This window comes from Ascaphus truei, unplaced genomic scaffold (genome assembly GCF_040206685.1).
Source record: "Ascaphus truei isolate aAscTru1 unplaced genomic scaffold, aAscTru1.hap1 HAP1_SCAFFOLD_1298, whole genome shotgun sequence".
NCBI classification, from domain to species: Eukaryota; Metazoa; Chordata; class Amphibia; order Anura; family Ascaphidae; genus Ascaphus; species Ascaphus truei.
The window spans coordinates 8,642-80,730 of record NW_027454174.1 but is presented as its reverse complement, the minus strand read 5'-3'; the positions used below and the strand labels follow the sequence as shown (position 1 = coordinate 80,730).

The 72,089-nt window shown below is 43.5% G+C and overlaps 3 long non-coding RNA genes across 3 annotated transcripts; all 3 read left to right on the top strand.

Moving 5' to 3' along the window:
- The first annotated feature begins 1,408 nt into the window (after nucleotides 1-1,408).
- On the top strand, nucleotides 1,409-10,828 carry LOC142475641 (uncharacterized). Its single transcript, XR_012791057.1, has 4 exons — nucleotides 1,409-1,535; nucleotides 2,980-3,083; nucleotides 8,218-8,328; nucleotides 10,713-10,828. It is a non-coding gene; the product is annotated as an uncharacterized LOC142475641 (long non-coding RNA).
- Nucleotides 10,829-34,589: 23,761 nt separating this feature from the next.
- LOC142475640 (uncharacterized) lies at nucleotides 34,590-42,516 on the top strand. The gene is made up of 6 exons (XR_012791056.1): nucleotides 34,590-34,685; nucleotides 35,930-36,040; nucleotides 38,425-38,544; nucleotides 39,565-39,660; nucleotides 41,105-41,208; nucleotides 42,440-42,516. It is a non-coding gene; the product is annotated as an uncharacterized LOC142475640 (long non-coding RNA).
- Nucleotides 42,517-62,274: 19,758 nt separating this feature from the next.
- On the top strand, nucleotides 62,275-70,201 carry LOC142475639 (uncharacterized). The gene is made up of 6 exons (XR_012791055.1): nucleotides 62,275-62,370; nucleotides 63,615-63,725; nucleotides 66,110-66,229; nucleotides 67,250-67,345; nucleotides 68,790-68,893; nucleotides 70,125-70,201. It is a non-coding gene; the product is annotated as an uncharacterized LOC142475639 (long non-coding RNA).
- The last annotated feature ends 1,888 nt before the right edge of the window (nucleotides 70,202-72,089 follow it).

Genomic DNA, 72,089 nt, shown 5'->3' with positions numbered 1-72,089 from the left:
GTGTGCAGACCAGGACTGCAGTACAGTGTCACTCACATGGATGACTTGCGTGGTAGAAGCTCAAGAACAAGGATGTCAAACTCCAGTCCTCGAGGGCAGCAAACAGGCCAGGTTTTCAGGATATCCCTACTGAAAACCTGGCCTGTTTGGGACCCTCGAGGACTGGAGTTTGACATGCATGCTCTAGACGGAGCACAGCTGTGGGTGGGAGGTGGATTTGCTTTGCATCAAATGGTTTGGAGCAAGGTTTATTGTATGTATTATCATAATAACAATGCAATGCTTAACTTTTATTTCAGGAGGGATGACTGCAGAACAGAAGTGAATATTGAAGCCATGTGTTCCTTTTCTTGCAAAAGAGAAAATTTGAAGGACAGTTGAAGAGAAGGAAAATTACTACACAGAGACAGATAAGCAATGTGTATATTTCTCATTTACCATTTAGTATTTGTCGTTTTATTGACTCCACACAATCCGGCTGCTACGGGTTTCACATTGAATATTTTCATCTCTACTCTACCCCTTCCTGTGATCTGAACCATGCAAGTTTTCGTTGATTCAATACATCATGAGTAGAGGGTGGCTACAGTATGAAGTAAAGACCCAAGGACCACATCTACTACCATTCATAACAAGAACATGTGCAGTAGCGCACAGCTGCAGTTCTATGTGATTGTTATGAAAGGTTGAGGTGGTTCAATTCTATGAATCTGGAGTGGGATGGATCCTGTTTGCATCATATGGTTTCATCTAGGCCAGTAGATTATATAACTCTCAGTACAGGCTACACATGGCATCAGTATTAGTGATTTAAAGAGGAGGAAAGCTTCAATGTGGAGAACAAAGCCAAGTAATGTTGAAGTTACTCCTTTTACCATTTACTTGGTCAGTCTGTACTGTCTACTCTCCACACAGCTGCTAAGGATCTTCCATTTTAAATACTTTCACCTCCTATTCTGCACTGCTTTGCTGCCCATTATTCAGAGATGCGTTCCAGTCATGTTTAGCACTCTGAATCTCTCTGCAGTCATTGGTTCAGCACATCATGGGTAGAGCATGGCTACAGATACAGCAAGCTATTATTATTTTACCGGCTGATCACCCATAATATTGCATTAAAACATAGAATATCACTTAATTTCCAAAAGATTCAGTGATGCTGATAATGCAGAATCTCACAACATTTCCCATCATAATGCCATAATGCACAAGTGGGAGAAATAATCCTTGCTATATCTGTACATTGTGTGACATATTACCTCAATGACCAATGAGAGCAAGTACATCTTCTGTATAGAGCGGCTGTGTTATGATGCAGTTATTGATCATCATTGACATAATCACAAGAATCTTATGCAAAGGGAAATTGTCCGCAGCGAAGTGAGATTTCAGCCCCCAAACGTCTGTAATATTAATGCAATGTCTTACTTTTGTTGCAGTGAACACTGAAGAGACGGATCTACTACAACACTGTACAGGATGAGCATACGCTACAAGCAGCAAAATGATCTTGCAGTTGACAGTATGTTGTTCTGGTAATGTGCACAATTATTATTTATGGGCTACACACCACAGTGCTGGACATATTCTGTTAACTTCAACTCTACTCCTAACATGGAGATGTCTTCCTGGTGTTACTGATTCAGTACATCATATGCACAGTGTGGTTATGATATGATGGATTGATTTAATGAACCCACCAACCAATGATGACATCTGCATCATCTTCTGTAAAGTGCAGCTACAGCATGATATTATCAGCATTTGGTGCGGTATAATCAGAGGTATCTATGTGCTTTTGTGCCTGTTTTAAGTCCTCCAGCTTAACGCCCCTACACCTCCCACTACACAGGCATACTTACTTATGCATACACTGACATCTGGCATACCTACACACACCCCAGGGCCACTTCCTTCCCCTGATGTCAGGGAGAGGATGGGCATGCAGAGTGCAGTAAGTCTCCACGTTACTCTGGCCAACAGTCTTGGCCTACCTCCAGCATCTGTCACCCACAACATCTGTTCCCTCCTTGTAAAGTGCTGAACTATCTCACCTGGGTCAGTGCTATAGCTGATCACAGTGCCCGATCAGGATGTCACTGTGACAGGCAGCAGTGCAGATTGACCGGTCAATCAATGCAGTGCCGCAACATATGCACTAAATGAGATTTCCGTGCCCCCAGTCAGGTTACTCCCTGGGCAGTGACCCTGCTCACACCCTCCCCTAGTTCCACCTCTGATCACAATTATCTCTCTTGGAGAGTGTAGCAAATTGGAGTTGGGGGAATCTCACCTCTGCCATGCATGGTCACAATCTGGGCACAGGACCCAAATAGTGGGCAATGTGGCACTTCTTACAGTAGAGAATAAGTAACTTTATTCTTTACTTGTGGATTAAGGACCTTATTTGCATTAAATTCAGTCCACATGGGACCAAGACTTTCTGGCTTACTGAACAAAGTGGAATTGTTTCGTAGAGGGTGGAGAATTGTATTTTATCTGAAATTACCCCCTCTGCACAAAATACAAACAATTATACCCATACAAGTACCTTGTGGAAGTTGTTGCCCTCTATCTTCCTGTGGTCTCTCCCTGTTTCTCACCGTGCCTCCTCCCATTTCCTTGCACCTGTGCGTCTCCGCATATATCCCTATACTCAGAGCCGGCTCCGGTCAGTGACATGGGATGCCCAAATATGAGCATACCCATATATGGGCATCCATGCCACTGACCGGAGCCCGCTCTGTTGCGGATATGGAGAGAGACTGGGAGATTTACATCCCCTTATAATTCATATGGTGCATAGTACCGGCACGTATTGTTTTACCGGTACTGTGTACCTTCCTACTTTCACACTGGTACAGTATATGCTGCAGTGGGACTGAGAGGGATATATTGGTAACACATAGTCATTGTTGGGGGAATTCAATCCATTTTGAAAATAGTAATGAAATGTTTTTTACTTTTCTTTTTTTTCAGTAATGAAGAATGAAACATTTCTGTTAAAATTGAATTGGAGGTGAACTGGATTCATCATCAACTCTGCACCAGTGTGAATTGATATTCTTTAATGTTCTGATAAGGTACATGCAACATCTCTTCCTCAACCCCTGCACCACTCTCTGCCTCTTGCCTCTCTCTCTCCACCTCCCTGCTAAGCGTATTAACCCATGCCCTCTAGATCGTATCCCCTCACACCTTACTGCATCTCTTAGTCCCCACTCTCACCCACATCTTCAATTCCTCCCTATTCTCTGGCTCTTTACCCTCTTACTTTAAGCCTGTAGTGGTCACCCTTTTCTCAGAAACAACCTACACCCTATGTGCCTTACTAACTACCGCCCTGTATCCCTCCTGCTGTTTGTCTCCTAATTGCTAGAATGTCAACATTCTTAAATCACATTCCCTCCTGGATCCTTTACAACCTGCCTTTCGTACAGCTCGTTCTACAGACTGTGCTTAAAGCAAATTCCCAAGGTCACTTTTCCCTACTAATCCTACTTGATCTATCTGCTGCGTTTGATGCTCTCAATCACTCTCCTCCTTCATATTCTAAACTCTCTCTTGGTATCCGTAACACAGTTCTATCCTGGTTTTCATCATAACTTTCCTGTCACACATTCTCCATCTCTGTTGCTAACATGTCTTCGTCTTCTATTGATCTGTCTGTGGGTATACATCAGGGCTCTGTTCTGAGATCTCTCTTTCTCTCTACATACTATCATTTGGTGACCTCATCAACTCTTTGTGACAATCCTATAAATAACAAATACAAATATCAGGTCATGGGAATAAGTGATTTGGACATAAAAGTAACATTTCGGAAGTGTGGACAACTAATACATCTTGTAGATTGCCTTTACAGTGTGATGTCATTGATTCAGTAGATTGTGTGCAGACCAGGACTGCAGTACAGTGTCACTCACATGGATGACTTGCGTGGTAGAAGCTCAAGAACAAGGATGTCAAACTCCAGTCCTCGAGGGCCGCAAACAGGCCAGGTTTTCAGGATATCCCTACTGAAAACCTGGCCTGTTTGGGACCCTCGAGGACTGGAGTTTGACATGCATGCTCTAGAAGGAGCACAGCTGTGGGTGGGAGGTGGATTTGCTTTGCATCAAATGGTTTGGAGCAAGGTTTATTGTATGTATTATCATAATAACAATGCAATGCTTAACTTTTATTTCAGGAGGGATGACTGCAGAACAGAAGTGAATATTGAAGCCATGTGTTCCTTTTCTTGCAAAAGAGAAAATTTGAAGGACAGTTGAAGAGAAGGAAAATTACTACACAGAGACAGATAAGCAATGTGTATATTTCTCATTTACCATTTAGTATTTGTCGTTTTATTGACTCCACACAATCCGGCTGCTACGGGTTTCACATTGAATATTTTCATCTCTACTCTACCCCTTCCTGTGATCTGAACCATGCAGGTTTTCGTTGATTCAATACATCATGAGTAGAGGGTGGCTACAGTATGAAGTAAAGACCCAAGGACCACATCTACTACCATTCATAACAAGAACATGTGCAGTAGCGCACAGCTGCAGTTCTATGTGATTGTTATGAAAGGTTGAGGTGGTTCAATTCTATGAATCTGGAGTGGGATGGATCCTGTTTGCATCATATGGTTTCATCTAGGCCAGTAGATTATATAACTCTCAGTACAGGTTACACATGGCATCAGTATTAGTGATTTAAAGAGGAGGAAAGCTTCAATGTGGAGAACAAAGCCAAGTAATGTTGAAGTTACTCCTTTTACCATTTACTTGGTCAGTCTGTACTGTCTACTCTCCACACAGCTGCTAAGGATCTTCCATTTTAAATACTTTCACCTCCTATTCTGCACTGCTTTGCTGCCCATTATTCAGAGATGCGTTCCAGTCATGTTTAGCACTCTGAATCTCTCTGCAGTCATTGGTTCAGCACATCATGGGTAGAGCATGGCTACAGATACAGCAAGCTATTATTATTTTACCGGCTGATCACCCATAATATTGCATTAAAACATAGAATATCACTTAATTTCCAAAAGATTCAGTGATGCTGATAATGCAGAATCTCACAACATTTCCCATCATAATGCCATAATGCACAAGTGGGAGAAATAATCCTTGCTATATCTGTACATTGTGTGACGTATTACCTCAATGACCAATGAGAGCAAGTACATCTTCTGTATAGAGCGGCTGTGTTATGATGCAGTTATTGATCATCATTGACATAATCACAAGAATCTTATGCAAAGGGAAATTGTCCGCAGCGAAGTGAGATTTCAGCCCCCAAACGTCTGTAATATTAATGCAATGTCTTACTTTTGTTGCAGTGAACACTGAAGAGACGGATCTACTACAACACTGTACAGGATGAGCATACGCTACAAGCAGCAAAATGATCTTGCAGTTGACAGTATGTTGTTCTGGTAATGTGCACAATTATTATTTATGGGCTACACACCACAGTGCTGGACATATTCTGTTAACTTCAACTCTACTCCTAACATGGAGATGTCTTCCTGGTGTTACTGATTCAGTACATCATATGCACAGTGTGGTTATGATATGATGGATTGATTTAATGAACCCACCAACCAATGATGACATCTGCATCATCTTCTGTAAAGTGCAGCTACAGCATGATATTATCAGCATTTGGTGCGGTATAATCAGAGGTATCTATGTGCTTTTGTGCCTGTTTTAAGTCCTCCAGCTTAACGCCCCTACACCTCCCACTACACAGGCATACTTACTTATGCATACACTGACATCTGGCATACCTACACACACCCCAGGGCCACTTCCTTCCCCTGATGTCAGGGAGAGGATGGGCATGCAGAGTGCAGTAAGTCTCCACGTTACTCTGGCCAACAGTCTTGGCCTACCTCCAGCATCTGTCACCCACAACATCTGTTCCCTCCTTGTAAAGTGCTGAACTATCTCACCTGGGTCAGTGCTATAGCTGATCACAGTGCCCGATCAGGATGTCACTGTGACAGGCAGCAGTGCAGATTGACCGGTCAATCAATGCAGTGCCGCAACATATGCACTAAATGAGATTTCCGTGCCCCCAGTCAGGTTACTCCCTGGGCAGTGACCCTGCTCACACCCTCCCCTAGTTCCACCTCTGATCACAATTATCTCTCTTGGAGAGTGTAGCAAATTGGAGTTGGGGGAATCTCACCTCTGCCATGCATGGTCACAATCTGGGCACAGGACCCAAATAGTGGGCAATGTGGCACTTCTTACAGTAGAGAATAAGTAACTTTATTCTTTACTTGTGTATTAAGGACCTTATTTGCATTAAATTCAGTCCACATGGGACCAAGACTTTCTGGCTTACTGAACAAAGTGGAATTGTTTCGTAGAGGGTGGAGAATTGTATTTTATCTGAAATTACCCCCTCTGCACAAAATACAAACAATTATACCCATACAAGTACCTTGTGGAAGTTGTTGCCCTCTATCTTCCTGTGGTCTCTCCCTGTTTCTCACCGTGCCTCCTCCCATTTCCTTGCACCTGTGCGTCTCCGCATATATCCCTATACTCAGAGCCGGCTCCGGTCAGTGACATGGGATGCCCAAATATGAGCATACCCATATATGGGCATCCATGCCACTGACCGGAGCCCGCTCTGTTGCGGATATGGAGAGAGACTGGGAGATTTACATCCCCTTATAATTCATATGGTGCATAGTACCGGCACGTATTGTTTTACCGGTACTGTGTACCTTCCTACTTTCACACTGGTACAGTATATGCTGCAGTGGGACTGAGAGGGATATATTGGTAACACATAGTCATTGTTGGGGGAATTCAATCCATTTTGAAAATAGTAATGAAATGTTTTTTACTTTTCTTTTTTTTCAGTAATGAAGAATGAAACATTTCTGTTAAAATTGAATTGGAGGTGAACTGGATTCATCATCAACTCTGCACCAGTGTGAATTGATGTTCTTTAATGTTCTGATAAGGTACATGCAACATCTCTTCCTCAACCCCTGCACCACTCTCTGCCTCTTGCCTCTCTCTCTCCACCTCCCTGCTAAGCGTATTAACCCATCTAATGTAATCCACATTCCATGTCTCACTTTACTCTTCACTTCTCACGTGCCCTCTGGAATGACTGCTCTCTGACTAACAAGGTCTATTTGTACATGACCTCTTCTGCTCTCATCATCCACCACCTCTCATTCCCCTCACCCCTGTCCTACTCGATACCTCAGCTTAATTGAACTCTCTCCTCTGACATCTACCCTTATCTCTAACCTCTCCTCACTTTCTGCTTAAACTAACTATCTTGTTAACTTTTACAATGCTATCATCTCCTCCTCCTCCCTCCTCCTCCTCCCTCCTCCTCCTCCCTCCTCCATCATATATATGCCCCTTCTAGGCTCTGACACACTCATCCCTCTAAGGCCATGATTATCATGGGCACATGCTTGGTCATCCACAGTGTGTGCGAGCGATGCAGAGCCGCCTCGGACCTCAGTGCAGGGATTGCTGCATACCCCCAGCATCTGTCACCCACAAACAATACACACACTAATACTCCCCACAATACACACTATAATACCTCCTCAATACTAATCTCCCCAATAATATTATAGCTCCAAACACAATATACACAACACCCTTACACAAGATACACAATCTAGTACTCTCCTCTGCACCTCTACACACAATATAATACTCCCACACACACAATATACACACTACCCTCCTACCCCCATAAAATACAACCAATAATACACACACACTTTGTGGATGTTGGGACCAGCTCCCGGCATGCACCAGTGAAAGAGAGAGGCCCGCAGAAGCTCGGAAGAACTCCCTCCATCCGTGCCTTCCTCCGTTTCACATCTTCTCCCTGTCTCTCTCCCTCCCTTTCCTTGCATCTCCCTGCGTCTTTACGTATACCCAGTCAGTGACGGCTCTGGTCACGTGATGCCTTAATATGGGCTTATCCATATATGTTCATCCACGTCACTAATGTGATGCCTGCACTGTTGCGGAGCTGGTACTTACGACGGGCACTTATTGTTTTATCAGTACTGCGTACCTGACTCTACCGGCCTACTTTCAACACTAGTACAATATGTGCTTCACTACGAGTGAGTGGGGAATATTGGCATCACACAGTCACTGTTGAATATGCCATTCAATCCATTTTGAAAATAGTAATGCAATGTGGTTTGGTTTTGTTTGCTTTTTGCAGTAATGAAGAATGGAAAAGTTATATTAAAATTAAATTGGAGGGGGACTAGATTCAGCATTTCATCATGAACTCTGCACTTGTGAGAATTTAACTTCTTGAATACCCTGACAGGTACACGCAACATTAAGACTATAATCTGCTGTGCAAGCTTTCGTGCTATACCTCCCCCTCAGGTTTTGATTTATACATTTGCTCCCTCAATTCATGTCCTCTAATATTTGAAAGCTCTCTCCTAGCATTTTCTCTTTACCACAGAACGTCATCCCAATGTAACCTCTCTCTTGTTCTTTCTGCTGGCTGTTTCCTCACTCCTCTGTTAAACTTTTCTAATTTCTCTAACTTCCACACTCCTGCTTTTATCCACATGTTCTCCTCTTTCCTTCCCCTACCTTTGCATGTGTCTACACACTGCACCATTTGTACAGACCTCTATTGCAGCTATTTCTGCACTGCTCAATGAAAAGCACTCTTTAATATCCTATTCTCTGGGCCCCCTCTCTCTGCGCCCCCTCTTTTGGCGCCTCCTCTCTCTGCGCCCCCTCTCTCTGCGCCTATCTGTCTCATTCTCTCTACGTCCCTCTCTCTCTACATAGAGCTATCTCTGTCTCTCTCTACACCTATCTCTGTGTCTCCTTCTATGTTTGCTGATGTGTGGGATATCTCTTATAATCTTGAACCTGCTCATATACACATCGGGCCTCCCTGCTAAGAGTGTTAACCTATCTAATGTAATCCACATTCCTTTCCTTACTTTTCTCTTCCCTTCTCCTATGCCATCTGGAATGTCCGTTCTCTGACTAACAAGGCTCTAGTTGTACATGACCTCTTCTGCTCTCATCATTCACAATCAGTCATTCCCCTCACCCCATCTTACCTGTCCCACTGATTTGCCTCTGCTTAATTAAACTCTCCTCTGACATCTACTCTAACCTCTCTGCTCTCTCTCTCTTTCCGCTTAAACTAACAATCTTATTAACTCTTACAATGCTATCCTCCTATCTATATGCCCCCTCTAGGCTCTGACACACTTGTCCCTCTAGCCCACACCCTTGGCTAAATTCCCAAACATGTTCATCACACTTCCACTCGCTGTTCTTAATGCCTATGAAGGAAATCACACAATTGATATTTGATTTTTCTACAGTAAAAATGTCTCCAGTCCTGTATAAAGCTGCTCTCTGGGGCCAAACCACACTACTTTTTTTTCACATTCATCAACACTCAAATTTAATTTACGCTGTCTTTTTTTCCCTGTATTTGACTCCCTCCACTAACCTTCTCCTCACACTTGCCATCCTTCCTTCACTTCTCCTCAAGCATTTGACTACTTCAGAGGCAAGGTGGATGCCACCCACAAGGAGATTCCTTCTGTCCCTTCCCCCTTCTCTCCTTCTACCTAATTCTCCTTCTGCATTTGACTCCTTTTCTTCTCTTACAGAGCTGGAAGCTAATCATCTTCTCTTCTCCCTCTACCACATGCCCTCTAGATCGTATCCCCTCACACCTTACTGCATCGATTAGTCCCCACTCTCACCCACATCTTCAATTCCTCCCTATTCTCTGGCTCTTTACCCTCTTACTTTAAGCCTGTAGTGGTCACCCTTTTCTCAGAAACAACCTACACCCTATGTGCCTTACTAACTACCGCCCTGTATCCCTCCTGCTGTTTGTCTCCTAATTGCTAGAATGTCAACATTCTTAAATCACATTCCCTCCTGGATCCTTTACAACCTGCCTTTCGTACAGCTCGTTCTACAGACTGTGCTTAAAGCAAATTCCCAAGGTCACTTTTCCCTACTAATCCTACTTGATCTATCTGCTGCGTTTGATGCTCTCAATCACTCTCCTCCTTCATATTCTAAACTCTCTCTTGGTATCCGTAACACAGTTCTATCCTGGTTTTCATCATAACTTTCCTGTCACACATTCTCCATCTCTGTTGCTAACATGTCTTCGTCTTCTATTGATCTGTCTGTGGGTATACATCAGGGCTCTGTTCTGAGATCTCTCTTTCTCTCTACATACTATCATTTGGTGACCTCATCAACTCTTTGTGACAATCCTATAAATAACAAATACAAATATCAGGTCATGGGAATAAGTGATTTGGACATAAAAGTAACATTTCGGAAGTGTGGACAACTAATACATCTTGTAGATTGCCTTTACAGTGTGATGTCATTGATTCAGTAGATTGTGTGCAGACCAGGACTGCAGTACAGTGTCACTCACATGGATGACTTGCGTGGTAGAAGCTCAAGAACAAGGATGTCAAACTCCAGTCCTCGAGGGCAGCAAACAGGCCAGGTTTTCAGGATATCCCTACTGAAAACCTGGCCTGTTTGGGACCCTCGAGGACTGGAGTTTGACATGCATGCTCTAGAAGGAGCACAGCTGTGGGTGGGAGGTGGATTTGCTTTGCATCAAATGGTTTGGAGCAAGGTTTATTGTATGTATTATCATAATAACAATGCAATGCTTAACTTTTATTTCAGGAGGGATGACTGCAGAACAGAAGTGAATATTGAAGCCATGTGTTCCTTTTCTTGCAAAAGAGAAAATTTGAAGGACAGTTGAAGAGAAGGAAAATTACTACACAGAGACAGATAAGCAATGTGTATATTTCTCATTTACCATTTAGTATTTGTCGTTTTATTGACTCCACACAATCCGGCTGCTACGGGTTTCACATTGAATATTTTCATCTCTACTCTACCCCTTCCTGTGATCTGAACCATGCAAGTTTTCGTTGATTCAATACATCATGAGTAGAGTGTGGCTACAGTATGAAGTAAAGACCCAAGGACCACATCTACTACCATTCATAACAAGAACATGTGCAGTAGCGCACAGCTGCAGTTCTATGTGATTGTTATGAAAGGTTGAGGTGGTTCAATTCTATGAATCTGGAGTGGGATGGATCCTGTTTGCATCATATGGTTTCATCTAGGCCAGTAGATTATATAACTCTCAGTACAGGTTACACATGGCATCAGTATTAGTGATTTAAAGAGGAGGAAAGCTTCAATGTGGAGAACAAAGCCAAGTAATGTTGAAGTTACTCCTTTTACCATTTACTTGGTCAGTCTGTACTGTCTACTCTCCACACAGCTGCTAAGGATCTTCCATTTTAAATACTTTCACCTCCTATTCTGCACTGCTTTGCTGCCCATTATTCAGAGATGCGTTCCAGTCATGTTTAGCACTCTGAATCTCTCTGCAGTCATTGGTTCAGCACATCATGGGTAGAGCATGGCTACAGATACAGCAAGCTATTATTATTTTACCGGCTGATCACCCATAATATTGCATTAAAACATAGAATATCACTTAATTTCCAAAAGATTCAGTGATGCTGATAATGCAGAATCTCACAACATTTCCCATCATAATGCCATAATGCACAAGTGGGAGAAATAATCCTTGCTATATCTGTACATTGTGTGACGTATTACCTCAATGACCAATGAGAGCAAGTACATCTTCTGTATAGAGCGGCTGTGTTATGATGCAGTTATTGATCATCATTGACATAATCACAAGAATCTTATGCAAAGGGAAATTGTCCGCAGCGAAGTGAGATTTCAGCCCCCAAACGTCTGTAATATTAATGCAATGTCTTACTTTTGTTGCAGTGAACACTGAAGAGACGGATCTACTACAACACTGTACAGGATGAGCATACGCTACAAGCAGCAAAATGATCTTGCAGTTGACAGTATGTTGTTCTGGTAATGTGCACAATTATTATTTATGGGCTACACACCACAGTGCTGGACATATTCTGTTAACTTCAACTCTACTCCTAACATGGAGATGTCTTCCTGGTGTTACTGATTCAGTACATCATATGCACAGTGTGGTTATGATATGATGGATTGATTTAATGAACCCACCAACCAATGATGACATCTGCATCATCTTCTGTAAAGTGCAGCTACAGCATGATATTATCAGCATTTGGTGCGGTATAATCAGAGGTATCTATGTGCTTTTGTGCCTGTTTTAAGTCCTCCAGCTTAACGCCCCTACACCTCCCACTACACAGGCATACTTACTTATGCATACACTGACATCTGGCATACCTACACACACCCCAGGGCCACTTCCTTCCCCTGATGTCAGGGAGAGGATGGGCATGCAGAGTGCAGTAAGTCTCCACGTTACTCTGGCCAACAGTCTTGGCCTACCTCCAGCATCTGTCACCCACAACATCTGTTCCCTCCTTGTAAAGTGCTGAACTATCTCACCTGGGTCAGTGCTATAGCTGATCACAGTGCCCGATCAGGATGTCACTGTGACAGGCAGCAGTGCAGATTGACCGGTCAATCAATGCAGTGCCGCAACATATGCACTAAATGAGATTTCCGTGCCCCCAGTCAGGTTACTCCCTGGGCAGTGACCCTGCTCACACCCTCCCCTAGTTCCACCTCTGATCACAATTATCTCTCTTGGAGAGTGTAGCAAATTGGAGTTGGGGGAATCTCACCTCTGCCATGCATGGTCACAATCTGGGCACAGGACCCAAATAGTGGGCAATGTGGCACTTCTTACAGTAGAGAATAAGTAACTTTATTCTTTACTTGTGTATTAAGGACCTTATTTGCATTAAATTCAGTCCACATGGGACCAAGACTTTCTGGCTTACTGAACAAAGTGGAATTGTTTCGTAGAGGGTGGAGAATTGTATTTTATCTGAAATTACCCCCTCTGCACAAAATACAAACAATTATACCCATACAAGTACCTTGTGGAAGTTGTTGCCCTCTATCTTCCTGTGGTCTCTCCCTGTTTCTCACCGTGCCTCCTCCCATTTCCTTGCACCTGTGCGTCTCCGCATATATCCCTATACTCAGAGCCGGCTCCGGTCAGTGACATGGGATGCCCAAATATGAGCATACCCATATATGGGCATCCATGCCACTGACCGGAGCCCGCTCTGTTGCGGATATGGAGAGAGACTGGGAGATTTACATCCCCTTATAATTCATATGGTGCATAGTACCGGCACGTATTGTTTTACCGGTACTGTGTACCTTCCTACTTTCACACTGGTACAGTATATGCTGCAGTGGGACTGAGAGGGATATATTGGTAACACATAGTCATTGTTGGGGGAATTCAATCCATTTTGAAAATAGTAATGAAATGTTTTTTACTTTTCTTTTTTTTCAGTAATGAAGAATGAAACATTTCTGTTAAAATTGAATTGGAGGTGAACTGGATTCATCATCAACTCTGCACCAGTGTGAATTGATGTTCTTTAATGTTCTGATAAGGTACATGCAACATCTCTTCCTCAACCCCTGCACCACTCTCTGCCTCTTGCCTCTCTCTCTCCACCTCCCTGCTAAGCGTATTAACCCATCTAATGTAATCCACATTCCATGTCTCACTTTACTCTTCACTTCTCACGTGCCCTCTGGAATGACTGCTCTCTGACTAACAAGGTCTATTTGTACATGACCTCTTCTGCTCTCATCATCCACCACCTCTCATTCCCCTCACCCCTGTCCTACTCGATACCTCAGCTTAATTGAACTCTCTCCTCTGACATCTACCCTTATCTCTAACCTCTCCTCACTTTCTGCTTAAACTAACTATCTTGTTAACTTTTACAATGCTATCATCTCCTCCTCCTCCCTCCTCCTCCTCCCTCCTCCTCCTCCCTCCTCCATCATATATATGCCCCTTCTAGGCTCTGACACACTCATCCCTCTAAGGCCATGATTATCATGGGCACATGCTTGGTCATCCACAGTGCGTGCGAGCGATGCAGAGCCGCCTCGGACCTCAGTGCAGGGATTGCTGCATACCCCCAGCATCTGTCACCCACAAACAATACACACACTAATACTCCCCACAATACACACTATAATACCTCCTCAATACTAATCTCCCCAATAATATTATAGCTCCAAACACAATATACACAACACCCTTACACAAGATACACAATCTAGTACTCTCCTCTGCACCTCTACACACAATATAATACTCCCACACACACAATATACACACTACCCTCCTACCCCCATAAAATACAACCAATAATACACACACACTTTGTGGATGTTGGGACCAGCTCCCGGCATGCACCAGTGAAAGAGAGAGGCCCGCAGAAGCTCGGAAGAACTCCCTCCATCCGTGCCTTCCTCCGTTTCACATCTTCTCCCTGTCTCTCTCCCTCCCTTTCCTTGCATCTCCCTGCGTCTTTACGTATACCCAGTCAGTGACGGCTCTGGTCACGTGATGCCTTAATATGGGCTTATCCATATATGTTCATCCACGTCACTAATGTGATGCCCGCACTGTTGCGGAGCTGGTACTTACGACGGGCACTTATTGTTTTATCAGTACTGCGTACCTGACTCTACCGGCCTACTTTCAACACTAGTACAATATGTGCTTCACTACGAGTGAGTGGGGAATATTGGCATCACACAGTCACTGTTGAATATGCCATTCAATCCATTTTGAAAATAGTAATGCAATGTGGTTTTGTTTTGTTTGCTTTTTGCAGTAATGAAGAATGGAAAAGTTATATTAAAATTAAATTGGAGGGGGACTAGATTCAGCATTTCATCATGAACTCTGCACTTGTGAGAATTTAACTTCTTGAATACCCTGACAGGTACACGCAACATTAAGACTATAATCTGCTGTGCAAGCTTTCGTGCTATACCTCCCCCTCAGGTTTTGATTTATACATTTGCTCCCTCAATTCATGTCCTCTAATATTTGAAAGCTCTCTCCTAGCATTTTCTCTTTACCACAGAACGTCATCCCAATGTAACCTCTCTCTTGTTCTTTCTGCTGGCTGTTTCCTCACTCCTCTGTTAAACTTTTCTAATTTCTCTAACTTCCACACTCCTGCTTTTATCCACATGTTCTCCTCTTTCCTTCCCCTACCTTTGCATGTGTCTACACACTGCACCATTTGTACAGACCTCTATTGCAGCTATTTCTGCACTGCTCAATGAAAAGCACTCTTTAATATCCTATTCTCTGTGCCCCCTCTCTCTGCGCCCCCTCTTTTGGCGCCTCCTCTCTCTGCGCCCCCTCTCTCTGCGCCTATCTGTCTCATTCTCTCTACGTCCCTCTCTCTCTACATAGAGCTATCTCTGTCTCTCTCTACACCTATCTCTGTGTCTCCTTCTATGTTTGCTGATGTGTGGGATATCTCTTATAATCTTGAACCTGCTCATATACACATCGGGCCTCCCTGCCTCTGCCTCCCTGCTAAGAGTGTTAACCTATCTAATGTAATCCACATTCCTTTCCTTACTTTTCTCTTCCCTTCTCCTATGCCATCTGGAATGTCCGTTCTCTGACTAACAAGGCTCTAGTTGTACATGACCTCTTCTGCTCTCATCATTCACAATCAGTCATTCCCCTCACCCCATCTTACCTGTCCCACTGATTTGCCTCTGCTTAATTAAACTCTCCTCTGACATCTACTCTAACCTCTCTGCTCTCTCTCTCTTTCCGCTTAAACTAACAATCTTATTAACTCTTACAATGCTATCCTCCTATCTATATGCCCCCTCTAGGCTCTGACACACTTGTCCCTCTAGCCCACACCCTTGGCTAAATTCCCAAACATGTTCATCACACTTCCACTCGCTGTTCTTAATGCCTATGAAGGAAATCACACAATTGATATTTGATTTTTCTACAGTAAAAATGTCTCCAGTCCTGTATAAAGCTGCTCTCTGGGGCCAAACCACACTACTTTTTTTTCACATTCATCAACACTCAAATTTAATTTACGCTGTCTTTTTTTCCCTGTATTTGACTCCCTCCACTAACCTTCTCCTCACACTTGCCATCCTTCCTTCACTTCTCCTCAAGCATTTGACTACTTCAGAGGCAAGGTGGATGCCACCCACAAGGAGATTCCTTCTGTCCCTTCCCCCTTCTCTCCTTCTACCTAATTCTCCTTCTGCATTTGACTCTTTTTCTTCTCTTACAGAGCTGGAAGCAAATCATCTTCTCTTCTCCCTCTACCACATGCCCTCTAGATCGTATCCCCTCACACCTTACTGCATCTCTTAGTCCCCACTCTCACCCACATCTTCAATTCCTCCCTATTCTCTGGCTCTTTACCCTCTTACTTTAAGCCTGTAGTGGTCACCCTTTTCTCAGAAACAACCTACACCCTATGTGCCTTACTAACTACCGCCCTGTATCCCTCCTGCTGTTTGTCTCCTAATTGCTAGAATGTCAACATTCTTAAATCACATTCCCTCCTGGATCCTTTACAACCTGCCTTTCGTACAGCTCGTTCTACAGACTGTGCTTAAAGCAAATTCCCAAGGTCACTTTTCCCTACTAATCCTACTTGATCTATCTGCTGCGTTTGATGCTCTCAATCACTCTCCTCCTTCATATTCTAAACTCTCTCTTGGTATCCGTAACACAGTTCTATCCTGGTTTTCATCATAACTTTCCTGTCACACATTCTCCATCTCTGTTGCTAACATGTCTTTGTCTTCTATTGATCTGTCTGTGGGTATACATCAGGGCTCTGTTCTGAGATCTCTCTTTCTCTCTACATACTATCATTTGGTGACCTCATCAACTCTTTGTGACAATCCTATAAATAACAAATACAAATATCAGGTCATGGGAATAAGTGATTTGGACATAAAAGTAACATTTCGGAAGTGTGGACAACTAATACATCTTGTAGATTGCCTTTACAGTGTGATGTCATTGATTCAGTAGATTGTGTGCAGACCAGGACTGCAGTACAGTGTCACTCACATGGATGACTTGCGTGGTAGAAGCTCAAGAACAAGGATGTCAAACTCCAGTCCTCGAGGGCCGCAAACAGGCCAGGTTTTCAGGATATCCCTACTGAAAACCTGGCCTGTTTGGGACCCTCGAGGACTGGAGTTTGACATGCATGCTCTAGAAGGAGCACAGCTGTGGGTGGGAGGTGGATTTGCTTTGCATCAAATGGTTTGGAGCAAGGTTTATTGTATGTATTATCATAATAACAATGCAATGCTTAACTTTTATTTCAGGAGGGATGACTGCAGAACAGAAGTGAATATTGAAGCCATGTGTTCCTTTTCTTGCAAAAGAGAAAATTTGAAGGACAGTTGAAGAGAAGGAAAATTACTACACAGAGACAGATAAGCAATGTGTATATTTCTCATTTACCATTTAGTATTTGTCGTTTTATTGACTCCACACAATCCGGCTGCTACGGGTTTCACATTGAATATTTTCATCTCTACTCTACCCCTTCCTGTGATCTGAACCATGCAAGTTTTCGTTGATTCAATACATCATGAGTAGAGTGTGGCTACAGTATGAAGTAAAGACCCAAGGACCACATCTACTACCATTCATAACAAGAACATGTGCAGTAGCGCACAGCTGCAGTTCTATGTGATTGTTATGAAAGGTTGAGGTGGTTCAATTCTATGAATCTGGAGTGGGATGGATCCTGTTTGCATCATATGGTTTCATCTAGGCCAGTAGATTATATAACTCTCAGTACAGGTTACACATGGCATCAGTATTAGTGATTTAAAGAGGAGGAAAGCTTCAATGTGGAGAACAAAGCCAAGTAATGTTGAAGTTACTCCTTTTACCATTTACTTGGTCAGTCTGTACTGTCTACTCTCCACACAGCTGCTAAGGATCTTCCATTTTAAATACTTTCACCTCCTATTCTGCACTGCTTTGCTGCCCATTATTCAGAGATGCGTTCCAGTCATGTTTAGCACTCTGAATCTCTCTGCAGTCATTGGTTCAGCACATCATGGGTAGAGCATGGCTACAGATACAGCAAGCTATTATTATTTTACCGGCTGATCACCCATAATATTGCATTAAAACATAGAATATCACTTAATTTCCAAAAGATTCAGTGATGCTGATAATGCAGAATCTCACAACATTTCCCATCATAATGCCATAATGCACAAGTGGGAGAAATAATCCTTGCTATATCTGTACATTGTGTGACGTATTACCTCAATGACCAATGAGAGCAAGTACATCTTCTGTATAGAGCGGCTGTGTTATGATGCAGTTATTGATCATCATTGACATAATCACAAGAATCTTATGCAAAGGGAAATTGTCCGCAGCGAAGTGAGATTTCAGCCCCCAAACGTCTGTAATATTAATGCAATGTCTTACTTTTGTTGCAGTGAACACTGAAGAGACGGATCTACTACAACACTGTACAGGATGAGCATACGCTACAAGCAGCAAAATGATCTTGCAGTTGACAGTATGTTGTTCTGGTAATGTGCACAATTATTATTTATGGGCTACACACCACAGTGCTGGACATATTCTGTTAACTTCAACTCTACTCCTAACATGGAGATGTCTTCCTGGTGTTACTGATTCAGTACATCATATGCACAGTGTGGTTATGATATGATGGATTGATTTAATGAACCCACCAACCAATGATGACATCTGCATCATCTTCTGTAAAGTGCAGCTACAGCATGATATTATCAGCATTTGGTGCGGTATAATCAGAGGTATCTATGTGCTTTTGTGCCTGTTTTAAGTCCTCCAGCTTAACGCCCCTACACCTCCCACTACACAGGCATACTTACTTATGCATACACTGACATCTGGCATACCTACACACACCCCAGGGCCACTTCCTTCCCCTGATGTCAGGGAGAGGATGGGCATGCAGAGTGCAGTAAATCTCCACGTTACTCTGGCCAACAGTCTTGGCCTACCTCCAGCATCTGTCACCCACAACATCTGTTCCCTCCTTGTAAAGTGCTGAACTATCTCACCTGGGTCAGTGCTATAGCTGATCACAGTGCCCGATCAGGATGTCACTGTGACAGGCAGCAGTGCAGATTGACCGGTCAATCAATGCAGTGCCGCAACATACTGCTGCGGCACAGTTTATTCGAGCATTTGCCCGTTCTGTGCCGCAGCAGTAGCCTGGCGCGCGCCCGAGTGTGACGGGCGCACGCCGAAGCAGCGGAAGAGCGCCCTCCGATCGGGGCGCTCTCCCTACCGCTGCCGGGTCCGCCGGGTCCCCCGGAACCCCCTGCCGCTGTCCCGCGATCGCGGGACACCAGGGCTCCCTCGGGGAGCCCCTGGACATGCGTGCAGCGGGCGCACGCTCCCGATGACGCGTGACCGCGCGTCTATGACGCGCGGCACGCCGAGGGGCGGCCACTAGCAAGCCGGGAGATTTCCCGGCTTGTGGTACCGACCACACTTCAATAAAGTGTATCGGTAGTGTATGCACTAAATGAGATTTCCGTGCCCCCAGTCAGGTTACTCCCTGGGCAGTGACCCTGCTCACACCCTCCCCTAGTTCCACCTCTGATCACAATTATCTCTCTTGGAGAGTGTAGCAAATTGGAGTTGGGGGAATCTCACCTCTGCCATGCATGGTCACAATCTGGGCACAGGACCCAAATAGTGGGCAATGTGGCACTTCTTACAGTAGAGAATAAGTAACTTTATTCTTTACTTGTGTATTAAGGACCTTATTTGCATTAAATTCAGTCCACATGGGACCAAGACTTTCTGGCTTACTGAACAAAGTGGAATTGTTTCGTAGAGGGTGGAGAATTGTATTTTATCTGAAATTACCCCCTCTGCACAAAATACAAACAATTATACCCATACAAGTACCTTGTGGAAGTTGTTGCCCTCTATCTTCCTGTGGTCTCTCCCTGTTTCTCACCGTGCCTCCTCCCATTTCCTTGCACCTCTGCGTCTCCGCATATATCCCTATACTCAGAGCCGGCTCCGGTCAGTGACATGGGATGCCCAAATATGAGCATACCCATATATGGGCATCCATGCCACTGACCGGAGCCCGCTCTGTTGCGGATATGGAGAGAGACTGGGAGATTTACATCCCCTTATAATTCATATGGTGCATAGTACCGGCACGTATTGTTTTACCGGTACTGTGTACCTTCCTACTTCCACACTGGTACAGTATATGCTGCAGTGGGACTGAGAGGGATATATTGGTAACACATAGTCATTGTTGGGGGAATTCAATCCATTTTGAAAATAGTAATGAAATGTTTTTTACTTTTCTTTTTTTTCAGTAATGAAGAATGAAACATTTCTGTTAAAATTGAATTGGAGGTGAACTGGATTCATCATCAACTCTGCACCAGTGTGAATTGATGTTCTTTAATGTTCTGATAAGGTACATGCAACATCTCTTCCTCAACCCCTGCACCACTCTCTGCCTCTTGCCTCTCTGTCTCCACCTCCCTGCTAAGCGTATTAACCCATGCCCTCTAGATCGTATCCCCTCACACCTTACTGCATCTCTTAGTCCCCACTCTCACCCACATCTTCAATTCCTCCCTATTCTCTGGCTCTTTACCCTCTTACTTTAAGCCTGTAGTGGTCACCCTTTTCTCAGAAACAACCTACACCCTATGTGCCTTACTAACTACCGCCCTGTATCCCTCCTGCTGTTTGTCTCCTAATTGCTAGAATGTCAACATTCTTAAATCACATTCCCTCCTGGATCCTTTACAACCTGCCTTTCGTACAGCTCGTTCTACAGACTGTGCTTAAAGCAAATTCCCAAGGTCACTTTTCCCTACTAATCCTACTTGATCTATCTGCTGCGTTTGATGCTCTCAATCACTCTCCTCCTTCATATTCTAAACTCTCTCTTGGTATCCGTAACACAGTTCTATCCTGGTTTTCATCATAACTTTCCTGTCACACATTCTCCATCTCTGTTGCTAACATGTCTTCGTCTTCTATTGATCTGTCTGTGGGTATACATCAGGGCTCTGTTCTGAGATCTCTCTTTCTCTCTACATACTATCATTTGGTGACCTCATCAACTCTTTGTGACAATCCTATAAATAACAAATACAAATATCAGGTCATGGGAATAAGTGATTTGGACATAAAAGTAACATTTCGGAAGTGTGGACAACTAATACATCTTGTAGATTGCCTTTACAGTGTGATGTCATTGATTCAGTAGATTGTGTGCAGACCAGGACTGCAGTACAGTGTCACTCACATGGATGACTTGCGTGGTAGAAGCTCAAGAACAAGGATGTCAAACTCCAGTCCTCGAGGGCAGCAAACAGGCCAGGTTTTCAGGATATCCCTACTGAAAACCTGGCCTGTTTGGGACCCTCGAGGACTGGAGTTTGACATGCATGCTCTAGAAGGAGCACAGCTGTGGGTGGGAGGTGGATTTGCTTTGCATCAAATGGTTTGGAGCAAGGTTTATTGTATGTATTATCATAATAACAATGCAATGCTTAACTTTTATTTCAGGAGGGATGACTGCAGAACAGAAGTGAATATTGAAGCCATGTGTTCCTTTTCTTGCAAAAGAGAAAATTTGAAGGACAGTTGAAGAGAAGGAAAATTACTACACAGAGACAGATAAGCAATGTGTATATTTCTCATTTACCATTTAGTATTTGTCGTTTTATTGACTCCACACAATCCGGCTGCTACGGGTTTCACATTGAATATTTTCATCTCTACTCTACCCCTTCCTGTGATCTGAACCATGCAAGTTTTCGTTGATTCAATACATCATGAGTAGAGTGTGGCTACAGTATGAAGTAAAGACCCAAGGACCACATCTACTACCATTCATAACAAGAACATGTGCAGTAGCGCACAGCTGCAGTTCTATGTGATTGTTATGAAAGGTTGAGGTGGTTCAATTCTATGAATCTGGAGTGGGATGGATCCTGTTTGCATCATATGGTTTCATCTAGGCCAGTAGATTATATAACTCTCAGTACAGGTTACACATGGCATCAGTATTAGTGATTTAAAGAGGAGGAAAGCTTCAATGTGGAGAACAAAGCCAAGTAATGTTGAAGTTACTCCTTTTACCATTTACTTGGTCAGTCTGTACTGTCTACTCTCCACACAGCTGCTAAGGATCTTCCATTTTAAATACTTTCACCTCCTATTCTGCACTGCTTTGCTGCCCATTATTCAGAGATGCGTTCCAGTCATGTTTAGCACTCTGAATCTCTCTGCAGTCATTGGTTCAGCACATCATGGGTAGAGCATGGCTACAGATACAGCAAGCTATTATTATTTTACCGGCTGATCACCCATAATATTGCATTAAAACATAGAATATCACTTAATTTCCAAAAGATTCAGTGATGCTGATAATGCAGAATCTCACAACATTTCCCATCATAATGCCATAATGCACAAGTGGGAGAAATAATCCTTGCTATATCTGTACATTGTGTGACGTATTACCTCAATGACCAATGAGAGCAAGTACATCTTCTGTATAGAGCGGCTGTGTTATGATGCAGTTATTGATCATCATTGACATAATCACAAGAATCTTATGCAAAGGGAAATTGTCCGCAGCGAAGTGAGATTTCAGCCCCCAAACGTCTGTAATATTAATGCAATGTCTTACTTTTGTTGCAGTGAACACTGAAGAGACGGATCTACTACAACACTGTACAGGATGAGCATACGCTACAAGCAGCAAAATGATCTTGCAGTTGACAGTATGTTGTTCTGGTAATGTGCACAATTATTATTTATGGGCTACACACCACAGTGCTGGACATATTCTGTTAACTTCAACTCTACTCCTAACATGGAGATGTCTTCCTGGTGTTACTGATTCAGTACATCATATGCACAGTGTGGTTATGATATGATGGATTGATTTAATGAACCCACCAACCAATGATGACATCTGCATCATCTTCTGTAAAGTGCAGCTACAGCATGATATTATCAGCATTTGGTGCGGTATAATCAGAGGTATCTATGTGCTTTTGTGCCTGTTTTAAGTCCTCCAGCTTAACGCCCCTACACCTCCCACTACACAGGCATACTTACTTATGCATACACTGACATCTGGCATACCTACACACACCCCAGGGCCACTTCCTTCCCCTGATGTCAGGGAGAGGATGGGCATGCAGAGTGCAGTAAGTCTCCACGTTACTCTGGCCAACAGTCTTGGCCTACCTCCAGCATCTGTCACCCACAACATCTGTTCCCTCCTTGTAAAGTGCTGAACTATCTCACCTGGGTCAGTGCTATAGCTGATCACAGTGCCCGATCAGGATGTCACTGTGACAGGCAGCAGTGCAGATTGACCGGTCAATCAATGCAGTGCCGCAACATATGCACTAAATGAGATTTCCGTGCCCCCAGTCAGGTTACTCCCTGGGCAGTGACCCTGCTCACACCCTCCCCTAGTTCCACCTCTGATCACAATTATCTCTCTTGGAGAGTGTAGCAAATTGGAGTTGGGGGAATCTCACCTCTGCCATGCATGGTCACAATCTGGGCACAGGACCCAAATAGTGGGCAATGTGGCACTTCTTACAGTAGAGAATAAGTAACTTTATTCTTTACTTGTGTATTAAGGACCTTATTTGCATTAAATTCAGTCCACATGGGACCAAGACTTTCTGGCTTACTGAACAAAGTGGAATTGTTTCGTAGAGGGTGGAGAATTGTATTTTATCTGAAATTACCCCCTCTGCACAAAATACAAACAATTATACCCATACAAGTACCTTGTGGAAGTTGTTGCCCTCTATCTTCCTGTGGTCTCTCCCTGTTTCTCACCGTGCCTCCTCCCATTTCCTTGCACCTCTGCGTCTCCGCATATATCCCTATACTCAGAGCCGGCTCCGGTCAGTGACATGGGATGCCCAAATATGAGCATACCCATATATGGGCATCCATGCCACTGACCGGAGCCCGCTCTGTTGCGGATATGGAGAGAGACTGGGAGATTTACATCCCCTTATAATTCATATGGTGCATAGTACCGGCACGTATTGTTTTACCGGTACTGTGTACCTTCCTACTTTCACACTGGTACAGTATATGCTGCAGTGGGACTGAGAGGGATATATTGGTAACACATAGTCATTGTTGGGGGAATTCAATCCATTTTGAAAATAGTAATGAAATGTTTTTTACTTTTCTTTTTTTTCAGTAATGAAGAATGAAACATTTCTGTTAAAATTGAATTGGAGGTGAACTGGATTCATCATCAACTCTGCACCAGTGTGAATTGATGTTCTTTAATGTTCTGATAAGGTACATGCAACATCTCTTCCTCAACCCCTGCACCACTCTCTGCCTCTTGCCTCTCTCTCTCCACCTCCCTGCTAAGCGTATTAACCCATCTAATGTAATCCACATTCCATGTCTCACTTTACTCTTCACTTCTCACGTGCCCTCTGGAATGACTGCTCTCTGACTAACAAGGTCTATTTGTACATGACCTCTTCTGCTCTCATCATCCACCACCTCTCATTCCCCTCACCCCTGTCCTACTCGATACCTCAGCTTAATTGAACTCTCTCCTCTGACATCTACCCTTATCTCTAACCTCTCCTCACTTTCTGCTTAAACTAACTATCTTGTTAACTTTTACAATGCTATCATCTCCTCCTCCTCCCTCCTCCTCCTCCCTCCTCCATCATATATATGCCCCTTCTAGGCTCTGACACACTCATCCCTCTAAGGCCATGATTATCATGGGCACATGCTTGGTCATCCACAGTGCGTGCGAGCGATGCAGAGCCGCCTCGGACCTCAGTGCAGGGATTGCTGCATACCCCCAGCATCTGTCACCCACAAACAATACACACACTAATACTCCCCACAATACACACTATAATACCTCCTCAATACTAATCTCCCCAATAATATTATAGCTCCAAACACAATATACACAACACCCTTACACAAGATACACAATCTAGTACTCTCCTCTGCACCTCTACACACAATATAATACTCCCACACACACAATATACACACTACCCTCCTACCCCCATAAAATACAACCAATAATACACACACACTTTGTGGATGTTGGGACCAGCTCCCGGCATGCACCAGTGAAAGAGAGAGGCCCGCAGAAGCTCGGAAGAACTCCCTCCATCCGTGCCTTCCTCCGTTTCACATCTTCTCCCTGTCTCTCTCCCTCCCTTTCCTTGCATCTCCCTGCGTCTTTACGTATACCCAGTCAGTGACGGCTCTGGTCACGTGATGCCTTAATATGGGCTTATCCATATATGTTCATCCACGTCACTAATGTGATGCCCGCACTGTTGCGGAGCTGGTACTTACGACGGGCACTTATTGTTTTATCAGTACTGCGTACCTGACTCTACCGGCCTACTTTCAACACTAGTACAATATGTGCTTCACTACGAGTGAGTGGGGAATATTGGCATCACACAGTCACTGTTGAATATGCCATTCAATCCATTTTGAAAATAGTAATGCAATGTGGTTTTGTTTTGTTTGCTTTTTGCAGTAATGAAGAATGGAAAAGTTATATTAAAATTAAATTGGAGGGGGACTAGATTCAGCATTTCATCATGAACTCTGCACTTGTGAGAATTTAACTTCTTGAATACCCTGACAGGTACACGCAACATTAAGACTATAATCTGCTGTGCAAGCTTTCGTGCTATACCTCCCCCTCAGGTTTTGATTTATACATTTGCTCCCTCAATTCATGTCCTCTAATATTTGAAAGCTCTCTCCTAGCATTTTCTCTTTACCACAGAACGTCATCCCAATGTAACCTCTCTCTTGTTCTTTCTGCTGGCTGTTTCCTCACTCCTCTGTTAAACTTTTCTAATTTCTCTAACTTCCACACTCCTGCTTTTATCCACATGTTCTCCTCTTTCCTTCCCCTACCTTTGCATGTGTCTACACACTGCACCATTTGTACAGACCTCTATTGCAGCTATTTCTGCACTGCTCAATGAAAAGCACTCTTTAATATCCTATTCTCTGGGCCCCCTCTCTCTGCGCCCCCTCTTTTGGCGCCTCCTCTCTCTGCGCCCCCTCTCTCTGCGCCTATCTGTCTCATTCTCTCTACGTCCCTCTCTCTCTACATAGAGCTATCTCTGTCTCTCTCTACACCTATCTCTGTGTCTCCTTCTATGTTTGCTGATGTGTGGGATATCTCTTATAATCTTGAACCTGCTCATATACACATCGGGCCTCCCTGCTAAGAGTGTTAACCTATCTAATGTAATCCACATTCCTTTCCTTACTTTTCTCTTCCCTTCTCCTATGCCATCTGGAATGTCCGTTCTCTGACTAACAAGGCTCTAGTTGTACATGACCTCTTCTGCTCTCATCATTCACAATCAGTCATTCCCCTCACCCCATCTTACCTGTCCCACTGATTTGCCTCTGCTTAATTAAACTCTCCTCTGACATCTACTCTAACCTCTCTGCTCTCTCTCTCTTTCCGCTTAAACTAACAATCTTATTAACTCTTACAATGCTATCCTCCTATCTATATGCCCCCTCTAGGCTCTGACACACTTGTCCCTCTAGCCCACACCCTTGGCTAAATTCCCAAACATGTTCATCACACTTCCACTCGCTGTTCTTAATGCCTATGAAGGAAATCACACAATTGATATTTGATTTTTCTACAGTAAAAATGTCTCCAGTCCTGTATAAAGCTGCTCTCTGGGGCCAAACCACACTACTTTTTTTTCACATTCATCAACACTCAAATTTAATTTACGCTGTCTTTTTTTCCCTGTATTTGACTCCCTCCACTAACCTTCTCCTCACACTTGCCATCCTTCCTTCACTTCTCCTCAAGCATTTGACTACTTCAGAGGCAAGGTGGATGCCACCCACAAGGAGATTCCTTCTGTCCCTTCCCCCTTCTCTCCTTCTACCTAATTCTCCTTCTGCATTTGACTCCTTTTCTTCTCTTACAGAGCTGGAAGCTAATCATCTTCTCTTCTCCCTCTACCACATGCCCTCTAGATCGTATCCCCTCACACCTTACTGCATCGATTAGTCCCCACTCTCACCCACATCTTCAATTCCTCCCTATTCTCTGGCTCTTTACCCTCTTACTTTAAGCCTGTAGTGGTCACCCTTTTCTCAGAAACAACCTACACCCTATGTGCCTTACTAACTACCGCCCTGTATCCCTCCTGCTGTTTGTCTCCTAATTGCTAGAATGTCAACATTCTTAAATCACATTCCCTCCTGGATCCTTTACAACCTGCCTTTCGTACAGCTCGTTCTACAGACTGTGCTTAAAGCAAATTCCCAAGGTCACTTTTCCCTACTAATCCTACTTGATCTATCTGCTGCGTTTGATGCTCTCAATCACTCTCCTCCTTCATATTCTAAACTCTCTCTTGGTATCCGTAACACAGTTCTATCCTGGTTTTCATCATAACTTTCCTGTCACACATTCTCCATCTCTGTTGCTAACATGTCTTCGTCTTCTATTGATCTGTCTGTGGGTATACATCAGGGCTCTGTTCTGAGATCTCTCTTTCTCTCTACATACTATCATTTGGTGACCTCATCAACTCTTTGTGACAATCCTATAAATAACAAATACAAATATCAGGTCATGGGAATAAGTGATTTGGACATAAAAGTAACATTTCGGAAGTGTGGACAACTAATACATCTTGTAGATTGCCTTTACAGTGTGATGTCATTGATTCAGTAGATTGTGTGCAGACCAGGACTGCAGTACAGTGTCACTCACATGGATGACTTGCGTGGTAGAAGCTCAAGAACAAGGATGTCAAACTCCAGTCCTCGAGGGCAGCAAACAGGCCAGGTTTTCAGGATATCCCTACTGAAAACCTGGCCTGTTTGGGACCCTCGAGGACTGGAGTTTGACATGCATGCTCTAGAAGGAGCACAGCTGTGGGTGGGAGGTGGATTTGCTTTGCATCAAATGGTTTGGAGCAAGGTTTATTGTATGTATTATCATAATAACAATGCAATGCTTAACTTTTATTTCAGGAGGGATGACTGCAGAACAGAAGTGAATATTGAAGCCATGTGTTCCTTTTCTTGCAAAAGAGAAAATTTGAAGGACAGTTGAAGAGAAGGAAAATTACTACACAGAGACAGATAAGCAATGTGTATATTTCTCATTTACCATTTAGTATTTGTCGTTTTATTGACTCCACACAATCCGGCTGCTACGGGTTTCACATTGAATATTTTCATCTCTACTCTACCCCTTCCTGTGATCTGAACCATGCAAGTTTTCGTTGATTCAATACATCATGAGTAGAGTGTGGCTACAGTATGAAGTAAAGACCCAAGGACCACATCTACTACCATTCATAACAAGAACATGTGCAGTAGCGCACAGCTGCAGTTCTATGTGATTGTTATGAAAGGTTGAGGTGGTTCAATTCTATGAATCTGGAGTGGGATGGATCCTGTTTGCATCATATGGTTTCATCTAGGCCAGTAGATTATATAACTCTCAGTACAGGTTACACATGGCATCAGTATTAGTGATTTAAAGAGGAGGAAAGCTTCAATGTGGAGAACAAAGCCAAGTAATGTTGAAGTTACTCCTTTTACCATTTACTTGGTCAGTCTGTACTGTCTACTCTCCACACAGCTGCTAAGGATCTTCCATTTTAAATACTTTCACCTCCTATTCTGCACTGCTTTGCTGCCCATTATTCAGAGATGCGTTCCAGTCATGTTTAGCACTCTGAATCTCTCTGCAGTCATTGGTTCAGCACATCATGGGTAGAGCATGGCTACAGATACAGCAAGCTATTATTATTTTACCGGCTGATCACCCATAATATTGCATTAAAACATAGAATATCACTTAATTTCCAAAAGATTCAGTGATGCTGATAATGCAGAATCTCACAACATTTCCCATCATAATGCCATAATGCACAAGTGGGAGAAATAATCCTTGCTATATCTGTACATTGTGTGACGTATTACCTCAATGACCAATGAGAGCAAGTACATCTTCTGTATAGAGCGGCTGTGTTATGATGCAGTTATTGATCATCATTGACATAATCACAAGAATCTTATGCAAAGGGAAATTGTCCGCAGCGAAGTGAGATTTCAGCCCCCAAACGTCTGTAATATTAATGCAATGTCTTACTTTTGTTGCAGTGAACACTGAAGAGACGGATCTACTACAACACTGTACAGGATGAGCATACGCTACAAGCAGCAAAATGATCTTGCAGTTGACAGTATGTTGTTCTGGTAATGTGCACAATTATTATTTATGGGCTACACACCACAGTGCTGGACATATTCTGTTAACTTCAACTCTACTCCTAACATGGAGATGTCTTCCTGGTGTTACTGATTCAGTACATCATATGCACAGTGTGGTTATGATATGATGGATTGATTTAATGAACCCACCAACCAATGATGACATCTGCATCATCTTCTGTAAAGTGCAGCTACAGCATGATATTATCAGCATTTGGTGCGGTATAATCAGAGGTATCTATGTGCTTTTGTGCCTGTTTTAAGTCCTCCAGCTTAACGCCCCTACACCTCCCACTACACAGGCATACTTACTTATGCATACACTGACATCTGGCATACCTACACACACCCCAGGGCCACTTCCTTCCCCTGATGTCAGGGAGAGGATGGGCATGCAGAGTGCAGTAAGTCTCCACGTTACTCTGGCCAACAGTCTTGGCCTACCTCCAGCATCTGTCACCCACAACATCTGTTCCCTCCTTGTAAAGTGCTGAACTATCTCACCTGGGTCAGTGCTATAGCTGATCACAGTGCCCGATCAGGATGTCACTGTGACAGGCAGCAGTGCAGATTGACCGGTCAATCAATGCAGTGCCGCAACATATGCACTAAATGAGATTTCCGTGCCCCCAGTCAGGTTACTCCCTGGGCAGTGACCCTGCTCACACCCTCCCCTAGTTCCACCTCTGATCACAATTATCTCTCTTGGAGAGTGTAGCAAATTGGAGTTGGGGGAATCTCACCTCTGCCATGCATGGTCACAATCTGGGCACAGGACCCAAATAGTGGGCAATGTGGCACTTCTTACAGTAGAGAATAAGTAACTTTATTCTTTACTTGTGTATTAAGGACCTTATTTGCATTAAATTCAGTCCACATGGGACCAAGACTTTCTGGCTTACTGAACAAAGTGGAATTGTTTCGTAGAGGGTGGAGAATTGTATTTTATCTGAAATTACCCCCTCTGCACAAAATACAAACAATTATACCCATACAAGTACCTTGTGGAAGTTGTTGCCCTCTATCTTCCTGTGGTCTCTCCCTGTTTCTCACCGTGCCTCCTCCCATTTCCTTGCACCTCTGCGTCTCCGCATATATCCCTATACTCAGAGCCGGCTCCGGTCAGTGACATGGGATGCCCAAATATGAGCATACCCATATATGGGCATCCATGCCACTGACCGGAGCCCGCTCTGTTGCGGATATGGAGAGAGACTGGGAGATTTACATCCCCTTATAATTCATATGGTGCATAGTACCGGCACGTATTGTTTTACCGGTACTGTGTACCTTCCTACTTTCACACTGGTACAGTATATGCTGCAGTGGGACTGAGAGGGATATATTGGTAACACATAGTCATTGTTGGGGGAATTCAATCCATTTTGAAAATAGTAATGAAATGTTTTTTACTTTTCTTTTTTTTCAGTAATGAAGAATGAAACATTTCTGTTAAAATTGAATTGGAGGTGAACTGGATTCATCATCAACTCTGCACCAGTGTGAATTGATGTTCTTTAATGTTCTGATAAGGTACATGCAACATCTCTTCCTCAACCCCTGCACCACTCTCTGCCTCTTGCCTCTCTCTCTCCACCTCCCTGCTAAGCGTATTAACCCATGCCCTCTAGATCGTATCCCCTCACACCTTACTGCATCTCTTAGTCCCCACTCTCACCCACATCTTCAATTCCTCCCTATTCTCTGGCTCTTTACCCTCTTACTTTAAGCCTGTAGTGGTCACCCTTTTCTCAGAAACAACCTACACCCTATGTGCCTTACTAACTACCGCCCTGTATCCCTCCTGCTGTTTGTCTCCTAATTGCTAGAATGTCAACATTCTTAAATCACATTCCCTCCTGGATCCTTTACAACCTGCCTTTCGTACAGCTCGTTCTACAGACTGTGCTTAAAGCAAATTCCCAAGGTCACTTTTCCCTACTAATCCTACTTGATCTATCTGCTGCGTTTGATGCTCTCAATCACTCTCCTCCTTCATATTCTAAACTCTCTCTTGGTATCCGTAACACAGTTCTATCCTGGTTTTCATCATAACTTTCCTGTCACACATTCTCCATCTCTGTTGCTAACATGTCTTCGTCTTCTATTGATCTGTCTGTGGGTATACATCAGGGCTCTGTTCTGAGATCTCTCTTTCTCTCTACATACTATCATTTGGTGACCTCATCAACTCTTTGTGACAATCCTATAAATAACAAATACAAATATCAGGTCATGGGAATAAGTGATTTGGACATAAAAGTAACATTTCGGAAGTGTGGACAACTAATACATCTTGTAGATTGCCTTTACAGTGTGATGTCATTGATTCAGTAGATTGTGTGCAGACCAGGACTGCAGTACAGTGTCACTCACATGGATGACTTGCGTGGTAGAAGCTCAAGAACAAGGATGTCAAACTCCAGTCCTCGAGGGCCGCAAACAGGCCAGGTTTTCAGGATATCCCTACTGAAAACCTGGCCTGTTTGGGACCCTCGAGGACTGGAGTTTGACATGCATGCTCTAGAAGGAGCACAGCTGTGGGTGGGAGGTGGATTTGCTTTGCATCAAATGGTTTGGAGCAAGGTTTATTGTATGTATTATCATAATAACAATGCAATGCTTAACTTTTATTTCAGGAGGGATGACTGCAGAACAGAAGTGAATATTGAAGCCATGTGTTCCTTTTCTTGCAAAAGAGAAAATTTGAAGGACAGTTGAAGAGAAGGAAAATTACTACACAGAGACAGATAAGCAATGTGTATATTTCTCATTTACCATTTAGTATTTGTCGTTTTATTGACTCCACACAATCCGGCTGCTACGGGTTTCACATTGAATATTTTCATCTCTACTCTACCCCTTCCTGTGATCTGAACCATGCAGGTTTTCGTTGATTCAATACATCATGAGTAGAGGGTGGCTACAGTATGAAGTAAAGACCCAAGGACCACATCTACTACCATTCATAACAAGAACATGTGCAGTAGCGCACAGCTGCAGTTCTATGTGATTGTTATGAAAGGTTGAGGTGGTTCAATTCTATGAATCTGGAGTGGGATGGATCCTGTTTGCATCATATGGTTTCATCTAGGCCAGTAGATTATATAACTCTCAGTACAGGTTACACATGGCATCAGTATTAGTGATTTAAAGAGGAGGAAAGCTTCAATGTGGAGAACAAAGCCAAGTAATGTTGAAGTTACTCCTTTTACCATTTACTTGGTCAGTCTGTACTGTCTACTCTCCACACAGCTGCTAAGGATCTTCCATTTTAAATACTTTCACCTCCTATTCTGCACTGCTTTGCTGCCCATTATTCAGAGATGCGTTCCAGTCATGTTTAGCACTCTGAATCTCTCTGCAGTCATTGGTTCAGCACATCATGGGTAGAGCATGGCTACAGATACAGCAAGCTATTATTATTTTACCGGCTGATCACCCATAATATTGCATTAAAACATAGAATATCACTTAATTTCCAAAAGATTCAGTGATGCTGATAATGCAGAATCTCACAACATTTCCCATCATAATGCCATAATGCACAAGTGGGAGAAATAATCCTTGCTATATCTGTACATTGTGTGACGTATTACCTCAATGACCAATGAGAGCAAGTACATCTTCTGTATAGAGCGGCTGTGTTATGATGCAGTTATTGATCATCATTGACATAATCACAAGAATCTTATGCAAAGGGAAATTGTCCGCAGCGAAGTGAGATTTCAGCCCCCAAACGTCTGTAATATTAATGCAATGTCTTACTTTTGTTGCAGTGAACACTGAAGAGACGGATCTACTACAACACTGTACAGGATGAGCATACGCTACAAGCAGCAAAATGATCTTGCAGTTGACAGTATGTTGTTCTGGTAATGTGCACAATTATTATTTATGGGCTACACACCACAGTGCTGGACATATTCTGTTAACTTCAACTCTACTCCTAACATGGAGATGTCTTCCTGGTGTTACTGATTCAGTACATCATATGCACAGTGTGGTTATGATATGATGGATTGATTTAATGAACCCACCAACCAATGATGACATCTGCATCATCTTCTGTAAAGTGCAGCTACAGCATGATATTATCAGCATTTGGTGCGGTATAATCAGAGGTATCTATGTGCTTTTGTGCCTGTTTTAAGTCCTCCAGCTTAACGCCCCTACACCTCCCACTACACAGGCATACTTACTTATGCATACACTGACATCTGGCATACCTACACACACCCCAGGGCCACTTCCTTCCCCTGATGTCAGGGAGAGGATGGGCATGCAGAGTGCAGTAAGTCTCCACGTTACTCTGGCCAACAGTCTTGGCCTACCTCCAGCATCTGTCACCCACAACATCTGTTCCCTCCTTGTAAAGTGCTGAACTATCTCACCTGGGTCAGTGCTATAGCTGATCACAGTGCCCGATCAGGATGTCACTGTGACAGGCAGCAGTGCAGATTGACCGGTCAATCAATGCAGTGCCGCAACATATGCACTAAATGAGATTTCCGTGCCCCCAGTCAGGTTACTCCCTGGGCAGTGACCCTGCTCACACCCTCCCCTAGTTCCACCTCTGATCACAATTATCTCTCTTGGAGAGTGTAGCAAATTGGAGTTGGGGGAATCTCACCTCTGCCATGCATGGTCACAATCTGGGCACAGGACCCAAATAGTGGGCAATGTGGCACTTCTTACAGTAGAGAATAAGTAACTTTATTCTTTACTTGTGTATTAAGGACCTTATTTGCATTAAATTCAGTCCACATGGGACCAAGACTTTCTGGCTTACTGAACAAAGTGGAATTGTTTCGTAGAGGGTGGAGAATTGTATTTTATCTGAAATTACCCCCTCTGCACAAAATACAAACAATTATACCCATACAAGTACCTTGTGGAAGTTGTTGCCCTCTATCTTCCTGTGGTCTCTCCCTGTTTCTCACCGTGCCTCCTCCCATTTCCTTGCACCTCTGCGTCTCCGCATATATCCCTATACTCAGAGCCGGCTCCGGTCAGTGACATGGGATGCCCAAATATGAGCATACCCATATATGGGCATCCATGCCACTGACCGGAGCCCGCTCTGTTGCGGATATGGAGAGAGACTGGGAGATTTACATCCCCTTATAATTCATATGGTGCATAGTACCGGCACGTATTGTTTTACCGGTACTGTGTACCTTCCTACTTTCACACTGGTACAGTATATGCTGCAGTGGGACTGAGAGGGATATATTGGTAACACATAGTCATTGTTGGGGGAATTCAATCCATTTTGAAAATAGTAATGAAATGTTTTTTACTTTTCTTTTTTTTCAGTAATGAAGAATGAAACATTTCTGTTAAAATTGAATTGGAGGTGAACTGGATTCATCATCAACTCTGCACCAGTGTGAATTGATGTTCTTTAATGTTCTGATAAGGTACATGCAACATCTCTTCCTCAACCCCTGCACCACTCTCTGCCTCTTGCCTCTCTCTCTCCACCTCCCTGCTAAGCGTATTAACCCATCTAATGTAATCCACATTCCATGTCTCACTTTACTCTTCACTTCTCACGTGCCCTCTGGAATGACTGCTCTCTGACTAACAAGGTCTATTTGTACATGACCTCTTCTGCTCTCATCATCCACCACCTCTCATTCCCCTCACCCCTGTCCTACTCGATACCTCAGCTTAATTGAACTCTCTCCTCTGACATCTACCCTTATCTCTAACCTCTCCTCACTTTCTGCTTAAACTAACTATCTTGTTAACTTTTACAATGCTATCATCTCCTCCTCCTCCCTCCTCCTCCTCCCTCCTCCTCCTCCCTCCTCCATCATATATATGCCCCTTCTAGGCTCTGACACACTCATCCCTCTAAGGCCATGATTATCATGGGCACATGCTTGGTCATCCACAGTGTGTGCGAGCGATGCAGAGCCGCCTCGGACCTCAGTGCAGGGATTGCTGCATACCCCCAGCATCTGTCACCCACAAACAATACACACACTAATACTCCCCACAATACACACTATAATACCTCCTCAATACTAATCTCCCCAATAATATTATAGCTCCAAACACAATATACACAACACCCTTACACAAGATACACAATCTAGTACTCTCCTCTGCACCTCTACACACAATATAATACTCCCACACACACAATATACACACTACCCTCCTACCCCCATAAAATACAACCAATAATACACACACACTTTGTGGATGTTGGGACCAGCTCCCGGCATGCACCAGTGAAAGAGAGAGGCCCGCAGAAGCTCGGAAGAACTCCCTCCATCCGTGCCTTCCTCCGTTTCACATCTTCTCCCTGTCTCTCTCCCTCCCTTTCCTTGCATCTCCCTGCGTCTTTACGTATACCCAGTCAGTGACGGCTCTGGTCACGTGATGCCTTAATATGGGCTTATCCATATATGTTCATCCACGTCACTAATGTGATGCCTGCACTGTTGCGGAGCTGGTACTTACGACGGGCACTTATTGTTTTATCAGTACTGCGTACCTGACTCTACCGGCCTACTTTCAACACTAGTACAATATGTGCTTCACTACGAGTGAGTGGGGAATATTGGCATCACACAGTCACTGTTGAATATGCCATTCAATCCATTTTGAAAATAGTAATGCAATGTGGTTTGGTTTTGTTTGCTTTTTGCAGTAATGAAGAATGGAAAAGTTATATTAAAATTAAATTGGAGGGGGACTAGATTCAGCATTTCATCATGAACTCTGCACTTGTGAGAATTTAACTTCTTGAATACCCTGACAGGTACACGCAACATTAAGACTATAATCTGCTGTGCAAGCTTTCGTGCTATACCTCCCCCTCAGGTTTTGATTTATACATTTGCTCCCTCAATTCATGTCCTCTAATATTTGAAAGCTCTCTCCTAGCATTTTCTCTTTACCACAGAACGTCATCCCAATGTAACCTCTCTCTTGTTCTTTCTGCTTGCTGTTTCCTCACTCCTCTGTTAAACTTTTCTAATTTCTCTAACTTCCACACTCCTGCTTTTATCCACATGTTCTCCTCTTTCCTTCCCCTACCTTTGCATGTGTCTACACACTGCACCATTTGTACAGACCTCTATTGCAGCTATTTCTGCACTGCTCAATGAAAAGCACTCTTTAATATCCTATTCTCTGGGCCCCCTCTCTCTGCGCCCCCTCTTTTGGCGCCTCCTCTCTCTGCGCCCCCTCTCTCTGCGCCTATCTGTCTCATTCTCTCTACGTCCCTCTCTCTCTACATAGAGCTATCTCTGTCTCTCTCTACACCTATCTCTGTGTCTCCTTCTATGTTTGCTGATGTGTGGGATATCTCTTATAATCTTGAACCTGCTCATATACACATCGGGCCTCCCTGCTAAGAGTGTTAACCTATCTAATGTAATCCACATTCCTTTCCTTACTTTTCTCTTCCCTTCTCCTATGCCATCTGGAATGTCCGTTCTCTGACTAACAAGGCTCTAGTTGTACATGACCTCTTCTGCTCTCATCATTCACAATCAGTCATTCCCCTCACCCCATCTTACCTGTCCCACTGATTTGCCTCTGCTTAATTAAACTCTCCTCTGACATCTACTCTAACCTCTCTGCTCTCTCTCTCTTTCCGCTTAAACTAACAATCTTATTAACTCTTACAATGCTATCCTCCTATCTATATGCCCCCTCTAGGCTCTGACACACTTGTCCCTCTAGCCCACACCCTTGGCTAAATTCCCAAACATGTTCATCACACTTCCACTCGCTGTTCTTAATGCCTATGAAGGAAATCACACAATTGATATTTGATTTTTCTACAGTAAAAATGTCTCCAGTCCTGTATAAAGCTGCTCTCTGGGGCCAAACCACACTACTTTTTTTTCACATTCATCAACACTCAAATTTAATTTACGCTGTCTTTTTTTCCCTGTATTTGACTCCCTCCACTAACCTTCTCCTCACACTTGCCATCCTTCCTTCACTTCTCCTCAAGCATTTGACTACTTCAGAGGCAAGGTGGATGCCACCCACAAGGAGATTCCTTCTGTCCCTTCCCCCTTCTCTCCTTCTACCTAATTCTCCTTCTGCATTTGACTCCTTTTCTTCTCTTACAGAGCTGGAAGCTAATCATCTTCTCTTCTCCCTCTACCACATGCCCTCTAGATCGTATCCCCTCACACCTTACTGCATCGATTAGTCCCCACTCTCACCCACATCTTCAATTCCTCCCTATTCTCTGGCTCTTTACCCTCTTACTTTAAGCCTGTAGTGGTCACCCTTTTCTCAGAAACAACCTACACCCTATGTGCCTTACTAACTACCGCCCTGTATCCCTCCTGCTGTTTGTCTCCTAATTGCTAGAATGTCAACATTCTTAAATCACATTCCCTCCTGGATCCTTTACAACCTGCCTTTCGTACAGCTCGTTCTACAGACTGTGCTTAAAGCAAATTCCCAAGGTCACTTTTCCCTACTAATCCTACTTGATCTATCTGCTGCGTTTGATGCTCTCAATCACTCTCCTCCTTCATATTCTAAACTCTCTCTTGGTATCCGTAACACAGTTCTATCCTGGTTTTCATCATAACTTTCCTGTCACACATTCTCCATCTCTGTTGCTAACATGTCTTCGTCTTCTATTGATCTGTCTGTGGGTATACATCAGGGCTCTGATCTGAGATCTCTCTTTCTCTCTACATACTATCATTTGGTGACCTCATCAACTCTTTGTGACAATCCTATAAATAACAAATACAAATATCAGGTCATGGGAATAAGTGATTTGGACATAAAAGTAACATTTCGGAAGTGTGGACAACTAATACATCTTGTAGATTGCCTTTACAGTGTGATGTCATTGATTCAGTAGATTGTGTGCAGACCAGGACTGCAGTACAGTGTCACTCACATGGATGACTTGCGTGGTAGAAGCTCAAGAACAAGGATGTCAAACTCCAGTCCTCGAGGGCAGCAAACAGGCCAGGTTTTCAGGATATCCCTACTGAAAACCTGGCCTGTTTGGGACCCTCGAGGACTGGAGTTTGACATGCATGCTCTAGAAGGAGCACAGCTGTGGGTGGGAGGTGGATTTGCTTTGCATCAAATGGTTTGGAGCAAGGTTTATTGTATGTATTATCATAATAACAATGCAATGCTTAACTTTTATTTCAGGAGGGATGACTGCAGAACAGAAGTGAATATTGAAGCCATGTGTTCCTTTTCTTGCAAAAGAGAAAATTTGAAGGACAGTTGAAGAGAAGGAAAATTACTACACAGAGACAGATAAGCAATGTGTATATTTCTCATTTACCATTTAGTATTTGTCGTTTTATTGACTCCACACAATCCGGCTGCTACGGGTTTCACATTGAATATTTTCATCTCTACTCTACCCCTTCCTGTGATCTGAACCATGCAAGTTTTCGTTGATTCAATACATCATGAGTAGAGTGTGGCTACAGTATGAAGTAAAGACCCAAGGACCACATCTACTACCATTCATAACAAGAACATGTGCAGTAGCGCACAGCTGCAGTTCTATGTGATTGTTATGAAAGGTTGAGGTGGTTCAATTCTATGAATCTGGAGTGGGATGGATCCTGTTTGCATCATATGGTTTCATCTAGGCCAGTAGATTATATAACTCTCAGTACAGGTTACACATGGCATCAGTATTAGTGATTTAAAGAGGAGGAAAGCTTCAATGTGGAGAACAAAGCCAAGTAATGTTGAAGTTACTCCTTTTACCATTTACTTGGTCAGTCTGTACTGTCTACTCTCCACACAGCTGCTAAGGATCTTCCATTTTAAATACTTTCACCTCCTATTCTGCACTGCTTTGCTGCCCATTATTCAGAGATGCGTTCCAGTCATGTTTAGCACTCTGAATCTCTCTGCAGTCATTGGTTCAGCACATCATGGGTAGAGCATGGCTACAGATACAGCAAGCTATTATTATTTTACCGGCTGATCACCCATAATATTGCATTAAAACATAGAATATCACTTAATTTCCAAAAGATTCAGTGATGCTGATAATGCAGAATCTCACAACATTTCCCATCATAATGCCATAATGCACAAGTGGGAGAAATAATCCTTGCTATATCTGTACATTGTGTGACGTATTACCTCAATGACCAATGAGAGCAAGTACATCTTCTGTATAGAGCGGCTGTGTTATGATGCAGTTATTGATCATCATTGACATAATCACAAGAATCTTATGCAAAGGGAAATTGTCCGCAGCGAAGTGAGATTTCAGCCCCCAAACGTCTGTAATATTAATGCAATGTCTTACTTTTGTTGCAGTGAACACTGTAGAGACGGATCTACTACAACACTGTACAGGATGAGCATACGCTACAAGCAGCAAAATGATCTTGCAGTTGACAGTATGTTGTTCTGGTAATGTGCACAATTATTATTTATGGGCTACACACCACAGTGCTGGACATATTCTGTTAACTTCAACTCTACTCCTAACATGGAGATGTCTTCCTGGTGTTACTGATTCAGTACATCATATGCACAGTGTGGTTATGATATGATGGATTGATTTAATGAACCCACCAACCAATGATGACATCTGCATCATCTTCTGTAAAGTGCAGCTACAGCATGATATTATCAGCATTTGGTGCGGTATAATCAGAGGTATCTATGTGCTTTTGTGCCTGTTTTAAGTCCTCCAGCTTAACGCCCCTACACCTCCCACTACACAGGCATACTTACTTATGCATACACTGACATCTGGCATACCTACACACACCCCAGGGCCACTTCCTTCCCCTGATGTCAGGGAGAGGATGGGCATGCAGAGTGCAGTAAGTCTCCACGTTACTCTGGCCAACAGTCTTGGCCTACCTCCAGCATCTGTCACCCACAACATCTGTTCCCTCCTTGTAAAGTGCTGAACTATCTCACCTGGGTCAGTGCTATAGCTGATCACAGTGCCCGATCAGGATGTCACTGTGACAGGCAGCAGTGCAGATTGACCGGTCAATCAATGCAGTGCCGCAACATATGCACTAAATGAGATTTCCGTGCCCCCAGTCAGGTTACTCCCTGGGCAGTGACCCTGCTCACACCCTCCCCTAGTTCCACCTCTGATCACAATTATCTCTCTTGGAGAGTGTAGCAAATTGGAGTTGGGGGAATCTCACCTCTGCCATGCATGGTCACAATCTGGGCACAGGACCCAAATAGTGGGCAATGTGGCACTTCTTACAGTAGAGAATAAGTAACTTTATTCTTTACTTGTGTATTAAGGACCTTATTTGCATTAAATTCAGTCCACATGGGACCAAGACTTTCTGGCTTACTGAACAAAGTGGAATTGTTTCGTAGAGGGTGGAGAATTGTATTTTATCTGAAATTACCCCCTCTGCACAAAATACAAACAATTATACCCATACAAGTACCTTGTGGAAGTTGTTGCCCTCTATCTTCCTGTGGTCTCTCCCTGTTTCTCACCGTGCCTCCTCCCATTTCCTTGCACCTCTGCGTCTCCGCATATATCCCTATACTCAGAGCCGGCTCCGGTCAGTGACATGGGATGCCCAAATATGAGCATACCCATATATGGGCATCCATGCCACTGACCGGAGCCCGCTCTGTTGCGGATATGGAGAGAGACTGGGAGATTTACATCCCCTTATAATTCATATGGTGCATAGTACCGGCACGTATTGTTTTACCGGTACTGTGTACCTTCCTACTTTCACACTGGTACAGTATATGCTGCAGTGGGACTGAGAGGGATATATTGGTAACACATAGTCATTGTTGGGGGAATTCAATCCATTTTGAAAATAGTAATGAAATGTTTTTTACTTTTCTTTTTTTTCAGTAATGAAGAATGAAACATTTCTGTTAAAATTGAATTGGAGGTGAACTGGATTCATCATCAACTCTGCACCAGTGTGAATTGATGTTCTTTAATGTTCTGATAAGGTACATGCAACATCTCTTCCTCAACCCCTGCACCACTCTCTGCCTCTTGCCTCTCTCTCTCCACCTCCCTGCTAAGCGTATTAACCCATCTAATGTAATCCACATTCCATGTCTCACTTTACTCTTCACTTCTCACGTGCCCTCTGGAATGACTGCTCTCTGACTAACAAGGTCTATTTGTACATGACCTCTTCTGCTCTCATCATCCACCACCTCTCATTCCCCTCACCCCTGTCCTACTCGATACCTCAGCTTAATTGAACTCTCTCCTCTGACATCTACCCTTATCTCTAACCTCTCCTCACTTTCTGCTTAAACTAACTATCTTGTTAACTTTTACAATGCTATCATCTCCTCCTCCTCCCTCCTCCTCCTCCCTCCTCCATCATATATATGCCCCTTCTAGGCTCTGACACACTCATCCCTCTAAGGCCATGATTATCATGGGCACATGCTTGGTCATCCACAGTGCGTGCGAGCGATGCAGAGCCGCCTCGGACCTCAGTGCAGGGATTGCTGCATACCCCCAGCATCTGTCACCCACAAACAATACACACACTAATACTCCCCACAATACACACTATAATACCTCCTCAATACTAATCTCCCCAATAATATTATAGCTCCAAACACAATATACACAACACCCTTACACAAGATACACAATCTAGTACTCTCCTCTGCACCTCTACACACAATATAATACTCCCACACACACAATATACACACTACCCTCCTACCCCCATAAAATACAACCAATAATACACACACACTTTGTGGATGTTGGGACCAGCTCCCGGCATGCACCAGTGAAAGAGAGAGGCCCGCAGAAGCTCGGAAGAACTCCCTCCATCCGTGCCTTCCTCCGTTTCACATCTTCTCCCTGTCTCTCTCCCTCCCTTTCCTTGCATCTCCCTGCGTCTTTACGTATACCCAGTCAGTGACGGCTCTGGTCACGTGATGCCTTAATATGGGCTTATCCATATATGTTCATCCACGTCACTAATGTGATGCCCGCACTGTTGCGGAGCTGGTACTTACGACGGGCACTTATTGTTTTATCAGTACTGCGTACCTGACTCTACCGGCCTACTTTCAACACTAGTACAATATGTGCTTCACTACGAGTGAGTGGGGAATATTGGCATCACACAGTCACTGTTGAATATGCCATTCAATCCATTTTGAAAATAGTAATGCAATGTGGTTTTGTTTTGTTTGCTTTTTGCAGTAATGAAGAATGGAAAAGTTATATTAAAATTAAATTGGAGGGGGACTAGATTCAGCATTTCATCATGAACTCTGCACTTGTGAGAATTTAACTTCTTGAATACCCTGACAGGTACACGCAACATTAAGACTATAATCTGCTGTGCAAGCTTTCGTGCTATACCTCCCCCTCAGGTTTTGATTTATACATTTGCTCCCTCAATTCATGTCCTCTAATATTTGAAAGCTCTCTCCTAGCATTTTCTCTTTACCACAGAACGTCATCCCAATGTAACCTCTCTCTTGTTCTTTCTGCTGGCTGTTTCCTCACTCCTCTGTTAAACTTTTCTAATTTCTCTAACTTCCACACTCCTGCTTTTATCCACATGTTCTCCTCTTTCCTTCCCCTACCTTTGCATGTGTCTACACACTGCACCATTTGTACAGACCTCTATTGCAGCTATTTCTGCACTGCTCAATGAAAAGCACTCTTTAATATCCTATTCTCTGGGCCCCCTCTCTCTGCGCCCCCTCTTTTGGCGCCTCCTCTCTCTGCGCCCCCTCTCTCTGCGCCTATCTGTCTCATTCTCTCTACGTCCCTCTCTCTCTACATAGAGCTATCTCTGTCTCTCTCTACACCTATCTCTGTGTCTCCTTCTATGTTTGCTGATGTGTGGGATATCTCTTATAATCTTGAACCTGCTCATATACACATCGGGCCTCCCTGCTAAGAGTGTTAACCTATCTAATGTAATCCACATTCCTTTCCTTACTTTTCTCTTCCCTTCTCCTATGCCATCTGGAATGTCCGTTCTCTGACTAACAAGGCTCTAGTTGTACATGACCTCTTCTGCTCTCATCATTCACAATCAGTCATTCCCCTCACCCCATCTTACCTGTCCCACTGATTTGCCTCTGCTTAATTAAACTCTCCTCTGACATCTACTCTAACCTCTCTGCTCTCTCTCTCTTTCCGCTTAAACTAACAATCTTATTAACTCTTACAATGCTATCCTCCTATCTATATGCCCCCTCTAGGCTCTGACACACTTGTCCCTCTAGCCCACACCCTTGGCTAAATTCCCAAACATGTTCATCACACTTCCACTCGCTGTTCTTAATGCCTATGAAGGAAATCACACAATTGATATTTGATTTTTCTACAGTAAAAATGTCTCCAGTCCTGTATAAAGCTGCTCTCTGGGGCCAAACCACACTACTTTTTTTTCACATTCATCAACACTCAAATTTAATTTACGCTGTCTTTTTTTCCCTGTATTTGACTCCCTCCACTAACCTTCTCCTCACACTTGCCATCCTTCCTTCACTTCTCCTCAAGCATTTGACTACTTCAGAGGCAAGGTGGATGCCACCCACAAGGAGATTCCTTCTGTCCCTTCCCCCTTCTCTCCTTCTACCTAATTCTCCTTCTGCATTTGACTCTTTTTCTTCTCTTACAGAGCTGGAAGCAAATCATCTTCTCTTCTCCCTCTACCACATGCCCTCTAGATCGTATCCCCTCACACCTTACTGCATCTCTTAGTCCCCACTCTCACCCACATCTTCAATTCCTCCCTATTCTCTGGCTCTTTACCCTCTTACTTTAAGCCTGTAGTGGTCACCCTTTTCTCAGAAACAACCTACACCCTATGTGCCTTACTAACTACCGCCCTGTATCCCTCCTGCTGTTTGTCTCCTAATTGCTAGAATGTCAACATTCTTAAATCACATTCCCTCCTGGATCCTTTACAACCTGCCTTTCGTACAGCTCGTTCTACAGACTGTGCTTAAAGCAAATTCCCAAGGTCACTTTTCCCTACTAATCCTACTTGATCTATCTGCTGCGTTTGATGCTCTCAATCACTCTCCTCCTTCATATTCTAAACTCTCTCTTGGTATCCGTAACACAGTTCTATCCTGGTTTTCATCATAACTTTCCTGTCACACATTCTCCATCTCTGTTGCTAACATGTCTTCGTCTTCTATTGATCTGTCTGTGGGTATACATCAGGGCTCTGTTCTGAGATCTCTCTTTCTCTCTACATACTATCATTTGGTGACCTCATCAACTCTTTGTGACAATCCTATAAATAACAAATACAAATATCAGGTCATGGGAATAAGTGATTTGGACATAAAAGTAACATTTCGGAAGTGTGGACAACTAATACATCTTGTAGATTGCCTTTACAGTGTGATGTCATTGATTCAGTAGATTGTGTGCAGACCAGGACTGCAGTACAGTGTCACTCACATGGATGACTTGCGTGGTAGAAGCTCAAGAACAAGGATGTCAAACTCCAGTCCTCGAGGGCCGCAAACAGGCCAGGTTTTCAGGATATCCCTACTGAAAACCTGGCCTGTTTGGGACCCTCGAGGACTGGAGTTTGACATGCATGCTCTAGAAGGAGCACAGCTGTGGGTGGGAGGTGGATTTGCTTTGCATCAAATGGTTTGGAGCAAGGTTTATTGTATGTATTATCATAATAACAATGCAATGCTTAACTTTTATTTCAGGAGGGATGACTGCAGAACAGAAGTGAATATTGAAGCCATGTGTTCCTTTTCTTGCAAAAGAGAAAATTTGAAGGACAGTTGAAGAGAAGGAAAATTACTACACAGAGACAGATAAGCAATGTGTATATTTCTCATTTACCATTTAGTATTTGTCGTTTTATTGACTCCACACAATCCGGCTGCTACGGGTTTCACATTGAATATTTTCATCTCTACTCTACCCCTTCCTGTGATCTGAACCATGCAAGTTTTCGTTGATTCAATACATCATGAGTAGAGTGTGGCTACAGTATGAAGTAAAGACCCAAGGACCACATCTACTACCATTCATAACAAGAACATGTGCAGTAGCGCACAGCTGCAGTTCTATGTGATTGTTATGAAAGGTTGAGGTGGTTCAATTCTATGAATCTGGAGTGGGATGGATCCTGTTTGCATCATATGGTTTCATCTAGGCCAGTAGATTATATAACTCTCAGTACAGGTTACACATGGCATCAGTATTAGTGATTTAAAGAGGAGGAAAGCTTCAATGTGGAGAACAAAGCCAAGTAATGTTGAAGTTACTCCTTTTACCATTTACTTGGTCAGTCTGTACTGTCTACTCTCCACACAGCTGCTAAGGATCTTCCATTTTAAATACTTTCACCTCCTATTCTGCACTGCTTTGCTGCCCATTATTCAGAGATGCGTTCCAGTCATGTTTAGCACTCTGAATCTCTCTGCAGTCATTGGTTCAGCACATCATGGGTAGAGCATGGCTACAGATACAGCAAGCTATTATTATTTTACCGGCTGATCACCCATAATATTGCATTAAAACATAGAATATCACTTAATTTCCAAAAGATTCAGTGATGCTGATAATGCAGAATCTCACAACATTTCCCATCATAATGCCATAATGCACAAGTGGGAGAAATAATCCTTGCTATATCTGTACATTGTGTGACGTATTACCTCAATGACCAATGAGAGCAAGTACATCTTCTGTATAGAGCGGCTGTGTTATGATGCAGTTATTGATCATCATTGACATAATCACAAGAATCTTATGCAAAGGGAAATTGTCCGCAGCGAAGTGAGATTTCAGCCCCCAAACGTCTGTAATATTAATGCAATGTCTTACTTTTGTTGCAGTGAACACTGAAGAGACGGATCTACTACAACACTGTACAGGATGAGCATACGCTACAAGCAGCAAAATGATCTTGCAGTTGACAGTATGTTGTTCTGGTAATGTGCACAATTATTATTTATGGGCTACACACCACAGTGCTGGACATATTCTGTTAACTTCAACTCTACTCCTAACATGGAGATGTCTTCCTGGTGTTACTGATTCAGTACATCATATGCACAGTGTGGTTATGATATGATGGATTGATTTAATGAACCCACCAACCAATGATGACATCTGCATCATCTTCTGTAAAGTGCAGCTACAGCATGATATTATCAGCATTTGGTGCGGTATAATCAGAGGTATCTATGTGCTTTTGTGCCTGTTTTAAGTCCTCCAGCTTAACGCCCCTACACCTCCCACTACACAGGCATACTTACTTATGCATACACTGACATCTGGCATACCTACACACACCCCAGGGCCACTTCCTTCCCCTGATGTCAGGGAGAGGATGGGCATGCAGAGTGCAGTAAATCTCCACGTTACTCTGGCCAACAGTCTTGGCCTACCTCCAGCATCTGTCACCCACAACATCTGTTCCCTCCTTGTAAAGTGCTGAACTATCTCACCTGGGTCAGTGCTATAGCTGATCACAGTGCCCGATCAGGATGTCACTGTGACAGGCAGCAGTGCAGATTGACCGGTCAATCAATGCAGTGCCGCAACATACTGCTGCGGCACAGTTTATTCGAGCATTTGCCCGTTCTGTGCCGCAGCAGTAGCCTGGCGCGCGCCCGAGTGTGACGGGCGCACGCCGAAGCAGCGGAAGAGCGCCCTCCGATCGGGGCGCTCTCCCTACCGCTGCCGGGTCCGCCGGGTCCCCCGGAACCCCCTGCCGCTGTCCCGCGATCGCGGGACACCAGGGCTCCCTCGGGGAGCCCCTGGACATGCGTGCAGCGGGCGCACGCTCCCGATGACGCGTGACCGCGCGTCTATGACGCGCGGCACGCCGAGGGGCGGCCACTAGCAAGCCGGGAGATTTCCCGGCTTGTGGTACCGACCACACTTCAATAAAGTGTATCGGTAGTGTATGCACTAAATGAGATTTCCGTGCCCCCAGTCAGGTTACTCCCTGGGCAGTGACCCTGCTCACACCCTCCCCTAGTTCCACCTCTGATCACAATTATCTCTCTTGGAGAGTGTAGCAAATTGGAGTTGGGGGAATCTCACCTCTGCCATGCATGGTCACAATCTGGGCACAGGACCCAAATAGTGGGCAATGTGGCACTTCTTACAGTAGAGAATAAGTAACTTTATTCTTTACTTGTGTATTAAGGACCTTATTTGCATTAAATTCAGTCCACATGGGACCAAGACTTTCTGGCTTACTGAACAAAGTGGAATTGTTTCGTAGAGGGTGGAGAATTGTATTTTATCTGAAATTACCCCCTCTGCACAAAATACAAACAATTATACCCATACAAGTACCTTGTGGAAGTTGTTGCCCTCTATCTTCCTGTGGTCTCTCCCTGTTTCTCACCGTGCCTCCTCCCATTTCCTTGCACCTCTGCGTCTCCGCATATATCCCTATACTCAGAGCCGGCTCCGGTCAGTGACATGGGATGCCCAAATATGAGCATACCCATATATGGGCATCCATGCCACTGACCGGAGCCCGCTCTGTTGCGGATATGGAGAGAGACTGGGAGATTTACATCCCCTTATAATTCATATGGTGCATAGTACCGGCACGTATTGTTTTACCGGTACTGTGTACCTTCCTACTTCCACACTGGTACAGTATATGCTGCAGTGGGACTGAGAGGGATATATTGGTAACACATAGTCATTGTTGGGGGAATTCAATCCATTTTGAAAATAGTAATGAAATGTTTTTTACTTTTCTTTTTTTTCAGTAATGAAGAATGAAACATTTCTGTTAAAATTGAATTGGAGGTGAACTGGATTCATCATCAACTCTGCACCAGTGTGAATTGATGTTCTTTAATGTTCTGATAAGGTACATGCAACATCTCTTCCTCAACCCCTGCACCACTCTCTGCCTCTTGCCTCTCTGTCTCCACCTCCCTGCTAAGCGTATTAACCCATGCCCTCTAGATCGTATCCCCTCACACCTTACTGCATCTCTTAGTCCCCACTCTCACCCACATCTTCAATTCCTCCCTATTCTCTGGCTCTTTACCCTCTTACTTTAAGCCTGTAGTGGTCACCCTTTTCTCAGAAACAACCTACACCCTATGTGCCTTACTAACTACCGCCCTGTATCCCTCCTGCTGTTTGTCTCCTAATTGCTAGAATGTCAACATTCTTAAATCACATTCCCTCCTGGATCCTTTACAACCTGCCTTTCGTACAGCTCGTTCTACAGACTGTGCTTAAAGCAAATTCCCAAGGTCACTTTTCCCTACTAATCCTACTTGATCTATCTGCTGCGTTTGATGCTCTCAATCACTCTCCTCCTTCATATTCTAAACTCTCTCTTGGTATCCGTAACACAGTTCTATCCTGGTTTTCATCATAACTTTCCTGTCACACATTCTCCATCTCTGTTGCTAACATGTCTTCGTCTTCTATTGATCTGTCTGTGGGTATACATCAGGGCTCTGTTCTGAGATCTCTCTTTCTCTCTACATACTATCATTTGGTGACCTCATCAACTCTTTGTGACAATCCTATAAATAACAAATACAAATATCAGGTCATGGGAATAAGTGATTTGGACATAAAAGTAACATTTCGGAAGTGTGGACAACTAATACATCTTGTAGATTGCCTTTACAGTGTGATGTCATTGATTCAGTAGATTGTGTGCAGACCAGGACTGCAGTACAGTGTCACTCACATGGATGACTTGCGTGGTAGAAGCTCAAGAACAAGGATGTCAAACTCCAGTCCTCGAGGGCAGCAAACAGGCCAGGTTTTCAGGATATCCCTACTGAAAACCTGGCCTGTTTGGGACCCTCGAGGACTGGAGTTTGACATGCATGCTCTAGAAGGAGCACAGCTGTGGGTGGGAGGTGGATTTGCTTTGCATCAAATGGTTTGGAGCAAGGTTTATTGTATGTATTATCATAATAACAATGCAATGCTTAACTTTTATTTCAGGAGGGATGACTGCAGAACAGAAGTGAATATTGAAGCCATGTGTTCCTTTTCTTGCAAAAGAGAAAATTTGAAGGACAGTTGAAGAGAAGGAAAATTACTACACAGAGACAGATAAGCAATGTGTATATTTCTCATTTACCATTTAGTATTTGTCGTTTTATTGACTCCACACAATCCGGCTGCTACGGGTTTCACATTGAATATTTTCATCTCTACTCTACCCCTTCCTGTGATCTGAACCATGCAAGTTTTCGTTGATTCAATACATCATGAGTAGAGTGTGGCTACAGTATGAAGTAAAGACCCAAGGACCACATCTACTACCATTCATAACAAGAACATGTGCAGTAGCGCACAGCTGCAGTTCTATGTGATTGTTATGAAAGGTTGAGGTGGTTCAATTCTATGAATCTGGAGTGGGATGGATCCTGTTTGCATCATATGGTTTCATCTAGGCCAGTAGATTATATAACTCTCAGTACAGGTTACACATGGCATCAGTATTAGTGATTTAAAGAGGAGGAAAGCTTCAATGTGGAGAACAAAGCCAAGTAATGTTGAAGTTACTCCTTTTACCATTTACTTGGTCAGTCTGTACTGTCTACTCTCCACACAGCTGCTAAGGATCTTCCATTTTAAATACTTTCACCTCCTATTCTGCACTGCTTTGCTGCCCATTATTCAGAGATGCGTTCCAGTCATGTTTAGCACTCTGAATCTCTCTGCAGTCATTGGTTCAGCACATCATGGGTAGAGCATGGCTACAGATACAGCAAGCTATTATTATTTTACCGGCTGATCACCCATAATATTGCATTAAAACATAGAATATCACTTAATTTCCAAAAGATTCAGTGATGCTGATAATGCAGAATCTCACAACATTTCCCATCATAATGCCATAATGCACAAGTGGGAGAAATAATCCTTGCTATATCTGTACATTGTGTGACGTATTACCTCAATGACCAATGAGAGCAAGTACATCTTCTGTATAGAGCGGCTGTGTTATGATGCAGTTATTGATCATCATTGACATAATCACAAGAATCTTATGCAAAGGGAAATTGTCCGCAGCGAAGTGAGATTTCAGCCCCCAAACGTCTGTAATATTAATGCAATGTCTTACTTTTGTTGCAGTGAACACTGAAGAGACGGATCTACTACAACACTGTACAGGATGAGCATACGCTACAAGCAGCAAAATGATCTTGCAGTTGACAGTATGTTGTTCTGGTAATGTGCACAATTATTATTTATGGGCTACACACCACAGTGCTGGACATATTCTGTTAACTTCAACTCTACTCCTAACATGGAGATGTCTTCCTGGTGTTACTGATTCAGTACATCATATGCACAGTGTGGTTATGATATGATGGATTGATTTAATGAACCCACCAACCAATGATGACATCTGCATCATCTTCTGTAAAGTGCAGCTACAGCATGATATTATCAGCATTTGGTGCGGTATAATCAGAGGTATCTATGTGCTTTTGTGCCTGTTTTAAGTCCTCCAGCTTAACGCCCCTACACCTCCCACTACACAGGCATACTTACTTATGCATACACTGACATCTGGCATACCTACACACACCCCAGGGCCACTTCCTTCCCCTGATGTCAGGGAGAGGATGGGCATGCAGAGTGCAGTAAGTCTCCACGTTACTCTGGCCAACAGTCTTGGCCTACCTCCAGCATCTGTCACCCACAACATCTGTTCCCTCCTTGTAAAGTGCTGAACTATCTCACCTGGGTCAGTGCTATAGCTGATCACAGTGCCCGATCAGGATGTCACTGTGACAGGCAGCAGTGCAGATTGACCGGTCAATCAATGCAGTGCCGCAACATATGCACTAAATGAGATTTCCGTGCCCCCAGTCAGGTTACTCCCTGGGCAGTGACCCTGCTCACACCCTCCCCTAGTTCCACCTCTGATCACAATTATCTCTCTTGGAGAGTGTAGCAAATTGGAGTTGGGGGAATCTCACCTCTGCCATGCATGGTCACAATCTGGGCACAGGACCCAAATAGTGGGCAATGTGGCACTTCTTACAGTAGAGAATAAGTAACTTTATTCTTTACTTGTGTATTAAGGACCTTATTTGCATTAAATTCAGTCCACATGGGACCAAGACTTTCTGGCTTACTGAACAAAGTGGAATTGTTTCGTAGAGGGTGGAGAATTGTATTTTATCTGAAATTACCCCCTCTGCACAAAATACAAACAATTATACCCATACAAGTACCTTGTGGAAGTTGTTGCCCTCTATCTTCCTGTGGTCTCTCCCTGTTTCTCACCGTGCCTCCTCCCATTTCCTTGCACCTGTGCGTCTCCGCATATATCCCTATACTCAGAGCCGGCTCCGGTCAGTGACATGGGATGCCCAAATATGAGCATACCCATATATGGGCATCCATGCCACTGACCGGAGCCCGCTCTGTTGCGGATATGGAGAGAGACTGGGAGATTTACATCCCCTTATAATTCATATGGTGCATAGTACCGGCACGTATTGTTTTACCGGTACTGTGTACCTTCCTACTTTCACACTGGTACAGTATATGCTGCAGTGGGACTGAGAGGGATATATTGGTAACACATAGTCATTGTTGGGGGAATTCAATCCATTTTGAAAATAGTAATGAAATGTTTTTTACTTTTCTTTTTTTTCAGTAATGAAGAATGAAACATTTCTGTTAAAATTGAATTGGAGGTGAACTGGATTCATCATCAACTCTGCACCAGTGTGAATTGATGTTCTTTAATGTTCTGATAAGGTACATGCAACATCTCTTCCTCAACCCCTGCACCACTCTCTGCCTCTTGCCTCTCTCTCTCCACCTCCCTGCTAAGCGTATTAACCCATCTAATGTAATCCACATTCCATGTCTCACTTTACTCTTCACTTCTCACGTGCCCTCTGGAATGACTGCTCTCTGACTAACAAGGTCTATTTGTACATGACCTCTTCTGCTCTCATCATCCACCACCTCTCATTCCCCTCACCCCTGTCCTACTCGATACCTCAGCTTAATTGAACTCTCTCCTCTGACATCTACCCTTATCTCTAACCTCTCCTCACTTTCTGCTTAAACTAACTATCTTGTTAACTTTTACAATGCTATCATCTCCTCCTCCTCCCTCCTCCTCCTCCCTCCTCCATCATATATATGCCCCTTCTAGGCTCTGACACACTCATCCCTCTAAGGCCATGATTATCATGGGCACATGCTTGGTCATCCACAGTGCGTGCGAGCGATGCAGAGCCGCCTCGGACCTCAGTGCAGGGATTGCTGCATACCCCCAGCATCTGTCACCCACAAACAATACACACACTAATACTCCCCACAATACACACTATAATACCTCCTCAATACTAATCTCCCCAATAATATTATAGCTCCAAACACAATATACACAACACCCTTACACAAGATACACAATCTAGTACTCTCCTCTGCACCTCTACACACAATATAATACTCCCACACACACAATATACACACTACCCTCCTACCCCCATAAAATACAACCAATAATACACACACACTTTGTGGATGTTGGGACCAGCTCCCGGCATGCACCAGTGAAAGAGAGAGGCCCGCAGAAGCTCGGAAGAACTCCCTCCATCCGTGCCTTCCTCCGTTTCACATCTTCTCCCTGTCTCTCTCCCTCCCTTTCCTTGCATCTCCCTGCGTCTTTACGTATACCCAGTCAGTGACGGCTCTGGTCACGTGATGCCTTAATATGGGCTTATCCATATATGTTCATCCACGTCACTAATGTGATGCCCGCACTGTTGCGGAGCTGGTACTTACGACGGGCACTTATTGTTTTATCAGTACTGCGTACCTGACTCTACCGGCCTACTTTCAACACTAGTACAATATGTGCTTCACTACGAGTGAGTGGGGAATATTGGCATCACACAGTCACTGTTGAATATGCCATTCAATCCATTTTGAAAATAGTAATGCAATGTGGTTTTGTTTTGTTTGCTTTTTGCAGTAATGAAGAATGGAAAAGTTATATTAAAATTAAATTGGAGGGGGACTAGATTCAGCATTTCATCATGAACTCTGCACTTGTGAGAATTTAACTTCTTGAATACCCTGACAGGTACACGCAACATTAAGACTATAATCTGCTGTGCAAGCTTTCGTGCTATACCTCCCCCTCAGGTTTTGATTTATACATTTGCTCCCTCAATTCATGTCCTCTAATATTTGAAAGCTCTCTCCTAGCATTTTCTCTTTACCACAGAACGTCATCCCAATGTAACCTCTCTCTTGTTCTTTCTGCTGGCTGTTTCCTCACTCCTCTGTTAAACTTTTCTAATTTCTCTAACTTCCACACTCCTGCTTTTATCCACATGTTCTCCTCTTTCCTTCCCCTACCTTTGCATGTGTCTACACACTGCACCATTTGTACAGACCTCTATTGCAGCTATTTCTGCACTGCTCAATGAAAAGCACTCTTTAATATCCTATTCTCTGGGCCCCCTCTCTCTGCGCCCCCTCTTTTGGCGCCTCCTCTCTCTGCGCCCCCTCTCTCTGCGCCTATCTGTCTCATTCTCTCTACGTCCCTCTCTCTCTACATAGAGCTATCTCTGTCTCTCTCTACACCTATCTCTGTGTCTCCTTCTATGTTTGCTGATGTGTGGGATATCTCTTATAATCTTGAACCTGCTCATATACACATCGGGCCTCCCTGCTAAGAGTGTTAACCTATCTAATGTAATCCACATTCCTTTCCTTACTTTTCTCTTCCCTTCTCCTATGCCATCTGGAATGTCCGTTCTCTGACTAACAAGGCTCTAGTTGTACATGACCTCTTCTGCTCTCATCATTCACAATCAGTCATTCCCCTCACCCCATCTTACCTGTCCCACTGATTTGCCTCTGCTTAATTAAACTCTCCTCTGACATCTACTCTAACCTCTCTGCTCTCTCTCTCTTTCCGCTTAAACTAACAATCTTATTAACTCTTACAATGCTATCCTCCTATCTATATGCCCCCTCTAGGCTCTGACACACTTGTCCCTCTAGCCCACACCCTTGGCTAAATTCCCAAACATGTTCATCACACTTCCACTCGCTGTTCTTAATGCCTATGAAGGAAATCACACAATTGATATTTGATTTTTCTACAGTAAAAATGTCTCCAGTCCTGTATAAAGCTGCTCTCTGGGGCCAAACCACACTACTTTTTTTTCACATTCATCAACACTCAAATTTAATTTACGCTGTCTTTTTTTCCCTGTATTTGACTCCCTCCACTAACCTTCTCCTCACACTTGCCATCCTTCCTTCACTTCTCCTCAAGCATTTGACTACTTCAGAGGCAAGGTGGATGCCACCCACAAGGAGATTCCTTCTGTCCCTTCCCCCTTCTCTCCTTCTACCTAATTCTCCTTCTGCATTTGACTCCTTTTCTTCTCTTACAGAGCTGGAAGCTAATCATCTTCTCTTCTCCCTCTACCACATGCCCTCTAGATCGTATCCCCTCACACCTTACTGCATCGATTAGTCCCCACTCTCACCCACATCTTCAATTCCTCCCTATTCTCTGGCTCTTTACCCTCTTACTTTAAGCCTGTAGTGGTCACCCTTTTCTCAGAAACAACCTACACCCTATGTGCCTTACTAACTACCGCCCTGTATCCCTCCTGCTGTTTGTCTCCTAATTGCTAGAATGTCAACATTCTTAAATCACATTCCCTCCTGGATCCTTTACAACCTGCCTTTCGTACAGCTCGTTCTACAGACTGTGCTTAAAGCAAATTCCCAAGGTCACTTTTCCCTACTAATCCTACTTGATCTATCTGCTGCGTTTGATGCTCTCAATCACTCTCCTCCTTCATATTCTAAACTCTCTCTTGGTATCCGTAACACAGTTCTATCCTGGTTTTCATCATAACTTTCCTGTCACACATTCTCCATCTCTGTTGCTAACATGTCTTCGTCTTCTATTGATCTGTCTGTGGGTATACATCAGGGCTCTGTTCTGAGATCTCTCTTTCTCTCTACATACTATCATTTGGTGACCTCATCAACTCTTTGTGACAATCCTATAAATAACAAATACAAATATCAGGTCATGGGAATAAGTGATTTGGACATAAAAGTAACATTTCGGAAGTGTGGACAACTAATACATCTTGTAGATTGCCTTTACAGTGTGATGTCATTGATTCAGTAGATTGTGTGCAGACCAGGACTGCAGTACAGTGTCACTCACATGGATGACTTGCGTGGTAGAAGCTCAAGAACAAGGATGTCAAACTCCAGTCCTCGAGGGCAGCAAACAGGCCAGGTTTTCAGGATATCCCTACTGAAAACCTGGCCTGTTTGGGACCCTCGAGGACTGGAGTTTGACATGCATGCTCTAGAAGGAGCACAGCTGTGGGTGGGAGGTGGATTTGCTTTGCATCAAATGGTTTGGAGCAAGGTTTATTGTATGTATTATCATAATAACAATGCAATGCTTAACTTTTATTTCAGGAGGGATGACTGCAGAACAGAAGTGAATATTGAAGCCATGTGTTCCTTTTCTTGCAAAAGAGAAAATTTGAAGGACAGTTGAAGAGAAGGAAAATTACTACACAGAGACAGATAAGCAATGTGTATATTTCTCATTTACCATTTAGTATTTGTCGTTTTATTGACTCCACACAATCCGGCTGCTACGGGTTTCACATTGAATATTTTCATCTCTACTCTACCCCTTCCTGTGATCTGAACCATGCAAGTTTTCGTTGATTCAATACATCATGAGTAGAGTGTGGCTACAGTATGAAGTAAAGACCCAAGGACCACATCTACTACCATTCATAACAAGAACATGTGCAGTAGCGCACAGCTGCAGTTCTATGTGATTGTTATGAAAGGTTGAGGTGGTTCAATTCTATGAATCTGGAGTGGGATGGATCCTGTTTGCATCATATGGTTTCATCTAGGCCAGTAGATTATATAACTCTCAGTACAGGTTACACATGGCATCAGTATTAGTGATTTAAAGAGGAGGAAAGCTTCAATGTGGAGAACAAAGCCAAGTAATGTTGAAGTTACTCCTTTTACCATTTACTTGGTCAGTCTGTACTGTCTACTCTCCACACAGCTGCTAAGGATCTTCCATTTTAAATACTTTCACCTCCTATTCTGCACTGCTTTGCTGCCCATTATTCAGAGATGCGTTCCAGTCATGTTTAGCACTCTGAATCTCTCTGCAGTCATTGGTTCAGCACATCATGGGTAGAGCATGGCTACAGATACAGCAAGCTATTATTATTTTACCGGCTGATCACCCATAATATTGCATTAAAACATAGAATATCACTTAATTTCCAAAAGATTCAGTGATGCTGATAATGCAGAATCTCACAACATTTCCCATCATAATGCCATAATGCACAAGTGGGAGAAATAATCCTTGCTATATCTGTACATTGTGTGACGTATTACCTCAATGACCAATGAGAGCAAGTACATCTTCTGTATAGAGCGGCTGTGTTATGATGCAGTTATTGATCATCATTGACATAATCACAAGAATCTTATGCAAAGGGAAATTGTCCGCAGCGAAGTGAGATTTCAGCCCCCAAACGTCTGTAATATTAATGCAATGTCTTACTTTTGTTGCAGTGAACACTGAAGAGACGGATCTACTACAACACTGTACAGGATGAGCATACGCTACAAGCAGCAAAATGATCTTGCAGTTGACAGTATGTTGTTCTGGTAATGTGCACAATTATTATTTATGGGCTACACACCACAGTGCTGGACATATTCTGTTAACTTCAACTCTACTCCTAACATGGAGATGTCTTCCTGGTGTTACTGATTCAGTACATCATATGCACAGTGTGGTTATGATATGATGGATTGATTTAATGAACCCACCAACCAATGATGACATCTGCATCATCTTCTGTAAAGTGCAGCTACAGCATGATATTATCAGCATTTGGTGCGGTATAATCAGAGGTATCTATGTGCTTTTGTGCCTGTTTTAAGTCCTCCAGCTTAACGCCCCTACACCTCCCACTACACAGGCATACTTACTTATGCATACACTGACATCTGGCATACCTACACACACCCCAGGGCCACTTCCTTCCCCTGATGTCAGGGAGAGGATGGGCATGCAGAGTGCAGTAAGTCTCCACGTTACTCTGGCCAACAGTCTTGGCCTACCTCCAGCATCTGTCACCCACAACATCTGTTCCCTCCTTGTAAAGTGCTGAACTATCTCACCTGGGTCAGTGCTATAGCTGATCACAGTGCCCGATCAGGATGTCACTGTGACAGGCAGCAGTGCAGATTGACCGGTCAATCAATGCAGTGCCGCAACATATGCACTAAATGAGATTTCCGTGCCCCCAGTCAGGTTACTCCCTGGGCAGTGACCCTGCTCACACCCTCCCCTAGTTCCACCTCTGATCACAATTATCTCTCTTGGAGAGTGTAGCAAATTGGAGTTGGGGGAATCTCACCTCTGCCATGCATGGTCACAATCTGGGCACAGGACCCAAATAGTGGGCAATGTGGCACTTCTTACAGTAGAGAATAAGTAACTTTATTCTTTACTTGTGTATTAAGGACCTTATTTGCATTAAATTCAGTCCACATGGGACCAAGACTTTCTGGCTTACTGAACAAAGTGGAATTGTTTCGTAGAGGGTGGAGAATTGTATTTTATCTGAAATTACCCCCTCTGCACAAAATACAAACAATTATACCCATACAAGTACCTTGTGGAAGTTGTTGCCCTCTATCTTCCTGTGGTCTCTCCCTGTTTCTCACCGTGCCTCCTCCCATTTCCTTGCACCTCTGCGTCTCCGCATATATCCCTATACTCAGAGCCGGCTCCGGTCAGTGACATGGGATGCCCAAATATGAGCATACCCATATATGGGCATCCATGCCACTGACCGGAGCCCGCTCTGTTGCGGATATGGAGAGAGACTGGGAGATTTACATCCCCTTATAATTCATATGGTGCATAGTACCGGCACGTATTGTTTTACCGGTACTGTGTACCTTCCTACTTTCACACTGGTACAGTATATGCTGCAGTGGGACTGAGAGGGATATATTGGTAACACATAGTCATTGTTGGGGGAATTCAATCCATTTTGAAAATAGTAATGAAATGTTTTTTACTTTTCTTTTTTTTCAGTAATGAAGAATGAAACATTTCTGTTAAAATTGAATTGGAGGTGAACTGGATTCATCATCAACTCTGCACCAGTGTGAATTGATGTTCTTTAATGTTCTGATAAGGTACATGCAACATCTCTTCCTCAACCCCTGCACCACTCTCTGCCTCTTGCCTCTCTCTCTCCACCTCCCTGCTAAGCGTATTAACCCATGCCCTCTAGATCGTATCCCCTCACACCTTACTGCATCTCTTAGTCCCCACTCTCACCCACATCTTCAATTCCTCCCTATTCTCTGGCTCTTTACCCTCTTACTTTAAGCCTGTAGTGGTCACCCTTTTCTCAGAAACAACCTACACCCTATGTGCCTTACTAACTACCGCCCTGTATCCCTCCTGCTGTTTGTCTCCTAATTGCTAGAATGTCAACATTCTTAAATCACATTCCCTCCTGGATCCTTTACAACCTGCCTTTCGTACAGCTCGTTCTACAGACTGTGCTTAAAGCAAATTCCCAAGGTCACTTTTCCCTACTAATCCTACTTGATCTATCTGCTGCGTTTGATGCTCTCAATCACTCTCCTCCTTCATATTCTAAACTCTCTCTTGGTATCCGTAACACAGTTCTATCCTGGTTTTCATCATAACTTTCCTGTCACACATTCTCCATCTCTGTTGCTAACATGTCTTCGTCTTCTATTGATCTGTCTGTGGGTATACATCAGGGCTCTGTTCTGAGATCTCTCTTTCTCTCTACATACTATCATTTGGTGACCTCATCAACTCTTTGTGACAATCCTATAAATAACAAATACAAATATCAGGTCATGGGAATAAGTGATTTGGACATAAAAGTAACATTTCGGAAGTGTGGACAACTAATACATCTTGTAGATTGCCTTTACAGTGTGATGTCATTGATTCAGTAGATTGTGTGCAGACCAGGACTGCAGTACAGTGTCACTCACATGGATGACTTGCGTGGTAGAAGCTCAAGAACAAGGATGTCAAACTCCAGTCCTCGAGGGCCGCAAACAGGCCAGGTTTTCAGGATATCCCTACTGAAAACCTGGCCTGTTTGGGACCCTCGAGGACTGGAGTTTGACATGCATGCTCTAGAAGGAGCACAGCTGTGGGTGGGAGGTGGATTTGCTTTGCATCAAATGGTTTGGAGCAAGGTTTATTGTATGTATTATCATAATAACAATGCAATGCTTAACTTTTATTTCAGGAGGGATGACTGCAGAACAGAAGTGAATATTGAAGCCATGTGTTCCTTTTCTTGCAAAAGAGAAAATTTGAAGGACAGTTGAAGAGAAGGAAAATTACTACACAGAGACAGATAAGCAATGTGTATATTTCTCATTTACCATTTAGTATTTGTCGTTTTATTGACTCCACACAATCCGGCTGCTACGGGTTTCACATTGAATATTTTCATCTCTACTCTACCCCTTCCTGTGATCTGAACCATGCAGGTTTTCGTTGATTCAATACATCATGAGTAGAGGGTGGCTACAGTATGAAGTAAAGACCCAAGGACCACATCTACTACCATTCATAACAAGAACATGTGCAGTAGCGCACAGCTGCAGTTCTATGTGATTGTTATGAAAGGTTGAGGTGGTTCAATTCTATGAATCTGGAGTGGGATGGATCCTGTTTGCATCATATGGTTTCATCTAGGCCAGTAGATTATATAACTCTCAGTACAGGTTACACATGGCATCAGTATTAGTGATTTAAAGAGGAGGAAAGCTTCAATGTGGAGAACAAAGCCAAGTAATGTTGAAGTTACTCCTTTTACCATTTACTTGGTCAGTCTGTACTGTCTACTCTCCACACAGCTGCTAAGGATCTTCCATTTTAAATACTTTCACCTCCTATTCTGCACTGCTTTGCTGCCCATTATTCAGAGATGCGTTCCAGTCATGTTTAGCACTCTGAATCTCTCTGCAGTCATTGGTTCAGCACATCATGGGTAGAGCATGGCTACAGATACAGCAAGCTATTATTATTTTACCGGCTGATCACCCATAATATTGCATTAAAACATAGAATATCACTTAATTTCCAAAAGATTCAGTGATGCTGATAATGCAGAATCTCACAACATTTCCCATCATAATGCCATAATGCACAAGTGGGAGAAATAATCCTTGCTATATCTGTACATTGTGTGACGTATTACCTCAATGACCAATGAGAGCAAGTACATCTTCTGTATAGAGCGGCTGTGTTATGATGCAGTTATTGATCATCATTGACATAATCACAAGAATCTTATGCAAAGGGAAATTGTCCGCAGCGAAGTGAGATTTCAGCCCCCAAACGTCTGTAATATTAATGCAATGTCTTACTTTTGTTGCAGTGAACACTGAAGAGACGGATCTACTACAACACTGTACAGGATGAGCATACGCTACAAGCAGCAAAATGATCTTGCAGTTGACAGTATGTTGTTCTGGTAATGTGCACAATTATTATTTATGGGCTACACACCACAGTGCTGGACATATTCTGTTAACTTCAACTCTACTCCTAACATGGAGATGTCTTCCTGGTGTTACTGATTCAGTACATCATATGCACAGTGTGGTTATGATATGATGGATTGATTTAATGAACCCACCAACCAATGATGACATCTGCATCATCTTCTGTAAAGTGCAGCTACAGCATGATATTATCAGCATTTGGTGCGGTATAATCAGAGGTATCTATGTGCTTTTGTGCCTGTTTTAAGTCCTCCAGCTTAACGCCCCTACACCTCCCACTACACAGGCATACTTACTTATGCATACACTGACATCTGGCATACCTACACACACCCCAGGGCCACTTCCTTCCCCTGATGTCAGGGAGAGGATGGGCATGCAGAGTGCAGTAAGTCTCCACGTTACTCTGGCCAACAGTCTTGGCCTACCTCCAGCATCTGTCACCCACAACATCTGTTCCCTCCTTGTAAAGTGCTGAACTATCTCACCTGGGTCAGTGCTATAGCTGATCACAGTGCCCGATCAGGATGTCACTGTGACAGGCAGCAGTGCAGATTGACCGGTCAATCAATGCAGTGCCGCAACATATGCACTAAATGAGATTTCCGTGCCCCCAGTCAGGTTACTCCCTGGGCAGTGACCCTGCTCACACCCTCCCCTAGTTCCACCTCTGATCACAATTATCTCTCTTGGAGAGTGTAGCAAATTGGAGTTGGGGGAATCTCACCTCTGCCATGCATGGTCACAATCTGGGCACAGGACCCAAATAGTGGGCAATGTGGCACTTCTTACAGTAGAGAATAAGTAACTTTATTCTTTACTTGTGTATTAAGGACCTTATTTGCATTAAATTCAGTCCACATGGGACCAAGACTTTCTGGCTTACTGAACAAAGTGGAATTGTTTCGTAGAGGGTGGAGAATTGTATTTTATCTGAAATTACCCCCTCTGCACAAAATACAAACAATTATACCCATACAAGTACCTTGTGGAAGTTGTTGCCCTCTATCTTCCTGTGGTCTCTCCCTGTTTCTCACCGTGCCTCCTCCCATTTCCTTGCACCTCTGCGTCTCCGCATATATCCCTATACTCAGAGCCGGCTCCGGTCAGTGACATGGGATGCCCAAATATGAGCATACCCATATATGGGCATCCATGCCACTGACCGGAGCCCGCTCTGTTGCGGATATGGAGAGAGACTGGGAGATTTACATCCCCTTATAATTCATATGGTGCATAGTACCGGCACGTATTGTTTTACCGGTACTGTGTACCTTCCTACTTTCACACTGGTACAGTATATGCTGCAGTGGGACTGAGAGGGATATATTGGTAACACATAGTCATTGTTGGGGGAATTCAATCCATTTTGAAAATAGTAATGAAATGTTTTTTACTTTTCTTTTTTTTCAGTAATGAAGAATGAAACATTTCTGTTAAAATTGAATTGGAGGTGAACTGGATTCATCATCAACTCTGCACCAGTGTGAATTGATGTTCTTTAATGTTCTGATAAGGTACATGCAACATCTCTTCCTCAACCCCTGCACCACTCTCTGCCTCTTGCCTCTCTCTCTCCACCTCCCTGCTAAGCGTATTAACCCATCTAATGTAATCCACATTCCATGTCTCACTTTACTCTTCACTTCTCACGTGCCCTCTGGAATGACTGCTCTCTGACTAACAAGGTCTATTTGTACATGACCTCTTCTGCTCTCATCATCCACCACCTCTCATTCCCCTCACCCCTGTCCTACTCGATACCTCAGCTTAATTGAACTCTCTCCTCTGACATCTACCCTTATCTCTAACCTCTCCTCACTTTCTGCTTAAACTAACTATCTTGTTAACTTTTACAATGCTATCATCTCCTCCTCCTCCCTCCTCCTCCTCCCTCCTCCTCCTCCCTCCTCCATCATATATATGCCCCTTCTAGGCTCTGACACACTCATCCCTCTAAGGCCATGATTATCATGGGCACATGCTTGGTCATCCACAGTGTGTGCGAGCGATGCAGAGCCGCCTCGGACCTCAGTGCAGGGATTGCTGCATACCCCCAGCATCTGTCACCCACAAACAATACACACACTAATACTCCCCACAATACACACTATAATACCTCCTCAATACTAATCTCCCCAATAATATTATAGCTCCAAACACAATATACACAACACCCTTACACAAGATACACAATCTAGTACTCTCCTCTGCACCTCTACACACAATATAATACTCCCACACACACAATATACACACTACCCTCCTACCCCCATAAAATACAACCAATAATACACACACACTTTGTGGATGTTGGGACCAGCTCCCGGCATGCACCAGTGAAAGAGAGAGGCCCGCAGAAGCTCGGAAGAACTCCCTCCATCCGTGCCTTCCTCCGTTTCACATCTTCTCCCTGTCTCTCTCCCTCCCTTTCCTTGCATCTCCCTGCGTCTTTACGTATACCCAGTCAGTGACGGCTCTGGTCACGTGATGCCTTAATATGGGCTTATCCATATATGTTCATCCACGTCACTAATGTGATGCCTGCACTGTTGCGGAGCTGGTACTTACGACGGGCACTTATTGTTTTATCAGTACTGCGTACCTGACTCTACCGGCCTACTTTCAACACTAGTACAATATGTGCTTCACTACGAGTGAGTGGGGAATATTGGCATCACACAGTCACTGTTGAATATGCCATTCAATCCATTTTGAAAATAGTAATGCAATGTGGTTTGGTTTTGTTTGCTTTTTGCAGTAATGAAGAATGGAAAAGTTATATTAAAATTAAATTGGAGGGGGACTAGATTCAGCATTTCATCATGAACTCTGCACTTGTGAGAATTTAACTTCTTGAATACCCTGACAGGTACACGCAACATTAAGACTATAATCTGCTGTGCAAGCTTTCGTGCTATACCTCCCCCTCAGGTTTTGATTTATACATTTGCTCCCTCAATTCATGTCCTCTAATATTTGAAAGCTCTCTCCTAGCATTTTCTCTTTACCACAGAACGTCATCCCAATGTAACCTCTCTCTTGTTCTTTCTGCTTGCTGTTTCCTCACTCCTCTGTTAAACTTTTCTAATTTCTCTAACTTCCACACTCCTGCTTTTATCCACATGTTCTCCTCTTTCCTTCCCCTACCTTTGCATGTGTCTACACACTGCACCATTTGTACAGACCTCTATTGCAGCTATTTCTGCACTGCTCAATGAAAAGCACTCTTTAATATCCTATTCTCTGGGCCCCCTCTCTCTGCGCCCCCTCTTTTGGCGCCTCCTCTCTCTGCGCCCCCTCTCTCTGCGCCTATCTGTCTCATTCTCTCTACGTCCCTCTCTCTCTACATAGAGCTATCTCTGTCTCTCTCTACACCTATCTCTGTGTCTCCTTCTATGTTTGCTGATGTGTGGGATATCTCTTATAATCTTGAACCTGCTCATATACACATCGGGCCTCCCTGCTAAGAGTGTTAACCTATCTAATGTAATCCACATTCCTTTCCTTACTTTTCTCTTCCCTTCTCCTATGCCATCTGGAATGTCCGTTCTCTGACTAACAAGGCTCTAGTTGTACATGACCTCTTCTGCTCTCATCATTCACAATCAGTCATTCCCCTCACCCCATCTTACCTGTCCCACTGATTTGCCTCTGCTTAATTAAACTCTCCTCTGACATCTACTCTAACCTCTCTGCTCTCTCTCTCTTTCCGCTTAAACTAACAATCTTATTAACTCTTACAATGCTATCCTCCTATCTATATGCCCCCTCTAGGCTCTGACACACTTGTCCCTCTAGCCCACACCCTTGGCTAAATTCCCAAACATGTTCATCACACTTCCACTCGCTGTTCTTAATGCCTATGAAGGAAATCACACAATTGATATTTGATTTTTCTACAGTAAAAATGTCTCCAGTCCTGTATAAAGCTGCTCTCTGGGGCCAAACCACACTACTTTTTTTTCACATTCATCAACACTCAAATTTAATTTACGCTGTCTTTTTTTCCCTGTATTTGACTCCCTCCACTAACCTTCTCCTCACACTTGCCATCCTTCCTTCACTTCTCCTCAAGCATTTGACTACTTCAGAGGCAAGGTGGATGCCACCCACAAGGAGATTCCTTCTGTCCCTTCCCCCTTCTCTCCTTCTACCTAATTCTCCTTCTGCATTTGACTCCTTTTCTTCTCTTACAGAGCTGGAAGCTAATCATCTTCTCTTCTCCCTCTACCACATGCCCTCTAGATCGTATCCCCTCACACCTTACTGCATCGATTAGTCCCCACTCTCACCCACATCTTCAATTCCTCCCTATTCTCTGGCTCTTTACCCTCTTACTTTAAGCCTGTAGTGGTCACCCTTTTCTCAGAAACAACCTACACCCTATGTGCCTTACTAACTACCGCCCTGTATCCCTCCTGCTGTTTGTCTCCTAATTGCTAGAATGTCAACATTCTTAAATCACATTCCCTCCTGGATCCTTTACAACCTGCCTTTCGTACAGCTCGTTCTACAGACTGTGCTTAAAGCAAATTCCCAAGGTCACTTTTCCCTACTAATCCTACTTGATCTATCTGCTGCGTTTGATGCTCTCAATCACTCTCCTCCTTCATATTCTAAACTCTCTCTTGGTATCCGTAACACAGTTCTATCCTGGTTTTCATCATAACTTTCCTGTCACACATTCTCCATCTCTGTTGCTAACATGTCTTCGTCTTCTATTGATCTGTCTGTGGGTATACATCAGGGCTCTGATCTGAGATCTCTCTTTCTCTCTACATACTATCATTTGGTGACCTCATCAACTCTTTGTGACAATCCTATAAATAACAAATACAAATATCAGGTCATGGGAATAAGTGATTTGGACATAAAAGTAACATTTCGGAAGTGTGGACAACTAATACATCTTGTAGATTGCCTTTACAGTGTGATGTCATTGATTCAGTAGATTGTGTGCAGACCAGGACTGCAGTACAGTGTCACTCACATGGATGACTTGCGTGGTAGAAGCTCAAGAACAAGGATGTCAAACTCCAGTCCTCGAGGGCAGCAAACAGGCCAGGTTTTCAGGATATCCCTACTGAAAACCTGGCCTGTTTGGGACCCTCGAGGACTGGAGTTTGACATGCATGCTCTAGAAGGAGCACAGCTGTGGGTGGGAGGTGGATTTGCTTTGCATCAAATGGTTTGGAGCAAGGTTTATTGTATGTATTATCATAATAACAATGCAATGCTTAACTTTTATTTCAGGAGGGATGACTGCAGAACAGAAGTGAATATTGAAGCCATGTGTTCCTTTTCTTGCAAAAGAGAAAATTTGAAGGACAGTTGAAGAGAAGGAAAATTACTACACAGAGACAGATAAGCAATGTGTATATTTCTCATTTACCATTTAGTATTTGTCGTTTTATTGACTCCACACAATCCGGCTGCTACGGGTTTCACATTGAATATTTTCATCTCTACTCTACCCCTTCCTGTGATCTGAACCATGCAAGTTTTCGTTGATTCAATACATCATGAGTAGAGTGTGGCTACAGTATGAAGTAAAGACCCAAGGACCACATCTACTACCATTCATAACAAGAACATGTGCAGTAGCGCACAGCTGCAGTTCTATGTGATTGTTATGAAAGGTTGAGGTGGTTCAATTCTATGAATCTGGAGTGGGATGGATCCTGTTTGCATCATATGGTTTCATCTAGGCCAGTAGATTATATAACTCTCAGTACAGGTTACACATGGCATCAGTATTAGTGATTTAAAGAGGAGGAAAGCTTCAATGTGGAGAACAAAGCCAAGTAATGTTGAAGTTACTCCTTTTACCATTTACTTGGTCAGTCTGTACTGTCTACTCTCCACACAGCTGCTAAGGATCTTCCATTTTAAATACTTTCACCTCCTATTCTGCACTGCTTTGCTGCCCATTATTCAGAGATGCGTTCCAGTCATGTTTAGCACTCTGAATCTCTCTGCAGTCATTGGTTCAGCACATCATGGGTAGAGCATGGCTACAGATACAGCAAGCTATTATTATTTTACCGGCTGATCACCCATAATATTGCATTAAAACATAGAATATCACTTAATTTCCAAAAGATTCAGTGATGCTGATAATGCAGAATCTCACAACATTTCCCATCATAATGCCATAATGCACAAGTGGGAGAAATAATCCTTGCTATATCTGTACATTGTGTGACGTATTACCTCAATGACCAATGAGAGCAAGTACATCTTCTGTATAGAGCGGCTGTGTTATGATGCAGTTATTGATCATCATTGACATAATCACAAGAATCTTATGCAAAGGGAAATTGTCCGCAGCGAAGTGAGATTTCAGCCCCCAAACGTCTGTAATATTAATGCAATGTCTTACTTTTGTTGCAGTGAACACTGTAGAGACGGATCTACTACAACACTGTACAGGATGAGCATACGCTACAAGCAGCAAAATGATCTTGCAGTTGACAGTATGTTGTTCTGGTAATGTGCACAATTATTATTTATGGGCTACACACCACAGTGCTGGACATATTCTGTTAACTTCAACTCTACTCCTAACATGGAGATGTCTTCCTGGTGTTACTGATTCAGTACATCATATGCACAGTGTGGTTATGATATGATGGATTGATTTAATGAACCCACCAACCAATGATGACATCTGCATCATCTTCTGTAAAGTGCAGCTACAGCATGATATTATCAGCATTTGGTGCGGTATAATCAGAGGTATCTATGTGCTTTTGTGCCTGTTTTAAGTCCTCCAGCTTAACGCCCCTACACCTCCCACTACACAGGCATACTTACTTATGCATACACTGACATCTGGCATACCTACACACACCCCAGGGCCACTTCCTTCCCCTGATGTCAGGGAGAGGATGGGCATGCAGAGTGCAGTAAGTCTCCACGTTACTCTGGCCAACAGTCTTGGCCTACCTCCAGCATCTGTCACCCACAACATCTGTTCCCTCCTTGTAAAGTGCTGAACTATCTCACCTGGGTCAGTGCTATAGCTGATCACAGTGCCCGATCAGGATGTCACTGTGACAGGCAGCAGTGCAGATTGACCGGTCAATCAATGCAGTGCCGCAACATATGCACTAAATGAGATTTCCGTGCCCCCAGTCAGGTTACTCCCTGGGCAGTGACCCTGCTCACACCCTCCCCTAGTTCCACCTCTGATCACAATTATCTCTCTTGGAGAGTGTAGCAAATTGGAGTTGGGGGAATCTCACCTCTGCCATGCATGGTCACAATCTGGGCACAGGACCCAAATAGTGGGCAATGTGGCACTTCTTACAGTAGAGAATAAGTAACTTTATTCTTTACTTGTGTATTAAGGACCTTATTTGCATTAAATTCAGTCCACATGGGACCAAGACTTTCTGGCTTACTGAACAAAGTGGAATTGTTTCGTAGAGGGTGGAGAATTGTATTTTATCTGAAATTACCCCCTCTGCACAAAATACAAACAATTATACCCATACAAGTACCTTGTGGAAGTTGTTGCCCTCTATCTTCCTGTGGTCTCTCCCTGTTTCTCACCGTGCCTCCTCCCATTTCCTTGCACCTCTGCGTCTCCGCATATATCCCTATACTCAGAGCCGGCTCCGGTCAGTGACATGGGATGCCCAAATATGAGCATACCCATATATGGGCATCCATGCCACTGACCGGAGCCCGCTCTGTTGCGGATATGGAGAGAGACTGGGAGATTTACATCCCCTTATAATTCATATGGTGCATAGTACCGGCACGTATTGTTTTACCGGTACTGTGTACCTTCCTACTTTCACACTGGTACAGTATATGCTGCAGTGGGACTGAGAGGGATATATTGGTAACACATAGTCATTGTTGGGGGAATTCAATCCATTTTGAAAATAGTAATGAAATGTTTTTTACTTTTCTTTTTTTTCAGTAATGAAGAATGAAACATTTCTGTTAAAATTGAATTGGAGGTGAACTGGATTCATCATCAACTCTGCACCAGTGTGAATTGATGTTCTTTAATGTTCTGATAAGGTACATGCAACATCTCTTCCTCAACCCCTGCACCACTCTCTGCCTCTTGCCTCTCTCTCTCCACCTCCCTGCTAAGCGTATTAACCCATCTAATGTAATCCACATTCCATGTCTCACTTTACTCTTCACTTCTCACGTGCCCTCTGGAATGACTGCTCTCTGACTAACAAGGTCTATTTGTACATGACCTCTTCTGCTCTCATCATCCACCACCTCTCATTCCCCTCACCCCTGTCCTACTCGATACCTCAGCTTAATTGAACTCTCTCCTCTGACATCTACCCTTATCTCTAACCTCTCCTCACTTTCTGCTTAAACTAACTATCTTGTTAACTTTTACAATGCTATCATCTCCTCCTCCTCCCTCCTCCTCCTCCCTCCTCCATCATATATATGCCCCTTCTAGGCTCTGACACACTCATCCCTCTAAGGCCATGATTATCATGGGCACATGCTTGGTCATCCACAGTGCGTGCGAGCGATGCAGAGCCGCCTCGGACCTCAGTGCAGGGATTGCTGCATACCCCCAGCATCTGTCACCCACAAACAATACACACACTAATACTCCCCACAATACACACTATAATACCTCCTCAATACTAATCTCCCCAATAATATTATAGCTCCAAACACAATATACACAACACCCTTACACAAGATACACAATCTAGTACTCTCCTCTGCACCTCTACACACAATATAATACTCCCACACACACAATATACACACTACCCTCCTACCCCCATAAAATACAACCAATAATACACACACACTTTGTGGATGTTGGGACCAGCTCCCGGCATGCACCAGTGAAAGAGAGAGGCCCGCAGAAGCTCGGAAGAACTCCCTCCATCCGTGCCTTCCTCCGTTTCACATCTTCTCCCTGTCTCTCTCCCTCCCTTTCCTTGCATCTCCCTGCGTCTTTACGTATACCCAGTCAGTGACGGCTCTGGTCACGTGATGCCTTAATATGGGCTTATCCATATATGTTCATCCACGTCACTAATGTGATGCCCGCACTGTTGCGGAGCTGGTACTTACGACGGGCACTTATTGTTTTATCAGTACTGCGTACCTGACTCTACCGGCCTACTTTCAACACTAGTACAATATGTGCTTCACTACGAGTGAGTGGGGAATATTGGCATCACACAGTCACTGTTGAATATGCCATTCAATCCATTTTGAAAATAGTAATGCAATGTGGTTTTGTTTTGTTTGCTTTTTGCAGTAATGAAGAATGGAAAAGTTATATTAAAATTAAATTGGAGGGGGACTAGATTCAGCATTTCATCATGAACTCTGCACTTGTGAGAATTTAACTTCTTGAATACCCTGACAGGTACACGCAACATTAAGACTATAATCTGCTGTGCAAGCTTTCGTGCTATACCTCCCCCTCAGGTTTTGATTTATACATTTGCTCCCTCAATTCATGTCCTCTAATATTTGAAAGCTCTCTCCTAGCATTTTCTCTTTACCACAGAACGTCATCCCAATGTAACCTCTCTCTTGTTCTTTCTGCTGGCTGTTTCCTCACTCCTCTGTTAAACTTTTCTAATTTCTCTAACTTCCACACTCCTGCTTTTATCCACATGTTCTCCTCTTTCCTTCCCCTACCTTTGCATGTGTCTACACACTGCACCATTTGTACAGACCTCTATTGCAGCTATTTCTGCACTGCTCAATGAAAAGCACTCTTTAATATCCTATTCTCTGGGCCCCCTCTCTCTGCGCCCCCTCTTTTGGCGCCTCCTCTCTCTGCGCCCCCTCTCTCTGCGCCTATCTGTCTCATTCTCTCTACGTCCCTCTCTCTCTACATAGAGCTATCTCTGTCTCTCTCTACACCTATCTCTGTGTCTCCTTCTATGTTTGCTGATGTGTGGGATATCTCTTATAATCTTGAACCTGCTCATATACACATCGGGCCTCCCTGCTAAGAGTGTTAACCTATCTAATGTAATCCACATTCCTTTCCTTACTTTTCTCTTCCCTTCTCCTATGCCATCTGGAATGTCCGTTCTCTGACTAACAAGGCTCTAGTTGTACATGACCTCTTCTGCTCTCATCATTCACAATCAGTCATTCCCCTCACCCCATCTTACCTGTCCCACTGATTTGCCTCTGCTTAATTAAACTCTCCTCTGACATCTACTCTAACCTCTCTGCTCTCTCTCTCTTTCCGCTTAAACTAACAATCTTATTAACTCTTACAATGCTATCCTCCTATCTATATGCCCCCTCTAGGCTCTGACACACTTGTCCCTCTAGCCCACACCCTTGGCTAAATTCCCAAACATGTTCATCACACTTCCACTCGCTGTTCTTAATGCCTATGAAGGAAATCACACAATTGATATTTGATTTTTCTACAGTAAAAATGTCTCCAGTCCTGTATAAAGCTGCTCTCTGGGGCCAAACCACACTACTTTTTTTTCACATTCATCAACACTCAAATTTAATTTACGCTGTCTTTTTTTCCCTGTATTTGACTCCCTCCACTAACCTTCTCCTCACACTTGCCATCCTTCCTTCACTTCTCCTCAAGCATTTGACTACTTCAGAGGCAAGGTGGATGCCACCCACAAGGAGATTCCTTCTGTCCCTTCCCCCTTCTCTCCTTCTACCTAATTCTCCTTCTGCATTTGACTCTTTTTCTTCTCTTACAGAGCTGGAAGCAAATCATCTTCTCTTCTCCCTCTACCACATGCCCTCTAGATCGTATCCCCTCACACCTTACTGCATCTCTTAGTCCCCACTCTCACCCACATCTTCAATTCCTCCCTATTCTCTGGCTCTTTACCCTCTTACTTTAAGCCTGTAGTGGTCACCCTTTTCTCAGAAACAACCTACACCCTATGTGCCTTACTAACTACCGCCCTGTATCCCTCCTGCTGTTTGTCTCCTAATTGCTAGAATGTCAACATTCTTAAATCACATTCCCTCCTGGATCCTTTACAACCTGCCTTTCGTACAGCTCGTTCTACAGACTGTGCTTAAAGCAAATTCCCAAGGTCACTTTTCCCTACTAATCCTACTTGATCTATCTGCTGCGTTTGATGCTCTCAATCACTCTCCTCCTTCATATTCTAAACTCTCTCTTGGTATCCGTAACACAGTTCTATCCTGGTTTTCATCATAACTTTCCTGTCACACATTCTCCATCTCTGTTGCTAACATGTCTTCGTCTTCTATT